This window comes from Mytilus trossulus, chromosome 1, assembly GCF_036588685.1.
Source record: "Mytilus trossulus isolate FHL-02 chromosome 1, PNRI_Mtr1.1.1.hap1, whole genome shotgun sequence".
NCBI lineage: Eukaryota > Metazoa > Mollusca > Bivalvia > Mytilida > Mytilidae > Mytilus > Mytilus trossulus.
In genome coordinates, this window is record NC_086373.1 from 28,846,564 (window position 1) to 28,918,652 (window position 72,089).

General features: G+C 32.4%; 1 protein-coding gene and 1 long non-coding RNA gene across 2 annotated transcripts; both read left to right on the forward strand.

Moving 5' to 3' along the window:
- The first annotated feature begins 27,248 nt into the window (after positions 1-27,248).
- On the forward strand, positions 27,249-55,114 carry LOC134711223 (plasma alpha-L-fucosidase-like). Its single transcript, XM_063571735.1, has 10 exons — positions 27,249-27,304; positions 28,727-29,134; positions 31,973-32,093; positions 32,602-32,721; positions 33,666-33,799; positions 35,126-35,223; positions 36,700-36,832; positions 37,167-37,337; positions 47,172-47,311; positions 54,652-55,114. The coding sequence occupies exons 1-10, from the start codon at positions 27,249-27,251 to the stop codon at positions 54,768-54,770; spliced, it is 1,500 nt and encodes a 499-aa protein (XP_063427805.1). The 3' UTR covers positions 54,771-55,114.
- LOC134720958 (uncharacterized) lies at positions 47,328-54,206 on the forward strand. The gene is made up of 3 exons (XR_010107816.1): positions 47,328-47,568; positions 49,418-49,667; positions 52,095-54,206. It is a non-coding gene; the product is annotated as an uncharacterized LOC134720958 (long non-coding RNA).
- Positions 55,115-72,089: the final 16,975 nt, after the last annotated feature.

Genomic DNA, 72,089 nt, shown 5'->3' on the forward strand with positions numbered 1-72,089 from the left:
TAAGAAGCTGGTCCACAATGATGACAATTTGGCGCAGTTGATTATTGTCAGTTTGGCTGCTCATAGACACTTAGAACGAATGTGTAGTATTTGCCCTGGAATTCAGGCAAGTGTCAGAGGGATAGCTGTGATGAAGTTGGAGGGTGTCAAGTTTATACGGATAATCCTGACCTTTATTTCGCTCTACCTTTTGATATAAATATTTTCTAACGATTTAAATAAGCGATCATTTTTACCATGGTCACGTCATGAATCAGACTTTCGACAAACTAGGAAGATAACTAACCAAACTGTGTTTTCACGGTCATGGAATCAATCAGATATTCGGCCCTCCAACAATTCTACGAAATTGCAGGGAACAAAATCAAACGATAATTGTAGCCATTACAAAATGAACAGACATGTTATAAATCAATTAAAGGGACGGTGGAGTTCTCCAATTGTTGTCTCAAAATACAAATTAATCTTTTTTTGGAGCGAAAAATCAGCATGTACTTATTGGAAAAGGTTATTTCAATATATTCAAAGTATAAAAAAATCGGCAGCACATGATGTAGGAAATGGTCTGAAAACATTAAACATGTTTAACGATTGTACAATAATGACAATGATGTATAGCAATCAATGGCTGAAAGCTGCTTTTGTGAGAGAGCCCAGAGAACGAATAGTATCGTCATATCTCGACAAGGGCCAACACAGACATGTTATGTATGCACTGTGTAGAATAAATCGCACAGTGACGTTTTATGAGTTTCTAGAAATTATAAAACGATGTAAAGAAGGTCACTGGGACACGCACGTTAGAATTCCGAAACACTTTTATAAACAGATGATGTTTGGAAAGTTCTCCGAAATATCTTCGTTCACGGAACGACTTTTTAAAAGAATTGGTGCATGGAACAAATCAGTAGAACATTGGATTTCATCAAGTACACATATTTACCAAAACCATGCTACAAACGCAAAAAGTAAACTGTTAAATTATTACAAGGATACATGGAGCCAGGATTTGATTTTTGATTTATTTTCCGATGATTACACTGTATTTGGTTTTGACCAGACTTATTTTAAGTAACTATCATCTAGTGCTTCTTAACAAGTTAATTGTGAATGTCAAAGGATAAATATACAGCTTTGGTGACTAATAGTATCATTGATTTTGGATGTAATTTTATAAATAGCATACATGCATCGCACACGGTTATATTTTACCCCAGATTTTAACAGTTAATCAATAATAATTCATAAAATGGGAAACATATTGTTAAGAATTTAACGCGTTATGTTACCAATGACAAACACAGAATTGTTTAAGTGTTTCCCTATCCATAATGAAAAATAACTGATTTTTTTTAGGATATCGTGGTCTCTATGAAGATAAATGGCTGGGCAATCAACACCAAATGAACTGCTGTTATTCATATTCTTATTGTGAACAGTTGGACCTTGGGTATATGACAAAAATCAAAAAGAAAAATATATACGTATAGAAAACGGTAAAGTGATGGTGTATGTTATGTATGCCAAGCGTTAAATCTACAAAATAAAACAATACTATTTATAGTACATTTGTGTTCATCAAGGACCATGTTGATAAATATATAAATTTTTTACGCTTTTTTCAGGTTGATTTCATCAGAGACATATATTACAAGAGATTCGCATCTCGAAGAACTATTGTGTATTCTCGTGGCCACTTACAAATCCTGGACTGATCTCCTCTTATAATTAAAATTAATGAAAGTACTCGAAGTAGTGGTGAATATACTAACATTTTTTGTTATGAAAACAGTTTTAGTTTTCAGTGTAATAAATACATTGTAGCAATTATCAGATTATGTAACTGGATCATATCAAATAAGATATTTATACTAAAAGTTATAATATATTGTGTCCCAGTATACATTTAACATATTTTAATTTATCTGTTTATTAAAATATGGTCCCCAATGCTCGTCAACTTCGAACTTTATTGGGCCTTTTGAACTTTTTTGGATTCGAGCGTCACTGATGAGTCTTTAATAGACGGAACGTGCGTGTGGTGCAAATGCAAAACTTTAATCCTGTTATCTATGCTGAGTTTATGTACTTCCATAAGGAAAGTCATTTGCAAACAGTATGTTATTAAACGCCATGTTAAAATTAACCAGAGACTGCATAAACTAGTAGTACAGTTGGCTGCAGACCAAGCATTACATTTAAACAGGCGAAAAAAGTTAACACGGCGTTTGCTTGCGTGAACTTCATGTAAACGCCGCGTTAACTGTGCGTTAACTCCGAAATTTTAGTAGACATAAAAAGTAAAGAGGCGTTTACTTTCACGTTTACTTCCGCGTTAACGCAAAAACGGTGCGTCTTCTTTTTTTTTTAGAGTACACGGGCGTTTACTTCCAAGTTTACGTCCGCGTTTGCATCCGCGTTAACGTAAAAAAGGCGAGTCTTTACTGTTTGCACAAGTATGAATTATTCTAAATAATAAGGATGTCCTTATTCCAGGCAGTAAACCCTAACCATATTGGGCACAACTTTTTGGAACTTTTTGTCATCAATGCTCTTCAACTATTTACTAGTTTTGGCTTTCGAACTTCTTTCATGATAGGTATGTAAGTTATGTATGCATGAAAGAAAAGTATAAAAATAATTTGGACAGAAAAGGGGGGATAAAAGTAAAAAGGTTTTAGACAATGTTCAACTTGTATCCTATCATATCTGTACAACAAAGATTTTGTTCATTTTCATATGTTTAATGATGTATTTCTTTTTTATGTCAAACTGTAGGAACATATTATATATATAAGAATAATAATGAGTTAATTCTAATGTTTACAATATAAAGGTCACAGACAGGTCACTCTGTAAAATTTATATTTTGGGTGGAGGTAAATAATTGAATCCATTTAGATTTTGACTTAAATAATCTTCTAACCCAAGTTAACTTTTAACCTTGTATAAAATTTCTCAAATTAATCATTTTAGGCCCCCTCTGAAGTATTCTTGACATAGAAGATCCCGCGTTATCTTGTCAGGCTTATCATCCAACATGAATAAATAGATTTTGCTATTAAGTTGACCTAGCATGTTATCATCTGGACCTGGGGTGGACAGGCACAGATGATTAAATTTTGATATAATTAATGACTTTATTATTGTTATTTTACCAGTGACTGCTTAGACCATTTTTGTAATATTTTTTCTATTTCTTGTATTCGAGGAGCATAATTAAGATTTAACATTCTATTTAAATCAACACAGAAAGTGATACCCAATAATTTGAAGGTACTGAAACCCTATTTCAGTCCTCGCTTTACACATATTTTGTCTTGGCTATGTCTTTTACTACATATCCATTTAACGTTTGTTTTGCCTAAATTAATTTTCAGTCCTGATATCTCAGCATAGAATTGTAATGTACGGAGAGATGAATTCAGCGAGGAAGGCGACCCATCTAAAATAAGTGACGTGTCGTCTTCATATTGAGACAAGATATACTCTGAATCATCTATCGTAATACCCTTTTTCTCATCACTAGTTCTTACCAAAATGCCTTATATTTCAGCACATAGCAAGGCAAGGTAAGGAGACAAGGGATCACACACGATCCCTCTCCACACGGAAAAAGTCTGACAGACAGCAGTTCTGGGTGACAGTCGATGTAACATCATTATAAAATATTTTGATCAAGTTCATAATATATTTCTCCAAAATTAAAATTCTTCAGTGTTTCAAAGAGAAAGGGCCATGATATAGAGTCAATAATATACCAGGAATATCCTTTTTTCTGAAAGGAATAATGTATTGAACAAACTTTCCAATGTGTATCAAAAATACTTTAAAAAAATCTGCAGTAAAACCATCTTACCAAGGACCTTTATTATTTTTCATCCGTTTCGAAGCTTGTGTTAATTCATTAAAAATTTTTTAGCTTCTAATGACTCATTTTCGATATCATTTAATTTAGATGTCAAAGATGGTAGTTCCCTTGATGAGTGTACTTTTGTAAGACATTCTTGTCTTTTGTAAAGTTACTCATACAATATTTTTGATAGTTTTAAGATTTCTTTTTGATTTTCTTCTACAATATTTTCATCAGTAACTAGTTTTTTAATGGTTTTAATTTATTGACAAAATTTTGTGTTTCTAAATTACAAAAGAAATGTGTAGGCCTCTCTCCTTCTTCAATCCATTGGTTCTTCATCTAACGTATTGACCTTTAACCTTACTCTGTCTAAAAACTCTAAGTTGACACTTTTTAGCTTCTATTTCATCAAGAGTGTCCTCTGTACTTACCTCATTTTCTGATTTTTTTATCTCCTCAGTTAGTTGGATTTTCTGTTTTGTCCTTTCTCTTTTTATAAATATTGAATAAGAAATAGTCCTACCTCTAATCTCAAGGAGAAGGGTCTCAAAAAATAATTGGTCATTAATCCAAAATTCAATATCTAAATTATCAATACCATGTAAAGCATCCCCTCTGTGCACTGGCATTACATATTGATCCACTGTGTTAGTAATTTGTTGTTTTATTAGTTTTACATATTCGGGATCTTGAAGTAGAGAGTTAATAGAATTCCAGAGGCCTCTGCCATTTATAAATTCATTTATTTTTAAAGTCACAATCACTGGTGAATGATCTGACCTGTAGCTATAACCAATGTTTACTTCACAAATGTCATCTATTAGGCTTTCATAAATAAAATAAAAATATAATCTAGATTGTTTAAAAGGGTTTTCCTTCTCCATGTAAATCGTTTAAGATCAGGGTATATTTCTTTGAATGGGTCGACGAGATTCTTATATTCTTTAGTTTCTAAAAAGATTTCTCTAGATCTTGGATTTTTTATATTTATATAGTGATGGGTATCAAGGTTGAAATTTTTAACAAGATTAAAGTTCCCACAAATAATACAAAGCTGACAATATTTGACCCATAAACATTTATCAGAGTAAATCTTTTGTCTTCAATATTAAGATCCGATCCCACCAGATTGCCATCTCCATCTTTTTCAACTTTATGTATTTTATAGTCAAAACTTGTTTTAAACAGTATAGCAACTCCTCGTTTATTTGAAGCAAATGAATTAAAAACACAATGGCATTCCAATTGTTGTTTTTTTTTATCAAAACGTCACCTTGTTCTACAAAGTGTGTATCCTGGAGACAATATGCATTTAAATCTTTTGACTTAAGATAATCAGAAATATCTCCCCGTTTTTCCTTCATGTGAAGTCCTTGACAATCATAGGACATTATTTTAATGTTTTTCCTTCCATCATGATATTTGTTCTTCCACTGTGAAGTATTATATTTGTAAAAAACAAAGAAATAAATAGTTAATGCGAGACATCAGGACTGATTTCATAATATTTCGCTTCCTGAAAAAATATTTCATATATATGCCAAATACCAGAAATCCATGTTTTGTAATAAATATATACATAAAATAAACAAACAAAAAAGAAAGAAAGAGAAACACATTTAAAACATATAATATGAAGCTAAGAAATTTCTAATCTTAAAGCAGATTTACATGTGTTCTAGTGGGAATAACTCAAATTGTTTTTAGATTCAACTTAGGCCAGACTAAGGCTTTTACTAATCTGAATAATAATATGTACTACATCTCAATATTTATCCACCATTATTTTAATTAAAATGTCCTGTACCAAGTCACAAAAATGGCCATTGTTATATTATAGTTCGTTTCTGTGTGTATTACATTTGAGTGTTGTGTTTCGTTATGTCGTAGTTCTCCTCTTATATTTGATGTGTTTCCCTCAGTTTTAGTTTGTAACCAGGACTTTTTTTTCTCAATCGATTTATGAATTTCGAACAGCAGTATACTACTGTTGCCTTTTTTTTTTCTATTTTCGTAAAAAGTAAAACGCATCTTGTGCTAGAAAATTGGTACCGTTAATTTTTTTTAATGATTGTGGTAAACGCGCGTTAACGCAGATAGTCATCGTATAATGGATACACTGACCTTAAATATCGAACAATAAGGAACATTAAAATTAAATGACCTACTGGTAATTTTCGATTGATAATTGATAATGTTATTACACCTCTTTGATTAATTGAAGATTAATCATAAAAAAGTTTCTTTTTTCACAAATAAACAGATCAATCTGTTAGCATGCCCTTCTTTTATTCAAATAATTTAATCATCAACAAAATCCAACAGTTTTCAGACTAGTTGACTCAGGATGACTCATAAAACAATTTTTTTTCGATTTCATTAACCAAAACCTGACTTTTATCAAGTAAATCTGTTATATGTTTATGTCAAGATGGACTGTATAAAACAAATGTAGGGGTTCAAATTAGCGGTGGTCTGAAGTCTGCGACCTTCCACTTTTGCAATCGGACGTTCACTTTGGTTACTCGCTACGCCCGACAGACCTTCCATTTGAAACTTTTTAATGAAAGAAAAAAAAATTACTTTGTCGACATTTTTAACCAAAATTTATAAACGATCTCAAAATTTATTTGTATCTTCATTATTCATGGCAGTGATGTTCATTTTGTTCAACTGCTAGCTTTGTACCGAATATCGCCAACAAGTAATGTGTAAATTTGAGAAAAATCATATCTAACTGACAAAAACAATGAATGCCACAACAGGAAATGAAGACATTTACAACACCAGGTCAAATTCCGGATGCGATCAAATACAATAAAAAATCAATTCCAGGCAGGTAACAAAATACATCTATGATGATGAAATATAAACACTAGAATTAAAAACCAAAAGATATATTGAGAAGAAAGACAAAGCAGAAAATATATTATACAGAAACTCAAAATTATTTTAGTTCAAAAATTTTCATGTCAAAATCCAAAAAAATGTGACAGTAATTTTCTTTATCGTTAATAAAAGAGGGACGAAAGATACCAAAGGGACAGTCAAATTGATATTACATGTAGATGTTTACAAATTGATATTACATAAAATGTTGATATTACATGTAGATGTTTTTATAGTGTAAACATATACTAAAATTCCATGGGGTAATTATCTGCTCAATTTTGATGGGCCAGTAAAAATCTGGAAGTTTCTTACTTTATTTTCACAGAGGAACTACTATAATAGTGCAACTAGACTATGATACACTTAAACTGCTTTGGATTTGAACATTTCAATATAATATTGGTATAATTAGCAATTAATAACCAATTGTTGAGACAACACACCCACCCACAGTGACACCCCTGCCTCCCAAATACACCCCCCCCCACCAAAAAAAAACAACAAACAAACAACAAAAGATAATTTAAATTCATAATATTAAATGTACAAGACAATTACATTTATTATAAATCATGTTTTACAACAGTGACACTGACAATGAAACAAGCTAACATACACCAAGAGCACACTAATTTTGTATCTTACGGAGTTGTGAAATATTTCAAGTAACGGTAGGAACTTATATTAAGGTTGTGGACCTTTCAGTTTGAAGTGTCAAAGTTCCTGGACCTTCCAGTACTAAATTTTAACTTGAACCCCCGAAATGACAGCAGTATTAGAACACAAGGACTAAAGAAATCCACATCAATTTAGAGTAAAAGCATATTTTCCTTTATTCAAAATATTAAATCGTAAACAAACTTCAGTAGTGTTGATACCTCATACTGACTCGTATACCAACAATATTTGTCCGCATCAACCAAACCTGACCACATTTGAACTGTGTCATGCAAATCTTCAAAGCCGAATAGTAAATGAGTTATCATGTTTTGATGTCAAGATGAAGTGTATAATCAATTGACAGCAATATTGGAACACAATGACAACAAAATGTTAATAGCATCAGATAAACTCATCATAGAAACCAGGACTAAATTTAGTATATACGCGCGTTTCGTCTACAAAAGGCTCATCAGTGACGCTCGAATCTAAAAAAGTTAAAAAGAGCAAAACAAGTACGAAGTTGGAGAGCATTGAGGACCAACATTCCTAAACATTTTGCCAAATACAGATAAGGTAATCTATGCCTGAGGTAAAATAGCCTTTATCTTGAGGGTTATTCACTTTTGTTGTGGAAGAAAAATAACGTCTTGCTAGTTTACATGCTTTATGATCGTAAGATGATAGATATACGTAACAATAACGTTACGTTACAATACACAATAGTGTGCGCGAAAGTACGCGAAACAATTACATAAGAAAACGATAATCTAAAGTCTCTTGGCCTATATTCACGACATTCTGGGGGCCTCAAAATGCATAAGAAACAAAACTATTTCAAATGATAAACAATCAAAACTCCAAAGCTCTATAAACGAATTGCATTGAAAGCCTTTTGTAATTTCACTTTACGACAACTGTCCTTCACAAAAATCCTTCAACAGTTACCACAGCTCCAATGGATACAACTTCACAATTGGTCGTGTGGCAACCAGTCCTCTAGAAGTCCGCACCTTTGCCGCTAGCACAAGTCCATATCCCCCAAAATATTGAATCGCGAACAAATGTCAGTAAATTTGATACCTCCGACTGACTCGTATAAAAAAATTATTTGTCAGCATCAACAAAAACAGACTATACTTGCGCTTTATCAAGTAAATCTATATATGCGCATAGTAAATCAGTTATATTTGTATTTTGTGTTGTTGGCCAAATCTCTCGTGTAGAATTTGTATTGCTTGATTATAGTTTGTATTAGTCATTTGCATTCCCGAAATACACGCTAGCTTCTCCATAAAGTTGCGATTTTGAATATGAAGGATTTTCATGTACAGAATTATTATAGGAATCCCAAAAGGCTGACCATTCTAGTAGATTTCCGCCGAAAGTTGGCAAGTTGAGTTAAGGCAATTTGTTATAATGACTTGACACTGTGGAGGTGGGCATGCTTGACTGGCTTAGGCTTGTTTGCTCTGAGTTGAAAATTAGCTGGTTAGAATGTTCTTGCACGCTTGGGTTATTGCATATAAAATCTGATGCATTAGGGTTAAGAGCTGATTGATTTTTAGAATGACCTACTTCTTTAAGGATCTTCTCAATTTTCGTTATTCCAATTTGAATATCTAACTCGTATTTGTCAACTTCTTCAATTTCTTGGTCGAGGTCTTCTTCTTCTTCAATAGATTCTCGAATCTTCTCATTGAGGTCAGACAATGTCTTCTTCTTGGTTTAAATGAGCTCCATCATGGATCTGAGGTTGATAACATCTTGTTGCGGTTCTTCTGTCGGGTCTGCTATTTTCAGTAGCTTTGTTACTGCTCGTCGATGTGCGGCTCGTACTGTTTTGAGTTTCGAACTCATCTCTAGTTGTGGTTTTTGTCACGGCACCAATATCTTGAGGGTTCTTCACTTTTGTTGTGTGGAAGAAAAATAACGTCTTGCTAGTTTACATGCTTTATGATCGTAAGATGATAGATATACGTAACAATAACATTACGTTACAATCAACAATAGTGTGTGCACAAGTACGGGAAACAATTACAAAAGAAACCGATGATCTAAAGTCTCTTGGCCTATATTCACGACAGCCTTAGTATTTCAAAAAATTCCAAATTTTAGAAACAGTAAATTTATAAATATAACCATATCAATGACAATTCCTGTCAGCACAAAAAGTGCTGACTAATGGGCTTGTGATACCCTCGGGGAAAAAAATATCCACAAGCAGTGGCATCGACCCAGTTGTTGTAAATAAACTCATCATAGATACCAGGACTAAATTTAGGATATACGCCAGACGCGCGTATGGTCTACAAAAGACTCATCAGTGACGCTCGAATCCAAAAAAGTTTAAAGGCCGAATGAAGAACGAAGTTGAAGAGCATTGAGGAACAACATCTTTTAAGTTTTGCCAAATACAGCTAAGGTAATCTATGCCTGAGGTAGAATAGCCTTAGTATTTCAAAAAATTCCAAAATTTTGTAAACAATAAATTTATAAATATAACCATATCAATGACAATTCATGTCAGCACAAATAGTGTGGACTACTGGGCATGTGATACCCTCGAGGAAATAAATATCTACCATCAATTTAGAGTGTCAGCATGTCCTCTTTTTATTTAAATAATGAATCATCAACAAATTTCAGTAGTTTCGATACCTCAGTCTGACTCTTAGAACAAAATTATTTGTCCGCATTTACCAAGACTGACCATAGTTGCACAGTATTATTTATATCTTATAGTCGCATAGTAAATCAATATTATTTTTATGTACCAGCAATTGTCCTCTTTGTATTCAAAATATTGAATCGGGAACAAATGTTAGTAGTTATGATACATCAGGATGACTCGTATAACATAATTAATTGTCCGCATCAGCCAAAACTGACCATGTTTGCACTTTATCATGTAAATATATATGATGTATAAAGATGACAGCAATATTGTCAACAAAAAAGTGTACTGTTATTATAAGGTTCATGATTAGATCGAGTATATTTGTTGGACGTCTCAGATATCATTTATAACCGTTATGGATAAGTCTGTCTTAACTGACGAGATGGTACAAATGTACAGAAAGTCTTACTTATTCAACGCTTTATAAATATCCCTAAATACTCACTGTACAAATTTCGTTTGAACATTTGGCAAAACAGAATCTTAAATCATGTCATGTAAATCCAAGGCAAAAAAGGTAAATTACGATTAAAATCCAGAGTTATATTTATAGGACATAAGTGTTAAAAATGGGGAACGATACAACGTAAACCATGATGTTTATATTTTCCCGATGTGTTGGATAACCTTTCTATTCGCCTCGAAATTTGTACACGTAACTTTTGAAAAGAAGATATAGAACATCGGCTACTCAGTAGATGTATTGGAAGTGACTGGATACGGCTACATGGAAATGTAACAATAATGAAAAAAAAATATTGATAAATTGGAGACTAATTTTCGGAATGCAGGGTTGGGTAAGGAAACGCCTAATTACGAATGTAAGAATAATGTCTACGGTTACATTGCGTTATTGTTACGTTAATGTACTTTAATGTAATTTGGTTTGTTGAGAAATAAAGATGTATATGTACGCTGGGACTAGTTATATGTATAAAAAATAACACTTTATAACTTTTTTTAAATTTTACAATAATGCATACAATTTTAAAATTTTGTATTTACAATCATGACAGTTTCTACAAATCCAGTATGTTGTGTTGGAAGCATCGGTGTTTTTCAATGTAGTCTAACGCATTTTGGTGAAACTACTCTGCGTAGCCATCACAAACGAGTGATGCAGAATTCTGCACTATTCCTTTTTGAAGTTGAAGAAACTTTCAATGTCTTTCATGCTTCTGGTGAAAAATATGTTTTTACTCTTGCGATGTTTTTATGTTCACCTAATGTTTTTGTTGGAAGCCTTTGAGGTTGTAATATGATTTCAATGCCGTCCATTACTGATTTTATGTTCACCTCCGATTTCAATATTCAACAGTTAAAATAAACAACAAAACTTACAAATACAAGTCAATTGTGAAAGCAGTTGATGGTGTATCATTTGTCGACATGTTAAACTGGTGGAATCAGTGTTTTCATTTTCAGAGTCCAGATATTTTGTTAATGTAATTTTATTCTTATTGGCAAAAATAAAAACAAAACAAAAGAAGTGTTAAATAAATCTAGCGTACATTGAAGAGCGTTAATGTAAACGCAATATAAACGTACACTCAATTATTATTGTTACATTCGTAATTAATCGGTTCCTTACCCAACCATGAATTCCGACAATTGGTCTCCAATGTAAAAATAATTCTGTTATCATTGTTACATTTTTAATGTAACCGTAGCCAGTGCCTTATTAGTAATTAATAAAAGTTAATATTTCGAATTAAAAGTGTTTTTGGATTGTTCTGGTTTGAAACACATATTCGTAAAATATTGAGATAAAAGTCGTTTTAATAAAATAAATGTACAAATGATCACGAAGTGTTTATGTCTAGACGAGCTAAATCAATGATTTGAATAAAAAGGTCTTTGATTATGCAATGCAAATGAGTAAAATATTCTTAAAAAATATTGTTCCGATGTTTATTAAACATTTTCTAAAAACGTTTCATGAAATATTTTAATAACATGCCTTTTAGATATTTTACAACATCTCAAAATGATTGATGAAAACATCTTTAAACCGTTACACAGTAATCATTGAGAACATATATTTCTAAAGCATTTTGTTGCTCATATTTTCGGTACTGACATGTACATGACTTATAACAAACCTTTTTAAAATTGTCCATTTATAAATTATGAAATTATAATGAAACCAAGGTTTCAATTCCCTCAGGAAAAGTTGACCTTAGATGAATTTGGCTATTTGTTTTAGGCACTTTTGTCTTATAGCTCTTCAAATCGTTTGGCACTTATACATCCCTCAAATTTTAAATGTTTGGCTTTGAGCGTTCCTAGTGAAGGTCAATCCAGGAAAGCAGTTCTGACTCATGAAGTTATTTAACGTGTTGTTTTTAATTTTTTACATCACTGGGTCGAAACCTCTGCTGGTGAACTATAAGTCCCCAAGGGTATCATCAGCTCAGTAGTCAGTACTTTGGTACTGACATGATTTATAACAAACTTTTCTAAATAGCCCGTATAGAAATTTTGAAATTATAATGAAACTAAGGTTTCAACTCCCTCAGGCAAAGTTGACCTTAGATGAATTGGGCTATTTGTTTACGTTTTTGTTTTTGTCATATAGCTCTCCAACTGTATCGGGACGTATACTACATCACTGGGATAACAAATGATTGGCTTTGATCGTTCATTGTGAAGGTAAATCCAGAAATGCGATTCGGACGCATGACATTATTAAACGTGTTGTTTTAATTTTTTTTAACATCACTGGGTCAAAACGTATGCTGGTGGACTTTTAGTCCCCAAGGGTATCATCAGCTCAGTAATCAGTTCTTCGGTACTGACATGATTTATTATAAACTTTTCTAAAAATGTCCGTTGATAATCTTTATACGCCCTTCAAAATTTTGAAAGGACGTATAATGGTATACAAATGTGCATCTGTCAGTCTGTCTGTCTGTCCGGCTTAAACATGTCGCACCATAAATTGAGAACGACTTATCCAAATTTCATGAAACTTAACATAGTTGTTTCTTATGATGGTCAAATGATCTGTTTACTTTTTGTTGTAAATAAGATAAATACTTTTTGAGTTTTGGGACTTTTTACTAAACTAAAACAGGGATGGGTTTAGTTTTTTTTAAACTCGCGCCGTATCTCAAAACAATTGATGATTTTTGCTTAAAACTTTACACACTTTTTAGATATATTATTCTCACAATCTGTATACTTAAAATTTCATTTTTTTGAGATATTGAGTTTTTGGTAAAAAACGGGGGGTTTTCACATGTCGCGCAGTATGTCAGAAACTATTTATGATTATTGCATAACCATTCACACACAAGACAACGGGCGTGTCATGTGCTAATTATTGAAATTAAAATGAAACTAAGGTTTCAAATCTGTTAGACAAAATTTACCTTAGATGAATTGGTTATTTTAGTTATTTTTGTCATATAGCTCTTCAACTGTTTCGGTACTTAAACATCCCTCTGCTTTTAAATGTTTAGCTTTGAGCGTCCCTGATAAAGGTCAATCAAGAAAAGCGCTTCGGACGCATGACATTATTGAACGTGTTGTATTCAATTTTTTAACAGCACTTAAAAAATAATATTATACATATATAACATTCACCCCAAAACATTTAATGGACAATCTTTAGACAATATTTTAGCAATTTTACAAGTTGTCGAACAAATATTTGTGTGATGCTATGTAGATATCTTATTTTAAAACATTTATGTACAACTTTTTTTTATACAATGATCTTGGTTTATTATATTAGTATAATAGTCCCAGCAATGATGAAAGATTATTCAGAAACAAATTTTCAGCAACACATTTTAAGATAGTGTGTTTGAATGTTTTATAAAAGTGGGACGAATGATACCAGAGGGACAATCAAACTCATAGATTGAAAATAAACTGACAACGCCATGGCTAAAAATTAAAAGAAAGACAAACAGACAAATAATAGTACAGAAGAAACAACATAGAAATCTAAAGACAAAACAACACGAACCCTGTGTTAATAAATGTTCAGAAGATATGTAGGTTTTACCTTTGAAAAAAAACATTTGAAAAGCCTAGTTAGTAAAACATATCTCATTTTGAAAACAATTCTGAAACTAATAATAGGGTCCATGATATTCTGATTTCTAGAACAACAATAAACTCCAAGAAATCGCATACCCTTTGTGTTCGTACCGGCAGACAGTGCAGCCAATAATGTAGTGGTGGTGTGACGCATATACTATACGGAAATTCTCCCAAACGAAACAGTCAATTTTTCTACATGTAGGACCGTTCGTTCCACAGAGATTCAAATTATGAGCAAGTATATCACTGCCACTACCCAGCTTAAAGCTTCTTTCGAACATATGAAAGTCCCTAATATGTACTGGTTACCTAAATTGCACCAAAAAAATGTTACAGCTCTGCATCTAGTTAGTGTTCTACTACTTATCTATCAGTGCTTCTAACTACCTCCCTTATTACTATCAAAGAACTTGTTAACTTTTGTAATAAAGCTGATGAAAATAATGGTATTGCAAACTTACTTGCTGTAACTCGTTCAAATAAAATTGAGAATGGAAATGGGTAATGTGTCAAAGAGACAACAACCCGAGCATAGCTACAGCAGAAGGTCACCAACAGGTCTCCAATGTAGCGAGAAACTCACGCACCTGGAGGCGTCCCTCAGCTGGCCCCTAAAAAATATATACTAGCTCAGTGATATTGAACGCCAGAGTCTTTTCTAAAGTCTTTTTCTGTAACGAAAAAGGAAAGTATGGTAGATACATTTACTGGAAATGTGAAGATATGATTGCATCTTTGAATTTTCTGCTAGACAATATATGTGTACGTTTCAGCGATAAAGTGTAACGATAAGTAGTAGGTATGCCTGTGGGCCCTAACTGTGCCCCTTTAATTGCTATGAATCTTGGTTGATGACCAAACTCAGTAAAGAAGACACGTCATTGCTACATTTGGTTGATAAATTCAACAATACCTAACGTTATCTGGATGTTATTTTTTCGTTAAAATATCCAGATTTCTATAAATATACTACCGAAATTTACCCAAAAGAATTCACTCTAACTAAATCTAACATGAAAATCAGTACTTTTCATTTCTAAATAGAAACTCCATACAAAAACTTACATCAAAAGAGAGGATTTTCAATTTCCTATTGATTTTTTTCTTTTTTTTAGACGGCGACGTTCCTTTGGCTCCATCATACTGTATTTATATATCCCTTGTGTGTTGTGATGTCATAGATTTCAACGAAAATAATCAATGCATCACAGGTACATTATTAAGTCAGATTTCGTTACTATACAGTACTTAAAACTTTTAATAAATTCTTTTATAGATACATAGATTAGTAAATTTGGCTGTACCTATGAAGCTCACTAAAAACGGTATTTTTTCATCCTTAATTGTACGGTAATATTGCACTAAAAGCGTGGAAATCACTATGTGATCCATGTAAACTCATCGAACCTTTAAACAAACCTATTAGTAAAGATTATAGGTGTAATACCACCATTGATTTTTTCCTATTAGTCTTTGTTAAATTGGCACTTTAAAAAATTGTATTTACCTTTATTTCAACCAAAGAAATACTTTGCATGTATAACATTTAATCCTTTCCAGTGATACAGTGTAAATTTCACACTACATTTCATTGCATATAAGAAAGTAACCAACACCGGAAGTAAATAACCCAATTTTTACACTGATATTTACTGGTTACCTGCTTTGGTAACTATGTAACCTTAACTTTCCAAAATATTTTATAAGACCATCAAATAAAAAAAGAATGATGCTTTCAGACTTCCAACATACATATTTACGACTCAGAAAAATTTAAGTGCATTGAAAAGCAGGGTTAATTTTCTACAACTGTCAAATTCAAGGGAATATTTTTTAGGCCTACTTTCGTATGCAACCGGATGTGACGTACCATGACTTGGTGGTATTACACCTATATTAGCAATATGGTAACTAGATCTTTGTATACAGTTTACATTGGCACTTATGTCGATTTTGTCATCAGCAAATAAGAACATAACTTAATTTGTATTCTTTTCAAACGGGATGTATAAAGACACACACACGTTCATGTTTTTCTATATAGAAGTTACCTCCTAACTTTCCTACTGCCTGTCAATACATTTATTTTTGGCATTGCCCAAGTCATGTCTTCTTTGATTGTCCGTGACGTTGGGACATGTGGGATGTGTTTTAGTTGATTTTAATCTCTGATTCAAGATTGTTTGTTATGAATTGTTTTGGCTTTTACTAGCTGTCAGTAACTGAAAGTACTCTCAAATTGTACTTTATTGTTAATTTGACCTGTTGATATTATTTGTAATGTGTTGTTTTTATGTTATTTAATGTTCATTTATATCTTGAATATATACCAGCTTTGATAACTGTTTGGAATTACTATAAATTTTCATTTCATTGTACTATAAACATCAAAATTATTTCCTTTCTCCTTTTTTACTGTATATATACATAACACTTCCGGCACTTGTGCATGAAGAACACCAATGTTATAGTTATATTATTGATATTCACCCCCACATGTACTAAGTTTTAGAATCGTTTTAATGATATGCACGAAATTTCTTGGTGTTTTAAACGGAATGTAATACAGAAAGAAGAAGTATACTTAACAACAAAACAATTTTCATTTACCTGTGTATAATTGTTATATTGCAAAGGACGTAAATCATTTTTAAAGTAGATGTTTTTCTAAAATTGTTTAGCATTTCACAGCGGTATAATACTGTTACCTTAATTATTCATCCTATATATTTGTTATTCAATTTGTATTTTCATTGTATCATAGTTCAAATTTATTCGTTCAGTGTACGTTCATTTATGTTACTACGACTTTTGGTTGAGTTAAGCCATTTCAATTGCTTTGAAATTACCTGAATCTCCGCTCGTTCACTCACTAAACAAACGGACTAATTTGATTACCTTTTTTTCTTTACAGAAGATAGCAGATGTCAAACTAAGTACAAAGAATGAAACAAAAAACATTGAAAAAAACAGTGATATGACAATATTGAATATATGTTTAGAATTTCTAATTGTAATTCTGTATCGTATAGTGTTGATTCACACTACTAAGGCAGCATATAAATCAGTCAAACACTGTTCAGAAATACACCCAAAAAAGGCAGATGCTACACATGATGAAACAAGAGAACAAGAAATACTTCATAAAAATGTTCTGTTCAATGCGAAGACCACAAAAAATTAGAAAAAAATAATACCTTTCTGTCAGTCAAACCATATAAATTGACGCATTGATGTCTCATTGACAAAACCCTATTTTGAAGGCATAACTTCAAAATAGGGTTTATATGTCAATGAGACATCAATGCAGCATGAGTAACCAAAATATATATTTAGATTTAGCTGTCATCAACTTACAATTTTAAAATGAGATGTGGGATAAATATCAGTATGACAGCAGTTTTTTTCAGATGCAGATATGGGATTCTAAAAAGAGGGCGACAAGCTCTTCACTAGACAAAAAAGGAGTGAAATTAGTGGAAATAACCATACACGTAGCTCCATAAGGGGACCTAGGACACTCACAACCACCACATTACGTCACAGTATATGACGGCACTCATGTTGGGTATAGCTAAAACATGAAACACTATCCGAAAAAAAACCCAGCGATAAATGAGTTCCAATAAATACGATAATTTAACAAAACTTTGAATTTTTGAAATACTAAGGCTTTTCTACCTCAGGAATAGATTACCTCAACTTTTTCGGCAAAAACTTTTAGGAATTGTTGGTCCTCAATGCTCTTCAACTTCGTACTTCATGTGGTCTTTTAAAATGTTTTTGATTCGAGCGTAACTGATGAGTCTTTTGTAGACGAAACGCGCGTCTGGCGTAAATATAAAATTTCAATCCTGGTATCTATGATGAGTTTATTTATAATCACTGGGTCGATGCCACTGCTGGTGGAAGTTTATTTCCCCGAGGGTATCACCAGCCCAGTAGTCAGCACTTCTGTGTTGACTTAAGTTATCATTGACATGTTAGTAATTATTAAATCAATTTTTAACACAATTTTGAATTTTTGAAATATCAAGGCTTTTCTACCTCATGAATAGATGACCTTAGCTGTATTTGGCAAATTTTTTGGGAATTATTTATCCTCAATGCTCTTCAACTTCGTATTTTGTTTGGCCGTTTAACAATTTTTGATTCAAGCGTTTCTGATGAGGCTTTCGTAGACGATACCCGCGTCTGGCGTTAATATAAAAATTTCAATCTTGGTATCATTAATGAGTTCATTTACAACTACTTGGTCGATGCCACTGCTGGTGGAGATCTATTTCCCGATAGTATCACCATCCCAGTAGTCATCACTTCTGTCTTGACATGAGTTTTCATTAATATGTTCATAATTATAAATTGACTGTTAACAAAATTTGGAATCTTTGAAATACTAAGGCTTTTCTACATCACAAATATATTACCTTAGCTGTATTCGGCCAAACTTTTAGGAATTTTTGGTCCTTAATGCTTTTCAACTTCGTACTTTATTTGGCCTTTTAACATTTTATTATTCGAACGTCACTATATAGTCTTTTGTAGACGAAACGCGTGTCTGGCGTAAATATAAAATTTCAGTATTGGTATCTATGATGAGTTTATTTACAACCACTGGGTCGAAGCCACTGCTGGCGGATAATTATTTCCCCGAGGATATCACCAGTCCAGTAGTCAGCATATCTGTGCTGACTTGAATTATCATTGATATGTTCATAATTATATCTTAACTGTTAACAAAATTTGGATTTTTGAAATACTAAGGCTTTTCTACTTCAGGAATAGATGACCTTAGCTGTATTTGGCAAAACTTTTAGGAATGTTTGGTCCTATATGCTCTTCAACTTCGAACTTTATTTTAACCTTTTCACAAATTTTGATTCGAGCGTCACTTGTGAGTCTTTGGTAGAGGAAACGTGCGTTTGGCTTAAATATAAAATTTCAATCCTGGTTTATATGATGAGTTTATTTACAACCACTGGGTCGATGCCACTGCTAGTGGAGAAAAATATCTCCGAGGATATCACCAGTCCAGTAGTCAGCACTTCTGTGTTGACTTGAGTTATCATTGATATGTTAGTAATTATTAAATCAATTTTTAATACAATTTTGAATTTTTGAAATTCTAAGGCTTTTCTACCTCAGAAAATGATTACCTTAGCTGTATTTGGCAAAATTTTTGGGAATTATTGGTCCTCAATGCTCTTCAACTTCGTATTGTGTTTGGCCGTTTAACAATTTTTGATTCAAGCGTTTCTGATGAGGCTTTCGTAGACGATACCCGCGTCTGGCGTTAATATAAAAATTTCAATCTTGGTATCATTAATGAGTTCATTTACAACTACTTGGTCGATGCCACTGCTGGTGGAGATCTATTTCCCGATAGTATCACCATCCCAGTAGTCATCACTTCTGTCTTGACATGAGTTTTCATTAATATGTTCATAATTATAAATTGACTGTTAACAAAATTGGGAATTTTTGAAATACTAAGGCTTTTCTACATCAGAAATATATTACCTTAGCTGTATTCGGCCAAACTTTTAGGAATTTTTGGTCCTTAATGCTTTTCAACTTCGTACTTTATTTGGCCTTTTAACATTTTATTATTCGAACGTCACTATATAGTCTTTTGTAGACGAAACGCGTGTCTGGCGTAAATATAAAATTTCAGTATTGGTATCTATGATGAGTTTATTTACAACCACTGGGTCGATGCCACTGCTTGTGGATAATTATTTCCCCGAGGTTATCACCAGTCCAGTAGTCAGCATATATGTGCTGACTTGAATTATCATTGATATGTTCATAATTATAAATTAACTGTTAACAAAATTTGGATTTTTGAAATACTAAGGCTTTTCTACTTCAGGAATAGATGACCTTAGCTGTATTTGGCAAAACTTTTAGGAATGTTTGGTCCTATATGCTCTTCAACTTCGTACTTTATTTTAACCTTTTCAAAAATTTTGATTCTTGCGTCACTGATGAGTCTTTTGTAGAGGAAACGTGCGTTTGGCTTAAATATAAAATTTCAATCCTGGTTTATATGATGAGTTTATTTACAACCTCTGGGTCGATGCCACTGCTGGAGGAGAATAATTTCCCCGAGGATATCACCAGTCCAGTAGTCAGCACTTCTGTGTTGACATGAGTTATCATTGACATGTTTATAATTATAAATTAACTGTTAACAAAATTTGGATTTTTGAAATACTAAGGCTTTTCTACCTGAGGAATAGATTACCTTAGCTGTATTTGGCAAAACTTTAAGGACTTTTTGGTCCTCAATGCTCTTCAACTTCGTACTTTATTTGGCCTTTTAACATGTTTTGATTCAAGCGTCACTGATGAGTCTTTTGTAGACGAAACGCGCGTCTGGCGTAAATATAAAATTTACACCTTGGTTTCTATGATGATATAAAAAAGAAGATGTGGTATAATTGCCAATGGGACAACTATCCACAAAAGTCCAAAATGACACAAACATTAACAATTATAGGTAACCGTACGACTGTCAACAAAGAGCAAAGCTCATTCCGCATATAGTCAGCTATAAAAGACCCCGATAAGACAATGTAAAACAATTCAAGAGTTTGTTTTCAACCACATGGTCGATGCCACTGCTGGTGGAGATTTATTTTCCCGAGGGTATCACCAGCCCAGTAGTCCGCATTTCTGTGTTGACTTGAGTTATCATTGATATGTTCATAACAATAAATTGACTGTTAACAAAATTTTGAATTCGAAATACTAATGCTTTTCTACCTTAGAAATAGATTACCTTAGTTGTACTTGGCAAACTTGTAGGAATTTTTGGTCCTCACGTACTTTATTTGGCCTTTTAACATTTTTTTTATTCGAGCGACACTGATGAGTTTTTTGTAGATGAAACGCGCGTATGACGTAAATATAAAAATTTCAATCCTGGTATCTATGATGAATTTATCCTAAATAGAGGAAAATTAAATGGTCTTCCAAATTTGAAACAACGTTAAAACCTATGATTGCGTTTGATAAAAATCGCAATGTATATGCGTGTGCATGTAAAACATACACAGTCATTCAAGTATATGTTCTTTACTTGCTTTGATATCAAACAATAACTGGATACTATGAGTACTTGGCTAATTGATATAACTAACACTACTGAACTGCAATGATTAAATTTGTATGTGTACATGTATTACAACATCTGCATGATTGTAATTACAAACACGTTTTTTTTTCAAAGGATAATAAATATTGAAATTACTTTTTTTTACAAAAAATCCGAAAAAAAACGTCTTTTGTGCAAATTTGTTATGTTAAGCTATTTCATAGGTATAGAAAACACTGACATATTGTTTAATACTTGAAGATTTAACTATGCTTTTTTCAAAACAATGATAAAAAAGTATGGGTTACCGCGCTATTTGTCAAGGTACGAGACGTTAAAAATTGCCGAAATTTGCTTAGATTGTTTATGAAAAAACACAATTTTGTGCATAAAATGACATTTTTGAGAATTTTAAAATAAAATAAAAGAGGATAGATTAAATGATATATATTAAGAAAGTAAAAAGAAAAAATAGTGTCACCAAACTTGTTTTCTTGCTACGAGTAAAAAATTAAAATTTTCCTATATGTCCAGTATAAAAAAATTTCTAAAAAGGTTATCTCCCCTTGAATGGCTTATTTGATGAATTAATTCTTAAAGCACAAATATTTGGTATTTGTTAAAACATTTTCGATAATGCAATGAATAACTAAGTTTTCCTTATATAAATAAACATTGTAACCAATAAATCGCTAATCTGTCTCCAAATTTGAAGATTTTGGCAAAGTGCTAGACCGATTACTGTAAAATTCAAGACGGTGGTATACCTTTGAACTATCTTAATAAGGATTTTTGTAAACAGTGGACATTTTAATATCAGGCAAAATGGGATTGAGGAATATTGTGGGGATAAAGGAGTTTTGGCTGTTTAAAGCCGGCAATAAACCAAGGGAGTACTGTACCATTAGAATCATAAAAACATCTACATAATGTTAACTGGTAACTTAAAGTAACATCAAAGCAACAACTTATATAAAATGATGTGTATATCAATGTATATAAATAAACTCATCATAGATACCAGGATTAAAATGTATTGAAATAAAACAGTAATGAGTTAAGTGACTAAAAGTTTTAAGGAGTCTCATCCTTTTATCTTGGTTTTTTTTTAGAAAATTTACCTGAAGTTTTCTGCATTATTGAATATTATGATGAGTCGGAAACTCAAAGACTACAAGATATCTTCAATATATTTAAGACAGTTCAGCAAAGCTTGGACAGCTGGGACAGCTTGTTACAACTAAAAGTTGTTTATAACTATTATGTTATTCAATTTAAAGATGTTTGATAATTGGAAAATACTGGTCATAAATAATATAAACTGAATTGTTTGAATCGTTTTGTAGCCTGGAATTAATTTGAAGGCTGGATTTCACTGTTATTTTTAGGAGATAACTGTATTGTAGTTTAAGCTTTAAAGGCATCAATTGGTGATTTGATGGTCACAAATTTACTGGTGACGCCTTAGACGGAAAATTGGTATTTGCGACAATCATATCACCAATTGATGCCATCAGGTCTATAAACACAATATTGTTACCTCCATTCTAATGAAACAACATTAAATCATACATTTAAAATTTGTCATACGTCGTCTGCGAACCTTTTCATGGCATCAATTCTGTATTGATGCCATAAAAATGGGTCACGTTATTAAATCAAAATGAACTTTACAAACGATTGTGCATTAGAATTAGTATTCATATTGATATCACTTAAACAAATACCATAATTACATGATTGATATGTTTAAGTATGGAAGGAACGCTGATGACATTATATGTTCTAGAATCTATAATAAACAGGCATGTTCAAATTTAGATTTAGATCAGACCAATATGGGTTATCATTCATACATTTCTAATATGGAAATGATTTGTTTATATCAATAAATAACAAAAATCAATCTGGTTCTAATGAAAACTATATATGTAAGCCATGATAGATACATTATTTGGTATAGTTGTACCAATTTATAGTACTTTTTTAAAACACCCTTTTTTTAAATTAAATGTACATCAGAAATATGCATACAATTACTTTTTACCTTTTACTTTGTATTAATGTGTTCTTTTCATTCATATTTATGTCAAATAATTTGTTTTGCATTACTAAAGGAACGGCTTCATTGTGTTTTCTTCTTTTGCAATCAATCAAGTCCTTTAAAATAGACATGTCCTTTTCAATGGATGAATCTATTTTATTGATCAATCGAGTATCAGATTTGTTGGGCAATGAAGAATCAGGTTTGTTGATCAATGAAGTATAGTCTAGATCCTCAAGGTCTGGAAAATCACTGATTAAGGATGACAACCCGAAGGAAAAAGACAAGGAACTGTTATTATTATAAAATGATTGATATTTGTTAGCAAAACTATAGGGGTAAAAAGCATGAACACAAAATATGCTTTAAAAGTTTGATATACTCTTGTTGGATCTGGATTATACTAAGAATAAACACTGAATAAACTAGCAATTTTTCTGTAACATTCCATATCCCATCTGATACAAAAGAAATGGCAGATTATTCAATTTCTCAAAGTGCAGTGTTTTTTTTATTTCAAATAGAATGTAGACTAAAGTTCAATCAAAGGACAAGATTTTTCAGATTGTTCTATATTTTTTGTTTGATTTTTAAAACATATCAAGAACCTTTTCGGAAGAGACCTCCATTGGAAAGTGTTACTGACAATTTCATAGATCAAAAGACACTGATTGAACAAAATTTTCCAAAAAAAAGAAACAACAATCCTTCCAAACACTCCATGTCCCCGCTAAGAAGATAAAAAAAAATTAAAGAAAATTAAAATGTTGAACTGAGTTGTGCAATCTTTAATGTAGAATGACACGTCCCCCATCTGAATGTTTTTTCTTTAATTCGAGATACTCGTGTATGTAGAGTATGGACTTACCTATCTAACAGTTCCCTTGACTAAATTGCTTTTAACTTTGATTCCATTACTTTCCTCTGTATGTCTTCAACTCTAAAGAAGGAGGAAAACTAAATCATTGCAATTCATAGTCCCCTACCGATTAAAAATTCATTGTATTGGAATAAAGTTTTGGCAGAAGCTTTTTCATCTATTTTTTAAAAATTCTTTATTAATCTGATAAATGGACTCTCTTTTAATTCAGAATTATACTTTTACATTGACATATCAAGTAATATTAGACGAGACATGGGGTTCTGCAGAGTCCTTAATAACGAATTTATGTAATACTTTGTTATATGTATCCGACCACATTAAACAATAAAATACATTAAAACAAAATCACGTGTTGCCTCCCTTTAAGGACTCAAAAACGCCTTTCAGCAACTGCTGCTTTAAATTATTTTATGTAATACTAGTAGTTTACATTACGGATGTTCAATTAAGTCATATTGGTTGGATCACACAATTCATGATGTTTTGGTTTAGATTTAGTGGGCAGATATGGCAGTTTTCACGTCATTTGATAACTTGGGGAGAGTTGTATTATTGTATAGATTACCTTAGCCGTATTTGGCACAACATTGTGGAATTTTGGATCCTCAATGCTCTTCAACTTTGTACATGTTTGGCTTTATAAATATTTTGATATAAGCGTCACTGATAAGTCTTATGTAGACAAAAAGCGCGTCTGGGGTACTAAATTATAATCCTGGTACCTTTGATAACTAGTATCATTGGCATCCCTTTATTTTAATTGGAAAGGCTGAATAGATTTGCTACTTAAACTCATTTTAAGTTAATCTTGTAGAAATCGTCAAACTCCAAACATTGACATGAAGTTGGTCAAAAGATTTTCACAAGCGAAATAATAAATTAACTATAAAAGAAATTTTGTAACTATAAGAAAATTGTAAGAGTTAAAAAAACATATTGACTACTCAACCAAACGGGATATATCCTATGAAAAGTGTATCTAAGGACAAGATGCTAATAGTCATCGATGGAAGATATAGATTTGGTAAATATTTGTACGCTCTTTCATAAAGCTAAAGCCTGATGTCGGTCTGACACGAACACTCCCACCTTCTCTTGAAAAGTTGGCCATTGACATGAACAAAGTGTTCAAATCGATCTGCATGTCATCATTACATATGGACATAAAATTAAGGAAACGTCAATCTGATTGACAGTAACATTGCTTATTTATTCTGTCACTGTACTCTGAACTGAACGACAAACTAGATGTTTAGATGGTAATGTAACAATATAGAATAAAGTAAAATAACAAAAATACCTAACTCCCAGGAAAATTGGAAACGAAAAATCCGTAATCAAAAGGCAAAGTCAAAAGCTCAAACACTTCAAGCGAACGGATAACACCTGTCATATTCCAAACTTGTTACAGTCATAGACTTATGCAGAACCTATCGTTATTTATTGTAAGTAGTTCCTATCAATACAATATTAAACAGAAAATCTTAACATTGGAAATTGCTAAATATTTCTGTCACTAGTCCATGACCTAGGGACAGGGCCCAAAATTAGTCTTAAAACAGAAATGTTTTGACTTGAGCTGATAAACTTTACCATTGTTTAAACCGTCGCCGGAAAAGCATTCCCTTTGTCTCGCTCTCCGCTACCTTCGTCGTAGGCCAAAACGTATGTACACATACCCAACTATATCAGTCCTATTCAGGACCGATAACTCTGTCGATAGATATTATCGGGTATACAATATTGTTAAAACCAGACCAATCGTATTAATCGTTTCTGTTGGAATGTATGCAATATCTATTTTTTGTAACACAATTTAAATTTTATATCGATTCATTGCCTGGATTTAGCTTTAAATATTGGAGTAAAAAATAAATAACAATAAAATCATATTCAATGATCGAAATTCATTTAAATTAAAATATTTCTTTGAAATAATTATAGAAACATAAAAACATTTGAATTCCTTTTAAGCAAAACATATTTTATTAAAGAAATTTTCATAATATTCATATTTTCCTAAAGTTTATTATGAAACATACTTCTTCTGATTTGACACGGGAAGTAGAAGATATTTATTTTTACATTTGTGAAAACTTTTGTATATCACAAAATTTAAACTCTGGTAATACATGTATACACACTGACAGAATGTAAATGTTACCTGGTTGCTTTTGATTTGCACGTCTACCTGACAATATATTATGATGTAACATTATAAGATTAGATTTCACCTGTTCGGTCAAGGATTGAAATTTTAAAGGTATAGAATATTTATCTATTATAATTGGACATTTTTTTTTCTCTTAGGATGAAAACATTGTTTTAAAGGAATGTATAAATATATTTCTAAAGAAAGATAAAATAGACAGAAAACTTGAAAACACCTTTAAAAAAAGAAGAGAACTTTTTTTAATTATAGATATTGTAATTTTTTTCTGGTTACAGTATCCCCTGGATGAATATCTGTCAAAATAAATGTGTCACACTTAAAATATATTTTTTTTATTTATAAATTTGGAAATCAATGATATCGAAATATCACTAAAGGAAAATTACAGAAACATCAGAGATTCTTTATAAAAAATTTAATATAATCTAGGAAAGTCTAACTATAGAAATCATTGATTTGATGCAGCATTTCCATCATGATACATCAGCCGCCATTTTGAATAATCTCGGAAAATTCCCTTTTTTAAATCGATGTTTGACCGAATTTGCCCTGAAATTAAACTGTTTTAAGTAGTATTTTTCGCCAGCTATATGTTTGAATATACTTAATCGATTTGCAAAGTTTGTGTTACATTTACAGAATTTCTTTATTTGTTGTGAAAGTAGACATGGGTATCGGTAATTTAGCATTGAGTCAACGGAGAAATGACGAGAAAAAGTGCATGTTTTACGATTCCGATTTGACCAAATTTAATCAAAAATTAAACTGTTAGGACCAACATTGTTTGATAGAAATATTTTTGAATATCAAGGATTGATTTGCAAAAGTAAGAAAACGGATCAGGTTTATGAGAAAATTAAACTTTTTTGAAGCATATATGCATTTTATATGGGGAAAAATAATACAAAATGGCGGTTATTATACGTCACAAAAGTCACGTGATGTCTAACTTAGTTGGATATGAGTACTACTTTCATAACTCGACGGCTGATATTCAGCAAAACGTTCAACCAGTACTTAAATTGAACCTCGTCTGTAATATAAATAAAAATAGGCAGATATTGCATGATTGCCAATGAAACAACTATCTACCAGAAATCAGAGAACGGAAATATTCGCAAGTTTGATAGGTCTCCGTACTACCTTTATCAAGCATTATGTTATAATCTATAAAAGGACCTGATAAAATAAACATCATTTCAAACAAGAAAACACAGGACTGGATTTGAGATTGGAAAATAAACGAAAAAGAAAAACGAAAGGCACCAACCAACGACAACCATTGAATTACAATAAAGTTTTTGTACACTTGTTTTATAGTAAAATAAGAGACTGTACACCATTTCCTTTTCGACTGCTCTTTATATAAACACCAGAGAGAAATTCTGATGAATAATCTAAGATGGCTTCCTGATGACCTTATATTAAATGTTAAGTTACTTACATCTGGTAATCCGAATCTCTCGTATGAACAAAATGTGAATATATTCAAACACATATTCGAATTTATCAAAAGGTCTGAGAGATTTCTTGTTATGTAGAAAATGTATTTACGGTAAATTCACGTCATCATCATCATCATCATCATCAACGTTTTCAATGTTTACATCTACTTCTGTTTCATTTGTTTTTCTCAATTGATAGACTCGTAAAATATTGTTTATTTTGATATTGCATGCTCATATTAATATTGTATTGTAAATTATTGTCATTCGGAGCGGACTTCATAAGTATGGCTTACTTGTGTCCAATCCATTTTACTTTGAGTAAATAAAATATGTTTAAACTAAAGTAAAATGTATAGTCATTCGAGTATCTAAAACATAATTATTTTAAGTTTCATTTAATTATTTCAGTTTGGTTTTCGGCAGGTGAACGTTCACTTGTTAACTTATAGAAAAATAGTAAAAATCTAGTTCACTGCTAGCTCGTATTGTTCATATGTTTTGTTCAGAAAATCATTAATTGTTAGTTGAAAAAGAGTGGCAAAAAGCTGCCTAATCATCTCATAGATCAATTTGCCAAATTATCTACTAAAATGTCTAAACACTGATTCTTCTTCCATCATTGTCCATAAAAAAAAAAAACTCGACAATTTCACCATTTAAATATTAAACATCAATTGTTCAAACTAACTATTGAACGGACTAATTTCTTCGCATACATCTATTTTTAAAAATATTTTAAAGTTAAATATTGTTTACGTATGAATAGTTTTATTCTCTACCTTGACAAGTTATACCTGAGTTATTTTCAGTATCATATGGAAGCCTTAGTGCATTTCAATTACTACCCTTTTATTTATATAGTTATATTTTAATAACAAACGTGTTAAGCTAAAAAGAGTGTGAAACATACTTTTGTTGGAAAATGTTTACTATTAAAGAAGTAAATATTATACCGTGGATATTATTATTGTTGTGTATATACACAGTTGCACTACAGAATATCCTAACCAAAACATTGTGGAAGAGTTCAACTTCATAAAACAAAGAAACAAAGGCGACAAACTGTATCCCCCAAACTGGGAAGATTTAGACAAAAGGCCTTTACCAGTTTGGTATGACAGTGCTAAAATAGGAATTTTTGTTGTTTGGGGAGTCTACTCCGTTCCTAGTGTGTATGACGAATGGTTTTGGTATTTCTGGAAGGGACAGAAGATCCCAAAGTATGTAGAGTTCATGAAAAAAAACTACAGACCCGGTTTCACATACCCAGACTTTGCCTCCATGTTAACAGCTGAATTTTTAGATACTGATGAATGGGCAACACTCTTTAAGTCATCCGGTGCGGAGTAAGTATACACAATTTAAACAATCAAGATAATGTATAATGTGTAACTTCTGTTCCCTTCTGTAAAAAACAAAAGTCATTCTGCAAATAAGGTACATATTTGATATGCATGTAAAAAAAAAGGTTTCACCCCATAAAAGACAATATAATGTCTTTAAGTGAAGACCCCTCCAAAATATACGGTTGTAACAATTGCTACCGCTTATGTCTCTATCATAATGGTTATTGCTGTCAACCTGTTAAATTATCATATATTGCAACTTAATGTTTATTCTATATTTAGACTGAATAAATGTATGATTGGAAATCGATTAACCAAATGTGAAAACCTTCTGAAACAAACTATTTGTTTTTGTACTGTTACGAATCACATTTTATGACTAAAGTCAGTAAAGACCCGTCGAAATTGCATTTAATTGATAAATTCAACAACATTTACCGTTATCTTGATGATATTTTTTCGTTAAATAATCAAGAATTTTCTCAATATACTGCTGAAATTTACCCCAAGGAACTTACTTTAAATAAATCAAATGTATTCGATAATAACTGTCCTTTCCTGGATTTAGATATTTCGGTTTTATACGGGAAACTACACACTAAAATTTACGACTAAAGAGACGATTTTTCGTTCCCTATTGTTAATTTTCCATTTTTAGATGGTGATGTTCCTTTGGCACTATCTTACGGTGTTTATATTCCACAACTTGTTCGCTATGCCCGTGTCTGTTGTGACGTTTTTTTATTTTAACGAACGCAACCTATGTATTGCTGGTAAATTATTAAACCAGCGATATCGTTACCATGAATTACTTAAAACCTTTACTTAATTTTTCCATAGATATAAAGATTTGGTTTTGAAGTTTGGTTGTACCGGTAGAAAACTTATTTCAAACGGGATAGCACATCCTCATTTTCACGGAAATGTTGTAAACCGTGCCCGGAAATTTAGAAATGATCCATGTAAACTTGTTGCTTCTTTAAATAAACTTATTTTTAAAGGTTACCTATTCAACACTGTGATAAGATCATTGAATATTGTTTTTATTGGTATAAATATTGACTTTATTATAAGTAGATTAAAAACTAACTAAATATTACTAGTATGTCATATACATATACATTTTCATGGATCTACAATCTGTCGATACCTGTAACTTGGCATTGCACAAGGTCATGTTTTCTCTGGCTGTTTATGACGTCTTTACACTAAATCCATTGTATGTTGGATGTGTATGGGTTGATTGCTTAGTCTTAGAGGCATGATTTTTTTATTAGTTGTTAATGGCCTTGAACTAGCTATCAGATAACTGCGAGTTCTCTCAGATCTGTTCATTGTGGTTTTTTTGTGTCGGAATGTATAAGTACCCGACCACGTCCACTTTTATTTTTTGTCTATCTGATGAGTTAAGCCTTTTTCAACTGATTTTTATAGTTCGTTCTTATGTTGTACCAGTATACCACTGTCCCAGGTTATAGGGAGGGTTGGGATCCCGCTAACATGTTTAACCCCGCCACATTATTTATGTATGTGCCTGTCCCCAAGTCAGGAGCATGTAATTCAGTGGTTGTTGTTTGTTTATGTGTTCCATATGTTTTTTTCGTTCATTTTTTTACATAAATAAGGCCGTTATTTTTCTCGCTTGAATTGTTTTACATTGTCTTATCGGGGCCTTTTTAAGCTGACTATATGCGGTATGGGCTTTGCACATGGTTGAAGGCCGTACGGTGACCTATAATTGTTAATGTTTGTGTCATTTTGGTCTTTTGTGGATAGTTGTCTCATTGGCAATCATACCACATCTTCTTTATATAGAGTATCAAATAAATGCCGTGAAAACATTTTAATGATATCATGTATCAATAAAAGCGCAAGGGAAATACATTTCAAATGTTATATTTAAATTGATTTTTGCCGTATTAAGTTTTCATATTGACAATGGTGACCTGTGTTTCATAGACCAATTAAAATACATATTCTTTCGCTATTATACTTTTTTGTGTCATTACTGCCAATTGTATTTAAATAAAGAACTTTTGTGAAAAGTACTATCATAGTAAAATAAGGCGGTGGCTATTTTACCGGCTCTGGTTAAAATATCTGAATTCGAGCCGGCAAAATAGTCTCATGATTTCAATAGAAACGGCTATTTTACCGGCACCATTAAAATACTGAATTTGTTGCCTTAGTTGGAAAAATAGAAAATATGTTATTGTGTAAGCGGAAGTCAAGTCTCGTTTTCTACGTTTGAAAATGATGACCAAGTCAGGAATATGACAGTTGCTGTCCATTCGTTTGCAATTTGACATTTGATTCGGTACTTTCCGTTTTGAATGGGTTTTTTTTAGTTCAGTATTTTTGGAATCTTACTTTTTACACATATGAAATTCAAATTACTGACTATTTCAAAAGTATATTTAATTGAAACATTTTTGATTTTTGAAGCTATGGGATTGACTTTGTTATAATGTAGGGATACTCAATATTTTTGTTTTATTTTATTTATTTCTTATGATGATTTCTAAATAGTTATTTACACTTTGACTGATATATGTTTTAAACGATTATATGTTTCAAATATAGTTAGTTGTTTTCTTATTTTTCAACTGGTATATCATTAATTAGTTGATTCTTTTATCTTGACAGTTCACATTTTCATAGTACTTTTCAGAATTATTTCTTAAATATCACTCTTAACACAGAACCAGTAAAATAACAAAGACACTATACTGCTGGTAAAGTAGTCATGTCTATAGCAATATGCTATTTTGTTGACTGGAATTTAGATATGATACCCACTGCCTTATTATGAACATAATTTTGTATTTGTATTTGTAGGTATGTGGTATTTACGACTAAACACCACGAAGGTTTTACAATGTGGCCATCTAATTACTCTTTTAATTGGAATTCGATGGCAGTCGGCCCAAAAAGGGATATAGTAGGTACGTTAGTTTCAGTTTTACTAAAAAAAAGCTTGGATATGAACAAAAGTCTTATAAATAAGCGAGAAATGGTAAATATTTCATTTCAACAATTGTGATGTTGTTTTTTTTTAATCTAAATTAATGTTGGTTTTTTTATTCGAAAAATAGGCCGTGATCATGGTTATAGTAAAATTAGAATATTTTCAACAATATTTTACACCCTTAACGCAGGTATTATTTAGGAACATGGTACTCTCATTGGAGCATTACATTTTTATCGTGAAAATAAACCATGATCATCTTTCATTTTATGGTATTAAAATATCGATATAAAATATTTTAACATTTGAATACAAATACAAATTCTTGAATGAACATAATATTCTGATTTTGTGTATGATGTTGAAAACTGAAACAAAAAGCGTAAATTTTTTATACTTTTAATTCCTTATACCAAGAAACGAATTCTGCTATTCTTTACGATACAGGTATATAACTTTGTCAGTACCTCGTATTAATGAATCTTTTGAACGAATCAAGTCTGCAGAAAGTAATGGAATTACACTATTTTGTTCCGTTGATAAGAATTTAATTTTTAAATTTAATCCGATGTTTCTGCTAGATAAAGCAAATAATTTTAAAACGCAAGAATTTGTTAGAGTAAGTAAAATACCTTTGTTATATTTTTTTCATCTTATTTCGAATGATATCACATATCAGATAAAACATTGAGTGTTTTAATGGGTATGTTTCAAATGTTGGACAATTAGTTAATTTTGACGTACTAAATTATAATCCTTGTACCCTTGATACCTATTGAGATTCATCAGATTAATCTAAAAATCCCACTGCGTTTCACCATCCTTCCAAATTTGACTTTTAGACTTTGTTGTTGGGTTTATACCAAACAACAAAATACAACAGTATAGGTAAAAGCGCAGGTAACTCTTTATGCAGTATTACACTCAGTTAAAACTGAAATACTAGACAAAATCTGTCATTTCTTAAACGCTAGGAATCACCTACCGCGGGATAGCTTTCTGATACTACATGCTATGGCCATATAGCACCTCACGGTTCTACGTAATATACACCACATGGCTTTCAAATGGTTAGGTTTCAGTGTTCATGGTGAAACTAAATCGAGACAGGTGCTTCGGACGGACAAAAATCAAAATGCTTTATTCTAATCCTACTGGCCATGAATTTATATTTATCAACTAAAAACAAAACGTACATCTTCGTCACCATGAAATCATCCTACGAGCACTGTCAATGGTTTACATATATATTCCCATATGTGTATAGCTATGTGCAAAATTATTTGTCAGATTTCTTAAGAAGATACCATTTACAAAAAATATACATGTAGAAGTAAAAACAAACACTCGCTAAAAATGTATAAAATAACAATAGAAAATGTTATGGAAATTTATTACTAGGTATATGACATATATTTTATTTCAACAAGAGCAATATTTGTTATCCATTCGTTTGATGTGTTTAAGCTTTTGATTTCGCCAATTGATAAGGGATTTCCTGATTGAATTTTGATCAGAGTTTAGTATTTTTGTGATTTTACTTTTTATTTCCTCAATTTGTAGACTAAAACTATGCCTGAACTTTATGAGTTAGTCAATAATTACAAACCTGACCTAATATGGTCTGATGGAAGTGCTCGGCAACATTCCTCATATTGGAATTCTACAGAATTTCTGGCTTGGTTGTATAACTACAGGTACATGTATATTTACAGATACTGTGGATTTATTTATTTTCGGGGGTACCAATTTTCGTGGATAAAGGAAAACTTGCATGTTCGTAGATATTTAATTTCGTGGTTTTGCTGAAATCTGCATACAAGCCTATAACAAATTTGCTATTCGTTGAACATTTAATTTCTTGGTTGACCTGTTCCCACAAAATCCACAAACATTAATATTCAACGAATAATAATGAATCCACTGTAAGTGTTTTGTACACCACAGATTGTTCATCCGATTTTTTCATTTTCATATAGGTGCCACTTATAAGAGGTAGTTGAAGCAACAATAAGAATACCCATTTTTGCAAGAAAGAAATATCATGGTTTTGGACATTGGCCAATACTCAAATTCAAATGACTGTGTAGCGTCATTTAGAAAGACGTTTACACTTTGAATTGGTCCAATTCAAAACATACATATCTAATCATCGAATTTCAACTTGCCTTGATTAACATGATGGGTGCAACTAATGGAGTCGGAAAATATTTCGCTCCAGAAAAACTGAAATGCAACCCTTTGTTTTTGGTGGGGTTCGCATTGCTTATTATTTAGTTTTCTAATACGCCATTCATTAACTTTAAATATACTTATTCTAAAATGTTACCAATTCTACATTGTACAAGCCTTTGATTGGTGTGTTCATCTTTATGAATTTTGCTTTTTTATCAATGAATTTTAAAAATATTATTTCTAAACAGTTTTGAGTTTTCACGTCCTACGTACATTCTTTCGATACCTATATGTTTTTGTCTGACTGTTTATGACGTCTTTACATTAAATGTGTATCCATCAAGGTTAGCCAGAAGTTGTTGTAATCAATTATAGTACAATGCCAAAATATATTAAATACACACTATCGATAGGATTTAGGATAACTGTACTTATATAGCAGTATTTCTTTAGTTATCTTTTAATTTTTCAAATAAAAAAATATATAATGTACATAATTGGGTTGCTTGATATCTTTCAATTTCTTTCTCGTAAGAAAATCTATTTCTGTCTTCTTTTTCCGGCCGAATTGAACCACAGACAGCTCTGCATTACAGGGAGCATTAAAAGCTTAAGTCTGGTTACAGTCAGAATGAAATGTCTGGATCGAGTGCAATGTCCTCATGCTTAGTGTTACCCTATATGCTGACGATTTAACATGTCGATATATACTAATGCCAGATTAGATTATGCAATATTAGCTATTCATATTATTTTTTCCTAAACAATAACGAAGTAGTTTTTCACTTATACTTGAACTAATGAATATTTACTAATAATTTCTTTTTTCTTTTTTTTTGTATTTAAAGTCCAGTTAGAGATGAAGTTGTTACTAACGACAGATGGGGCATTGATACAGTATGTAAACATGGAGGTTTCCTCACTTGTTCAGATAGGTTTAATCCAGGTAATATGTCTAAATAGCAGTGGTTGTTGCCACACAAATCATTGGTCCTCCGATTTATGTTTTCATATACACATTTTGGAAGAAACCACCTCGGGCATTTTACAATGAAAGTTTAGTGAAAACTTGGAAGAAGATGACGTTATCGTCTTGTTAAACATTTTATCATCAAGCAAAAAAGGCGACAAAAATGTATTGGAGATACAGCTTTCATGTGATAAATAGCTCATCTTTTAGAAAAGTTTTCATTTGAGATATACTAATCAAATGATTTAATTTTACATTACAAGATAAATCACCGGAGGTTAAGTACATATTTTTTTTCTTTCACTGCAATAGACCAATTGAAGATCAATGCATATGACTATGATACAATCTTCTGCCAGGTGTGTTACTATATAACTGTTCCAGACCATATGAGTAGTTGGGCCGTATGCGTACTTTTTTTCAAAATTCAGTCGGATTGTAAGCGTACGGTCTGCCTGATTATAAGAAGTTGGTTAAGTTTATTCGATACAAATGTATATTACAGATCAACATAATTAAAACCTTGAATTAATATTAAAAGTTCAATTGTAATTGGAATGAAAACTTAGTGGTTTCACTATAATTAAAAAAAATAATCTCCTGTATATCACAACAGAAAACAGAAGATACTAGACAGAAATTATCAAAAATCTGTTCAAAATATAATCAAAAAAATATAATCAAAAAGTGTCGAAAACTAATGCAACGATTGAAAAGAGTAGATTAGTGACTGAGAGAAAGGCATCGGGGGTGTAGGGTTGATGCTATTATTGGTAAAGGTGCAAGTTTGTACACATTATCATGTGAATTTGACATATTGAACTCTTGTTATGTTATGGGTTATATCGAACTTTTGACACGCAAAATTGAAACTGCACATTGGAAAACAGAAAGAATGTTACATGCTGCCGCAAAACAAGCAAACTTTGTTCTTGCAAGCTAGAGATGCAAATACAACAAAACATGTAAATGTTAGAAATCTGATGTTTCTTTTGGCAGCAAGTGTCGTGAGATAGGATTTAGATAGACAATTAAATACAGACTTATTTAATTCCAATTGAATGAATGTTAACTTATTCACTTTATGCATCTAATTGTAATAATATTAATTTGTAATACCCAATAAAAGTTTTTGATTAATGTTTGTCTTAAGTAAACCCAAATGAACCAAATACATGTATGATCCATTTCGTACTAAACTGTATGAGTATACTCGTACGGTCCGACCGTACGCGTATGGTCGGACCGCACATGTATACGCATACGGTTCGAACACCTATATGGTCTGGAACATAACCACAAATAAAAAAGACTTCTTTATTTCCTTCAAATGAGGTACAGTGACAAATTGATATATTTCAATGCAATACACCAATCAAAACAAATTTTTATTTTCAAAATATAAAGAATGCAAATCAATTGCAAAGTATGGATTGTAATGTTTTAATATAGGAAAGCTTCAGAAAAAAAAGTGGGAGAATGCCATGACCATTGATAAACAGTCTTGGGGATTTCGAAGAAATGCAAAAATTGACGAATTCCTCACTATAGAAGAACTTATTGCTACCGTTGTTAAAACCGTTAGGTGTGTATGTTTTGAATAAAAAGGTTATTTTTTTCATAATATCTGTTATTAAATTTACATATAAACCATGATCGCTCTAAAGAAGTCTTATGTTTAAATTTATTAGTGCATGTCACCATCTGCTAATTTCACGCATTTTTTACCAACCGCAAAAAAAAACTTTCCGGTTAAATTCAAATTCAAGTCAATTTGATATTCATAAGACAACGAGTGGAATACATCAAAAAGATTAAATGAAACTTGATATTTTTTTTTAATCGCTACTTTTCAACGCAAATCAAAACCAAAAGTTAAATAGCTCGCATTGATACCCGTTTTGCTTGCAATGTTTTAGTTGTGGTGGAAATATCTTAATTAATGTAGCTCCATCATACGATGGTACTATACAGCCAGTGTTCCAAGAAAGATTGAAACAAATGGGTAGTTGGCTGCAAGTCAATTCTGACGCCATATACAGCTCCTTTCCATGGAAATATCAAAATGATACCTTCACTCCTCGAGTTTGGTAAGTATTTATTGCAATTATACAATGTATGTTCAGATTTCGAACAAAAAAGAGAATTTCTACATTACTGATGAAACCATTTCCTTATTTAAAGGTTGCATGATGTTTGGTTTAGGAGATTCTGCTAAGTTGTAATATACATAAGTGTATTGCGGATACATGCTATTTTCTTTTAAGGTACTAGGAAATTAGGGCATTATGTCTAATTATAGTACGGTGACCAGACCCACTATTTTTTTAATTTAATCGTCAAACATACTATATGGCTATATAATGTATCATTGGATTCTAAAAATTGAGTACTATTGAAATATCGATGTCGTCAAAAAGAAATGAGGTAACAATTTTGCATAAAATGAGGTCAAAGATCAAATTCTGGTTTTTTTTTATTCCATACTTTCAAAAGTTGAAGAAATATATAAAAATGTAGCTTTAATTCTAGATACAGACATTTTCTTATATCAATTATCAATGAATTATCTGGAAAATGTTAAAAAAAAAAAAAAGGATAAGAAATCGATTTTTTCAGGAAATTGGCGTTTTTCAAATATTACACAAGATCAACACATATTCTGTTAAAATTACGGCAGTTACCTTGCCGGCATTCAACCGCATCAATAAATGATAAATATTATTTTCACCTGCATCCTTCTGTCATGAAGGCATATTTTGCATAAGATCATTCATGAAATTCCAAAAAGCGCTCCATACTTCGAAAATATTTACAATTCAACATTCCAATTAAACAGATCCACACATCAGGGTTATATCTTCTGGTTAATTGTCAAGGAACATGATTTGAAATTTTCTCGTAATTCTGACCCTTTACAGGATCAAAGCCCCGTACATGTAGGGTTTTGTAGTGAAAAAACACATGACTCTTTCACATGCAGATTTTCCTTTCAATGAAGACACAAGATCCTGCAAAAATTCTGCTGAAATATGCTCTTTAAAATACACGGGGTGTAATGCATCATTTCACTTTCGCCAACCTTATTCTAAAGGTGACCGGATAGGGGTTCAGCAATGTGTAATGCGGTTCAATTTTTTAATTTGAAACGAAGTACTAAAACATACTGTTTCAGTGCCGTTTCACAGGAAGGTAACATGACTAAACTTACATCTTTACTAGTGGCAAACTTGAATAATTATTATAATGGAGTGTTTTTAAATAGATAGTTCTGATCATAAACCTTTGAAATAATCTTTCATGCCAAAACAAGGGCTTCATCATTGTCAATATTACCGAAACTCTAAAAACAACTGAAATAGTCGTGCGTGTCCTCCGAAGTCTTGTAGACAGTTTGTATACTTGTACCTACTCCAAACAGAGACGAAGTTGCGTCGCATCTGGCAAGTGCATTTGCAGCAGTTAATAGTTTACAAATTGTTAGGGAGAGATAGACACATAGTTATTGAATGGGTGAACATCTCCGACCATCATTTACACTGCTAATGTTCCACATCTGCAACCACAATTCGCTTGTATATGTCTTATTTTTTATAGTAGCGAACACACAGAACAACTGGAATTGTATAAGAGGTCCGTATGAATGTTCTTCCACTCTTTCACATTTCCCTAAACTCCGTGTCAAAGTTTCAGGCATTGGGTATATGCCTTATCTTGAGTGCTGAACAAGCTACGACAGCCATAAACAGTGTTGATGTAAACAACTTTGACAATTTCGGAATTAACAAACGTTCTGACTATGTAAAGCTCTCATCAGGTGGAATCTTATGGGATTTCTCAAAGTTTTCCAGTCAGAAATACTTCTCCGCTCTTTAATCTGATACACTTTGATGGAAGCTGCATGTAGTCGATGCGCTGCGTTCCCTTCCGGCAGGCTTAATATAATTGTTTGTGTCGTAGCGGTCAAAAACATGTGCTACTATGTGCGCCATAGAAATTCATTGGGACATATTTTTAATAGTTAGCTGCAAGGTCGCCGTATGTTTTACCTTTTTTAGCATTAATGAATTGAACCAATGCCATACCATCTCTTATGTTAGTTGTGAGTGATGGTATAAAGGAAGATAGGGAAAGTGCACAAAAGACTTAAGATTCGAATTGCTTCACAAAATCCGAATTGCATGATTTTCTCATTGTGCCGTCATTTTGAAAAGGGGATAATGGAATGGGTGCGACAATACATGTTCTATAATTAAATCATCTCTACATTTTGCCGAAATCAGTGCACGTCTATATCACAAGTTATGGTTTTATGCGACCTGAAAGTATTTCCCCCGATTTATATTTAAGGTATGTGTTTGATTTTGATATTGGAATAAACAAACTCCTTGTGATCTTAAGAAATAGCACTAGTGATAAAATGTTTAGACATGTTCAAGTCTTCCTCGGCAACTGTGAGCAAAGAACCTCAAATATGTATGGAAGCATGCATTTAAGAAGAGATATTGATAAGACATTGAGGGTGGGATTCCACACCAAAGGTATCAGTCATGGATCATTTAGATGGTTCACAATGGCAATAAGATGTTCTTCATCTCTTTCCATTGCTGTTGGCTTTGTTTCTTCTTGTGAATTTGCATAATTTGCAGCAATTCCACCCCTTTTCAGCATTACAGGACTAATGGATTCTATGACATGTCTAGTAAGGGTCCATCTAACGAGCGCAGACTTTTGATTTGGTATGCCTACAGTGCCACCTAATCCCCTTGAGCCTTTTATAACGGTATTTTCTGTTGCCATGTCATAGTACTGTTAAAATGTCCAGGAATCTGTCTAACAAACAAAGTAGCCATCTATTAAAGGTGATCGAATGTTCTCAGAAAATTGAAGCATATCGAGTATCCACCTTCGTGCGGTACAAAAATATAATGTTACATTTGTGATGATGATCTCAAGAAGAGACCAATTTCCTTCTCGTTCTGCCCTAACATTTGACAGCTAAATGTCTACTGATTCAAGGAACACATCCCAGTATGTAAATGTAAGTAATGCATCACATCCCAATTGCGTATATGTATCTATAAATCTATAAGAGGCTGTACATGAGCTTTTAATAACTCCGTCATATGAGCATTATGAATTTTGTCTGGCTTAAATTGCTAAAATAGTGCTTCTAAGACAAATGAATTTGATATCATTGATGAATAAAGATACAAATGTATGAAATATCATAAAAATGTTAACAATTTTACATTTTGCTTTAAAAAAAAATTGAAATTAAATTGGAACGTACTCTATTAAATGCAAAGTATTCGTAGTGTTAAACTTTCACAAAAACTCTTTAATAACGAATCAATTTTGATAAACTTTATTTGAAATCGTTAAAATAACTCGAACAATAATGCATATAATAATAGAAATCATATTACGGATGTTATTTTACAATGTTGACCTCAAAACTTTTCTGAGTCGGATTTTCGTTCAAGTAAACTAACGTATTTCAAAGCCCATTTTACGAACATTGCGCCGTACGATTTTTTGACGACAAGTGAAAATGTTAAGTTTAACCTTTAAACTACCAATACTGTGATTTATGGCCGTATAGTCCGAATGACAATTAAACTCCTTAAATAAGCGATTTTCCCTTACTCTGTCACCGTAATATTACGGCTAGAAAGGAGTCGATGTCTGAAAGAATCGTTTAAAGATTTCTCATTTCATCTGAGACACTAAAATATATATAGTTACAAATAAGCCCGCATATTTCAAATTGATTTCTTAAGTAAAACATATATATAATATAAAAAAGTTGTCTTATGATATATGATTGCCAATGAGACGTAATTGCACCAAACTAACAGAAGTACGGTGACAAACAAGGTAAATTTGAAAATGTAATGGAACGAAATACCTCACGGCTAATTTTGGTCTGATGTTGTAGATAAATATAATATCCTTTGATTAAGGCATGTCGAAGAGTGCCAAAGTGTTGCAGATTTTTTAAAAGGGGGGATTTAAAAAAAAATCGAAAATTTTAGACATTTTGGACAATTTCTCTGTAGTCTCTCATGTTAACTGAGAATTTTTTCTATGGACGTATGCTATAGGAATACTTCACGAATGCAACTAGTCATATTTATGTCTGATTGCCACATATTAGCGATACATGCCTTCGCTTGCAATATGTAAAAAAAATTAAAAAATATCTTTATCTACGGAAATTATCGACAAAACATATTCACAATTAAGATTTATCTATGCAATAATATATGAGCACATACAAAGATATCATTAGGGAAAGTTTTGTTTAAGGTAGCTGAATACAAAGATTTTTTTACCTCCAATCCCTTACCTTTGAAATGCTGTAACTTTCTTATGAATGCATAGACAATAATAAAAGAGGTATATATAGATAGATAAAATATTAATCTTTTAAATGAATGCACTAATTTTATTATGCAATCATTAGGTAATTAATTATTACGTTTTTAGTGGCAAAATCTAGGTAAGTTCACTTGAATGAATTGAGCTCTATCATCTCTTTTACTATACAGAAAATTTTACCGAAATCTTAATCAACACACCACGGGCTTAAAAGTATGTCTCAGATTGTCTCTATGGTATTCTATTACCTCATCTATTCTCAAAATCAACCCTCTAGGGATACCTATGCAGAAGCGGAAATTTGGTGAAAAATATTTTAGACACAGTTAACATTATAATTGGTTACATAATTGTTGCATGATACTAACATTGCATTCATTTGAAAGAGTAATATGTTAGCTATCCAAAACTACCACTTTTATAAATTTTCAAGTATTATTAAGAAAGTAACAGCATTTTTTAAACTTGGGAGTTGGAGTTATAAAATCTTTGTATTGTGCTACCTTAAATGCAATAAAGAACAGAGAAGAAAAACGAACTGTAATGTTAACACCCGGTCCATGATGTAATGAAACAAATGATGAAGTTCTTGGCTGATTATTTAAACTTAAAAGGATGTTAGAACTATACAAATTATTCATCATGTTCATGACACTATATCATATGAAGTTTGTTTTTATGGTATTAAGTAAATCAGTACTTGAGCAATAGCACATTGAGAAAATGGTTGTCGTTTGTTGAGGTGGTTCATAAATGATTCTCGTTTCTCGTTTTTTATATAGATTAGACCGTTGCAATAAATTTACACTAATCATTTTTGGGGCCCTTTATAACTTACTGTTTGGTGTTTAGGCTAGGCTCCGTGTTGAAGACCGTACTTTGACCTAAGGCTATAACGGTAAACTTTTACAAATTATGACCTGAATTAAGAGATGTCTCATTGGCGCTCATACCACATCTTTTTATATATATAAACATTGGAATATATAGCAGACTTGAAAGCCCGATATATATATATATATATGTGAATAACAAACAAACACGATTCACAGAGATATTACGCTTCAAAAGAAGCTGTCTAGGTATAATTATAATACACTGACACTAGACATCAATATACACAGCAATTTGAAAAGGTGACGCAATACTAGAAAAAAATGGATGTCATTGTATATGGCGGCAACAATACTCATGGGTTTATTCAGATCCCCCATGTACTGATTGACCATTGCTTCTGGGGTGATTTTGATTTTCACTGCAACAGATGTGTCAATATAAGAACCAGTTAGATTGACAAATTTTGATACATGCATATTTTTTTCCGACCCCTTGTAATTGTCTTCTTTTGCCAATGTTGATTATAGAAAACGTGTCACATCCTGTAAGAGCGCGAGCTGCCGTTGGTGTGCCAGACATCAGGGATCCAATAAATTAAAAAAAAGTTGCAATATGTCGTGAATAGGTAAAAATAGTCTGGTGGCTATGGTTGGAGAAACGCCTCCAGTCTGAAATCACATTTCATCATTTTTTGCCATCTATGGAAAAGATCTTATTAGAAATAATACATAACGGTCTTGATTTTAATATGATGCAACCCCTGGAATAACTTTTCAATATCTGTTCATTGGCAAACAGATGCGGCAGAATAATTATTGTATCTGCCTCTTCAGTTACTTACATAACCTGCACAAAATTGCTTCAGTCTTTATAATTTGAAAAGATTCCGCTAGAAACATTTCTTCATTTTCTTGCAAATGAAAATCATTGTAGTGCGATAGTGCATAGTTATCTACAAATCTCATCAACCCATGTTTATTTTCAGGTGCACAAAGAAATTTTTACAATCTCTAAATTAATGATATGCATTCAATGACTTGAAGGACACTTGAGATCTACCACCATTTGAAATAAACCTTATTCTCCCTTTGACGCTTTCCCTGTTTCGGGGCCTTTTATAGCTGATTATACGGTATGAGATTTGCTCATTGTTGAAGGTCGTACGGAAGTCTATAGTAGTTAATATCTGTGTCATCCGGTCTCTTGTGAAGCGTTGTCCCATTGGCAATCATACCACATCTTCTTTTTATAAACACCACTATCCCATATTAGGGGTGTTGGACGCCCGCAGACATGTTTAACCTCACTGTCCTAAGTCAGGAGATTGTTATTCAGTGCTTTTCATTTGTTGTGTTACAGTTTTGTTGTTCATTTTATACTTTGTACATTAATGAGGCCGTTGTTTTTCTCGTTTGAATTGTTTTATATTTGTCAATTCGTGACCTTTTAATAGTGACTATGCTGTAAGGGCTTTGTTTATTATTGAAGGCCGTACGATGACCTATAGTTGAAAATGTATGTGCAATTTGTGTCTCTTGTAGAGATTTGTCTTATTGGCTATCATACCACATATTTTTAGATTATGGTTTTAAAACCGTCTTTTGCCAAATCTAAATAACTGTTTTACCTTTTTATATAAAGACTTTGGACAATACCAATACCATCTATCCTATTTGGGGTGTACTGAATTTTGATAAAGGGATATCACACACTCAGCTTAAGTATACATGTCCGTTCAGTATCATATGAGAGTGCATTGTAATCATTTTCCATATGAAAATAATTGTCATCTACTATTAACCAGGCAAACTATTTATCAGAGAGGTTGGAATACATTGTAAAGATAGAAATAATGTAAAATTTCGAACGATCGTAAATGCCTTTTCACAATGTTTTCGCAACATGAAAGATTTGTAAGAAAGTGTAACTCGCAAACTATACGACAACGAAAATGTTTTTTTTTTCTTTCTCAAACAGATCATCATGTAGACTTTCTATTAGTTTCTGAAAAGCAACATCATGGCCCGACTAATTTGAAGCATCAGAAGCATTTTTTTTTTTTAATTTCATCAAGTAGATAACAATGCATGCTTAATGTTGAAGCGGCTCAAGTTGTCATTGAAGTTATTTTTTGAAGAGTAAACACACCACTGGATGGCCTACCTGATAATTTGTGTCATTTAAAATATAATCTGCACGCTTAAATGACTCGACATGCCTTAATTGTTTAGCTTGTGGTATGACTTTTGTATCCAGAATAGATATTATTACCAGTCATGGTAATGCCATGGAGCGTGTTTAAACGAAAATTTATTCATCATCACACGCATTGTTTTTTCCCTTATTCAAATGCATCAAAATGTTTTCCTCTTGTACATGTAAAGGCTTAACAACATGACCTAAGGCCACACCAATTTAATTTCTTGTTCTACGGATTTTTGGACTCCAAAAATTGGGGCGAGCGAGCGATTTGAAAATTTTAATAAAAAAAAATTTAATTTGCAAATTTTTGAGGCGAAGCTTAAAAAGTAAAGGCGAGCGATTATAATTTTTTTTTGTAAACATAAAACAGTAAGTTTTGACTATATTAAAACTTGATTTATCACTTGTACCTTGACATTTCTTTAATTTATGAAGTATTTTTTCCCTGTTCAACAAGAAATAATTGAATAATCAAGTCTGGTCTATGTATGTGTGACTGACAATGAGACAATTTTCCATCCAAGTCATAATCAGGTTCAGAACAACCCCTTAATGTTATGAATATCCCTTTTATGAGGGTTCAAAATATTAAAGTTATAATAATTTTTTTTTTGTAAAAACACTTTTACAAAAGGGCTTATATTTTCCCAAAGAACTATAATATTTGGTATTAAATGGTCAAAAAATATCCAAGAATTTTGTAATATTCCTGGACTTTAACAGTTTAATATTATTCAAAATAAGTGGACCCATCCCTCTTTTAGAAAAGTTGTTTAAAATATAATGTATTTCTCCTCTTTTTGAGTAAAAAATTCTAAGTTGTCAAAGTTTTTGTATAGTTGCACTGTACAAATCCTTATCTATTTTCTTTTCTACAACAGACTGAAGAGTAAACATGGTAAAATGACCCTTCAAGGCCCTTGTCTGATGAAGGGTTGGTCCCAACCTGAAAATAACAAACATAGGTCAAAGTACGGCCTTTTACACAGTGCTTTGATCAAGACCAACCAGCAAGCTATAAGGGACCACAACTTAGTATTGTACACAATTCGACAAGGAATACCAACGATCTAAATTATATTTCCAAACGGGAAAATACCAATGAACCACATCAACAAACGATAACTGCTGAACGACGGGTCTCTGAATCAACCAGGACAGGTGCACAAACCTGCAGCGGGTATGACCGTCACCATACATTATAATTGCAGTTGAAGGCAAATCCTTCAGAAGTTCTTTGTACTTTATTTTAACAACGAACATTTTTTTACAGGGAATATAAGTTAGGGGGAAAGAAATTAACGTTTTGTTCTGTACTGGTATTTCTATTTATATCGGAGCACTCCCGCTTGGAATAAATTGGTTTCATGCTGAAACAAATACTCTCGCAGATATTTACAGTGTTGTGGGGTGCTGATAGGGTTAAAATCGTTATATAAAGGCTAGACTAATGTTAAATAACAAATGTTTAGATCTTAATATAATATTTACAAAAAAAAAGGTGCGGGAAATAGACATGATTTCATTTCCGGATGCGGGAAGCGGGAACATAATAAAAATTAAAAAAAATCTGTTTTGAAAAAAATAGGTGCGGGCGGGTCCGTCGAACAAGGAATCAAATTGGTGTGGCCTAAGCACTTGTTTTTGTTAAATGGAATTAGCACTGCCAGTATTTTTTCGGAATTTTCTGGATGTGTTCCAATGTGGTTTGAAATTAGTCTTTTCGAAAAACTTACCAAAAATAAAAGCACCTCAAAAGTTATTAAACCTTAGCATCTGTACTTATTCAAGCACACAGACACAACTATTGATTCAGATTGTTATTCTTATTTATATAATTTACGAAATGCATATAAAATTCATTGTGAAAAACACAGCATTCCATATGACAGGGGAAAATAGAAAAACGGAGTGTTACATGAATTATTGAGGTGAAAATTGTATAGTAATACTGCGATGTTATGAGTATTACAAAAAGGCTTGTAAAAGTTAATTTGAATGCTCTATCAAACTTTTATATATCAAAACTTCTCACTAATGTTTGAGAAAATTTCCTATTAGTGATATATTTGTAAGAAATGTAATATACTTTGACAGACGATAAGTTTGAAAAAATGTTACATACATTTGAAAATCGTCCAATTCAATCAATTTATATATTCTTCTGAGTTTGATGTCAAATAAATACTGATACATCACTCTGTCATCTGATACCAATGTTGATATCTTCATTCGGGAATTTATTATCAGCGTTCCCGTGTTTAAAAATGAAAAAGAAAAAAATCCGAAAGTCATACTTTAACGCGATTTTACAAAAAAAACTGCACCGTGGGTAAACTCTACGACAGGGCCAAAATGAAAGTATAATGTTTACTCTATCTTCATGTGGATTTTCAGCCGTGAGATATTTCGGTCCATTAAACTTTTTAAATAAGCGACTTTTTCACTCCACTACAGACGATAGTGTATTTATATAACAGTGTCATTGTACTTTTTAACAGGTATACTGAACAGCAAATAAAGACCACCAACGCCGTTTATGCTATGACTCTAGATTGGCCAGAAAAATATTTATATCTGCAGTCTCCAATTCCAGTCAAGGACAAGACATTTGTATATCTCCTTGGAACAGAAGGTCAACTTGGGTGGACAGCAATCTAATTGAAATGTTGATCTCTGATTACGTTATACTGCATATGAGATCTAACAACTATCAATATGTAGTTTCGCTTTTGTAACCTTTTTTTGACCCTAGAAAGTATTTATATTGACCAATCAAAATCGTCCTAATTAAAGGGCTTCAAAAGAATGTTTGAAGATGGCGACGAAGGATGAAAGAGGATTTGGAAAACGAATAAACAGATATTTTGCCTCATCACAAAGTTTAATGGCTAAATTGTGAGCAAAGTCAAAGTTTGCATGTATTTTGAAGCACAGAGATTGTATAGTCATGCTTCCTACGGGCAACGGAAAGAGTTTTTAAGTAAAATTTCACAGGCACTTGTTTCTATCCATAATGGAAGAACCACTATCAACGTATATTTACGAGATAATTTTCTTACTTAATTTAACATTTTAAAAGTCACTTGAAACTGGAGATACACCTTTAATTTTCAGGAGTGGAAACATGCTAATGTAACCCCAGACTTCAAAATGGTGGAAAAATACAAACCTGTAAACTACAGGCCAATATCTTTAACCTGCATACGTTGCAAGCTCATGGAGCATCCCAGACAAAGGTACAAGCCCCCACCCATTAAAATGCCAAAAATAACAATCACTGAAGCAGGTATTACTAAATTACATGCCAACATGATAATGTAGCCCCAGCTTTCAAAAAGGGGGGAAAATACAAACCCGTAAACTACAGGCCAATATCTTTAACCTGCATATGTTGCAAGCTAATGGAACATATATTTATCAGAGGGGGGGCAGGGGGCCGGGCGCCCCCCTTTTGGGGAAAAAATTTGGTTGCATATATAGGGATCACTGGAGCGGGCCCCCTCTTAGGTCAGTCAGTGGGCCACCACTAATGAAAATTTCTAGATCTGCCACTAATTATTACAAGTAACATCATGTCTCACCTTGAAAAACATCACATATTATATGATCTTCAGTCTGGCTTGAAAAAATCAAGGTCATGTGAAACACAATTAATAGACTTCATTCACAAACTAGCACGATCAAAATCAAATAATAGTAACACACAAATTGACTTAATCATAATGGACTTCGCTAAAGCGTTCGACAAAGTTTCACATCGTCACCTCCTTTACAAACTCAAATTCTATGGTATTGAAAATAACACACTTAATTGGATTCAGGTATTTTTATAGGACAGAATACAAACAGTAGTCATTAATGGCATTTTCTTCACCTCTGTACCAGTAACATTTGGTGAACCACAAGGAACAGTATTGGGCCCAATACTGTTTTTTATCTTTATAAATGACTTACCGGAATATCTAGAACACAGTACACAGGCACATACACAAATTATGTGTCGGGGTTAAACATGTTAGCTGGATCCCAACCCTCTCCTTAACCTGGGACAGTGGTATAACAGTCATGTGACAGTACAACATAAGATCAATCTATATAAATCAGTTGAAAAAGGCTTAACTCATCAGATAGATAAAAAATACAAGTAGAACAAGTAAAAATAGCTTAGTAACTAAATTCAGGTTTGTGTGCAGGTCCTGCTGACTTACCTATGGGGAGGGGGCTCCAGACATGCTCAGTGATTCGCTATTAAAATATGATTGCCAATGAGACAACTCTCCACAAGAGCAAAAATTACATAGAAGTTAAAATCTCTCTCAATTCATATGTGTACATTGTAACTATATATACACTCCATTCTGAAAACTCAAATCAAGACTAAGGTTGGTAAATTTAACAAAGGTGGATGCAGAGAAGTTAAGAAAGGGGAATGATAAACACTGTTGTGTCAGTGCGCCATTAATGGCTTGTTATTGCACATATACTTGTACATCATGTACATGTAAACTTACAAATTTTATTTATTTTGGAAAAGGTTGAGTTGTCATGTTCCCATAAACAGCTTATTGTACAACTTGTTTTGGAAATTTTTGCCTGTCATACATGTACATAGTCGATATATAAATTACAAATTTTGGGATGATTATCAGCTTTTCAACAAATTATTTTTGGACATTTACATATTAAAATGTAACACAATTATATGGGATTAATGAAGACCAATTATAAAACTCTTTAATTTCAGGTTAGTGTCTGATCAAACAGTAGTTTGGACTCCAATCTGAAAAACCCTAGATTCTGACAATGTTTCTTTCAATTTGTGACTGGGCCAAACAAATAACACGGTGGAGGGAACTCTTAAAACACACAGACAGTGACACAGAAAAAGCCACTACAAGCATCTGAAGATGAATCTGAGAATGGCACTACAGATATAGGTTGTGAACCAGCTCTAGAGTTTCAACATACAGATCTTAGCCTATGGTACATGTATTGTATGTATAATTAAGAAATAATTCATGGGGGCTTGAATATATCGTGATTTTACCACGGGTTGGCCCTTTATGACAAATATTTTACCCTGAGCGATAGCGAGGGGTAAAATATCGGCATAAAGGGACAACCCGTGGTAAAATCTAGATATATTCAAGCCCCCATGAATTATTTTGATTCTAATAGGACAAATACGGCAATTATTTTGGATCGAAGCGCTCTAGGTGATGGCATTATTTGCCGTTCCAATATATAAACGCACTATTAAATTGACGTAAAATAACGGAGCAAACTGAATAAATGATGATGCTTAAACTATTTATAATAACATATTTAGATAATTTTAGATGAATCTAATTATTATTGTACTTATATGTCTCATATATATACAAAAACGGCTAATATAACTCATTCTAGCATCATTTATTAACGTTTCCTTGTTGTGATGATTTTCCGTTTCACAAGCATGTATTTTCCCGTAAATTGCTTATATTCTGACGTCATTGCTCTATGACGTCGAGTCGCTCATTCATTAAAAAACATATGACGTGGGGGTACAATGGGAACAGCCCATGAAATATATTCATATTTTACCACGGGTGTGTACTCAAAGCGTTTGAAGGACGTCATGTTAGAATGTATGATATAATACTTTAAATTTATGATCATGATGATAAAGACAAAAAAAGTATCTGGATAGACTTTTAGTTTATTGTCTATTTATTTCATTTATATCTTAAGTTTGTTCTCAAATACATTTTTGATATATATATACCAAAAATTATGTATCACAATATCAACTGTCAATTTCATTAATGATTGAATGAATTAAATTTTCTGTCTTTTTTTGTTTTACAGAATTGTGTCATAAATTATTATAACATGAATTGATGTGCTGAAAACATGGAAAATAAACTTGACCATAAATCATTCTCAAGATGGTTATTCAGTTGTCAAACTGCTTCTTAATAAACAGTTTGCAATTGTAATTAATTATTTTGAATGAGTTAATTTACATCATGTACTGCTGCTGAAAGTTGCTGGATCGTCATAGTCCTGAAGTATGGAAATGGAATAAAAATGTTATATTGCAGCTGGTCTGTTTTAGTCTTCAATAGGATCATGGTATGTTATATAAAAAAGAAGATGTGGTATGATTGCCAATGAGACAACTCTCCACAAGAGACCAAAATGACACAGAAATTAACAAATTATGACTATAGGACTAAGGTCACAGTACCGCCTTCAACAATGAGCAAAGCCCATGTATACATGGTATATATATATATAATACTTTCCAATATTATGATATCTAAAGAATGTTCCTAAACATGTAATTATTTTTTTTAAGTCATTTGTAATTACACAATGTTACATGGCCATACATAACAAAATTTCCAATCATACATGGGGATTTACTACATTGAAGAATAGGTCCATCCAATGAAATGATCTGAAAAATAATTACTGTTATACTTTCATACATTTGACGTGAAACTGTACTTATGTATCCCGTCATACTTTGAACCACAGAATTATTTTATCTATTATTATTACTTCTACTGTTAAGTATGTTTTTTGTTATATCTACTTTACGTGACTCTGCATTTATGTATGCCGTCAATTGAACGACAAAATTATTTTTATGATTACCTGTGTGAATTTCAAGCGCACAATTTTACACCAGAACTGAAAACCTTCTATCCTTCACGGGTAGACTTTACATAGATAAATTAAGTCGTATAAGAAAAGCAATATGAGTATGTTAAATTTGATGTATGCCTTTTTGTGCTTCTTCGTTACATTTGTTGTTTTTTACTATAGTGATATTAAGATGATAACACAATATTGACTGTTGTACCCCTATTTTTGACATTTTTACTCTTTGAGTATGTTTGTTTTGTTCATGCATTGTTGACAATGTAATGGAATTTAATGCGATTGTCATACAAGTGAGAGGTTTAGCTAGCTATAGAACCAGGTTCAATCCACCATTTTCTACATTAGAAAATGCCTGTACCAAGTCAGGAATATGACAGTTGTTATCCATTTGTTTGATGTGTTTGGACTTTTGATTTTTGATTTTCCTTTTTGAATTTTCCTCGGAGTTCAGTATTTTTGTGTTTTTACTTTTTTTCATACATCATTAATTACAAGGAGAAAGTACCTATGCTTATATATTCCAGACCATATAAGTATTTGGATTGTACATGTACAGTCCAGTACGAGTATACTCATATGATCTAGTACGAGCTTGACCGTACATGTATTTGGAACATATGGGTTTATTTTAGACACATATTCATCAAAATACTTTTATTGAGTATTTCTTATTAATATAAGACAGTTAAAGGAATAAAGAGGAAAACATTACATCAATTGAAATTGAATAATTCTGTATTTAATTGTCTGTTTCAATCTTATTTTAGCATTCTCGTCCCTGGTGACACTTGCTGACAGAAGGAAAATCATATTTCTTAGATTTACATGTTTTGTTCATGCCTGTTCCTTTGCATTTGCACCCATGCTTGTTTTGCAGCAGCATGCAATGAAATTCCTTTTGTTTTACAAATTACATTTTCAATTTTGTATGTCAAAAGTTCTATTGCACTCATAACCTGACAATATGCCAAATAATAGTTTGTATAAAATTGCATCCTTAATAATAATATCAGCAACCCTACATCCAGAGTTACTCTTCTCACAATAACAAATATAAAAAAGAAGATGTGGTACGATTGCCAATGAGACGACTATCTACAAAAACTTTTTCATTCTTGGCCTACTTTTTAACACTATTTTATTATAGTTTTTAGTTTTTTTGGAACAGATTTTTATATAATTTATGTCCATTTTCTTCCGTGATATACTGTACAGGAGATTAACTTTTAAATAACATTAATTTTTTGTTTCAATTACAATTGAACTTTTTATATTAATTTAAGATTTCGGTTATGTTGAACTGTGATGTTTATACTTTTAATGATATACATGTATATGTATCGAATAAACTTGACCAACGTCTTATAATCTGGCAGACTGTAAGTGTACATTCAGACCATATGCATATTTTGAAAAAGTATTCAAATATGGATCGGACCTAACTCTTTATTATTATTTAAATGATATATATGTAAGAGTGGGAAATTTAGATATTTGTGCAACTGATTAGTGGATAAGGTACATCCTACATTTGATTTGCAAGAATTTGGATTGATCGTTTGTCAACAACAATTCATAGTAATGAGGGAATTTTTTTTTTATTTCATTTGACTTTTTAATATTTTTTGTTGTTGTTATTTGTTTGAATCCTATTAAGTATCCTGAATTTTGGTCATTGCTTTATATATGGTATAGAGGCATTTACCACATGCACATCTAGGTTGCCCAAATTTCAAAAGTGTCATAGGTTTGATATATTGGTTTTGAGACGGAACTTTTTGCAGGTAGGGGTGTGTGTCACCGGATACATGTATCAATTTTGTTTCATTATTGAACATATTGTTTTATTTGTGTTATCAGTGTTATATGTTTCACATTCATATCATATTCATGTTTCTTGACGATTGATGACAAATAGTTTTGCGCTGCATATTTTGAAACAATTTATTGCTTTGTACATTTTGTTTGGTTTTACGTACTGAATATTTAAATTAGTACAATAGAAAATTAAAGCAATTCTTTATTATTTAAATTTTATTTATATATATTCAAATGGCATGAGTTGTGCATGAACTCAAAGCGCATCAAAATTAACCATATATACATGTACACTAATATAAGCACTTTTCGAGATAGTCACTGGTCCATATTATACACTCAGGAAGGTGGAAGACGAAAGTCACCGCTTCAGGTACAAAATGTACTTGTAACTTTATATATTCTTTTAGCCTTGTTTAAAATGTTTCAATTAAAGTAAAGTTACTTTAGGTTTTTCAAATATATAGAATTCAGTGTGGCTTGAAAGCCACATTTTGGTATGCAAGTTAATGACAGAATAGAGCTCTGTTGCATGCAAATATTTTAGTCAAATATATTGTTCATATTTATTGGAACACAATTGTAAACTTAGTTTACAATTTTTATACTTTCAGATTAATATAATAGGGTATCTTAAAATTGGACAACTCGGTTAATGCAGAAAATGGCCCACACTTATCACCACGCCTAAAGTCTTTGTGCTTTATGGTGTCTTAATCTTCACCCTAGTCTGTGATATTGGTGTCCCATTTTTCCTGCAACAATAATTTGCCCTTAAGAAACTCCAATCTCCACCACAAAACATATGCATCAATTGAACTGCCCATCTTAATTCTATACTATAATAAATGCCACACTGAGCAAACACTGAACAGTTGATACTGCCTGATTTTGGATTCAAGCAAATGTTGTCATAGTTCTTGAAAAAAAAACAAATATAAACCCCTTAAAGAAATTGGAGAGAAAAAACACCACCCCCTTGGAATAATTTCCTCCAAAATCAATGCCTGCCTTTCATTTGTAGTATGGAACCATGTTTGTTTTCGGGGTTCATAAACTCGGTAAATTGTAACAAAACCCTGCGATTGAAAGTTGGCCACGGGTTCGTTTTATCGAGAAAAAAAAAGGGGGGGACTGAGCGGAACAAATTAAGATTATTCATGTCTGTTTAAGCTTCCCACTTAGAGAAACATCTCAATTGAATGTTATTTTGTAATGTTAATTCGATGTCAATGTCTACAAAACTGCTTTATTTATCGACTTTGTTTTTGAAGCGAGTAACAAACTGTCGGGCTTTATCTTTCGATGTTCTCTGGACATATCCTCATGATATAGATAAGCCATATTATACATTTAGGTATCGAATGGACTGCAAAGATTTGTTAAGATTGATTCTAATTGGTTTAAAAAGTCACGTGTGAAATCCTCAGAAGTGAAACTACATATTGATAGTTGTTAGATCTCATATGCAGTATAACGTAATCAGAGATCAACATTTCAATTAGATTGGGTGGACAGCCTCGCCACAAGGAGGAATCAATATAACTATTCCGTATATACCGTATTCCAAAATGCCATGTCGTTGGGCATGGGTGTTTAGATTAGAAGGTTTGCAAAACGGTTGATAGTGTACATGTCTTTGAAAAGTAATCTATTTTTTTAAGTTATCGACCAACTGATTCATTCTTAACTAGTTATATATTTATATTGTATATTTCACTAATGAGTATATGTTTACAATGTCAGCTAATGCTTTTTATACAAAAAAATTCAATTTATTACATTTAGACAATGCTTTTAACTCTCAAATGTGTTTAAGCAATGATAAAAACAAACTAGATATGACATTAGAAAAGAGTTACAAGTACTATTCCAACGTACAAGCTCGTTAGATTTTTGTTCTCATTTCTGGCTTATTCAATATGACTTATTTTTTGTTTCTTTTTTTGTTATAAATCAGGCTGTTGTATTTTTCGTTTGAATTTTATCATATTGGTTTTTTTTTTCAGAGTTGACTTTACGGTATGGATTTGCTCATTAGTTACCTATAGTTGCTTTAATTTCCGTCATTTTGAACTTTAATGGATGGATATTTCTCTTATCGGAAATCTTCTTATATATTCCTATTAAATGTTAAATACGTAAGAAGACTCGTAAAAATATAACTTACACGTAAGACAAATCTAAATTTTCTTATCTACAATAAATATATATGCTTTTCCTTAGTCCAAATAATTATGACGTCTTGAAAGGCTATTATATTTTTTTTCTTTGACGCCTTACATCGATGTAAGGCGTCAAAGAAAAAAATTATAATAGCCTTTCAAGACGTCATAATTATTTGGACTAGCTTTTCCTAAGATAAAACAGGTCACTGAATACCACAATATTTACCAAAAGTAGAGATTAAAACTAGTCTGAAATGCCCAAGAAAATTTTGTTTAGGGACGGCATCAAAAGTTCAATGTAGGATAATAAAACTTAATTCACATATTTTTTTCACTGACACCCACATCCCCCCATTTAACTTAAATTGGGAAAAATTGATTTACCAATAGGGATATATGTAAAAATCGATTTTAGATATACAAAGCTTGCAAAATTCCCCCCCCCCCCCCAAACCTTTTGATTTAAGTTTTTTTTATCCTACATCGATCTTTTGATGTCGTCCCTTATTGAACTTCTAAAATTGTTTTTTTTTTATCTTCTTTACATTGTTGTCTGAGAAGTCAACTACCGTTATAGACTTTTAAAATTAACTGAAGATTGACAGCTTTTGAGTCTTAGGAACATGAACGTACCGAACAATGAGCCGCTGCACAGTAATTCCGTACTTAGATTAAATAAATGTCTGATGATGTATTAACAACTTTTATATATATCTAAAATGCGTATTTTCATTGTAACAATAAAGAATTAAAAGAGGAGCGAAAGAATAAAGATCTTCTTCAATTTAGTTCCGCAAAATAATGACGTGTATTACTAGTAATTCATTCCTCGCCAACAAAATACATATCAATGGCACTGAAAAATCAGCTGGTCGAAAAGATGACTGAAAATTTCTACCCTCTACAATACCAATCACTTGACAAAAATTAATTTAAAACAATAGTCAAATATGCGATAAAATAAAATTAAGAATGGAAATAGGGAATGTGTCAAAGAGACAACAACCTAACCACAGGGCAGACAACAGCCGAAGAACATCAATGGGTCTTCAATGCAGCCAGCAACTCCCGTTCCCGGATGAGTCCTTCTGCATTAAATATGTTACTAGTTCAGTGATAATGGACGTCATACTAAACTCCGAATTATACACAAGAAACTCAAGTTAAAAATCATACAAGACTAACAAAGGCCAGAAACTCCTTACTTGGGACAGGCGCAAAAATGCGGCGGGGTTAAACATGTTTTTTGAGATATCAACCCTCCCCCTATACCTCTATTCAATGTAAAAAAAAACGCACAACAATACGCATAGTAAAACTCAGTTAAAGAGAAGTCCGAGTTCAATATCAGAATAGGTAACAAAAGAAACTAAACAAAATGACAATAAAACATACATTAACAACTACTAGCAGTTACTGAAATGCCAGCTCCAGACCTCAATTAAACTGATTGAAAGATCATGGTTTCATCATATGAATATCAAGCACAATTCCTCCCGGCTCCCGTTAGGGGTTTAGTATTATACCATCATAAAATATATAAGAAGAAAATAACCCGTGTCATGCCAACAACTGGTTTTAGAATAAATATGTTTAATTCCGATGCAAGAAACTCACAAGTAAACAACAAAGTGACAACACCAAAGCAAAACAAACACGACGAAACGATAAACCACATAATACCATACACAATATAGAAAACTAAAAAATGAGCAAAAACCGGGGTTGACCTCAGGTGCTCTGGAAGGGCAAGCAGATCCTGTTGACATCTGTTGTGTTGCAAAGTAAGTACACACCTGTGGTAAGTCTTAGAACGTCACATTCGAGCAAAAAAGGACGGGATTGTGGTAACAACATTTCAAACACATCCATCGTCATCTGTGAAAAAAATATATCCATTCTTGCGATGGCGTCCGTAAAATTATCGAAAGAAGAATTTCAACTTCACCACTTGAAACTCTTGTTCAAAGAACTTCCTTACAAACTGCAACCCTTTATCAAGGAATTCAATATAGGAAATGCAACTCTTAAACATGGTACATGTATTAACTTGGACACATACTCCATATACAGGTGCTGCTGGAATGTTGCTACATAGAAATAGAAAGATCATGCATGCACATGTCACCGGGGAAATAAGGGTGACTTGTGGGGTCGTGCAACAAGAGCCTGAATGAATGGCCTCTTGTTACTGAAATTGTGTGATGCACCTGATCACACAACGAATGATTGCTCTGAATAGCAATGAGAACTCTGACACTGAAACTCTGGTGAAAACTAACTCTTGAGACTTTGGAACTAGCGAATGAATAAACCAATAATTCAGCATGGAATACTTTTACTTTTATTACAGATGGACTGTGTTCAGTGTAAAGTCCTGAGTCCAAATCTTGCTTATCAAAATCATAAGCAAGTATTTATACAGAATTGAATATACAAGTAAAGACATAACAAATAACAATTAAATTGAGTGATATTGTTCACTGACAAATATTAAACTATTTTTAGAACTTGAAGAATAGATATTAAATGATAATCTGATTATGACAATTAAGAACATACATTATGAATAAGGTAAAATGTCGCTTATTAGCTAACAGATTGAAACATGTCACTCAATGTCCAAACTAAGAATTAAATTGCATATCAAAGCATGTTGAGTTTAAGTCCTGGATACGAAATGTAAATAGAAATGAAATTATAAAATATAATGAATAATAAAACACAGATAATTAATGTCTAAAATATCAAAATTGAGAATTAAATATTAAAGTCCTAAATATTAAATTGCGGACAAAGAATTTTTCAGCGGTTAGGGAATATGTGACAGCGGAAATTCACGTTTCACTTCTTGTTTCAGATTTTCATGTTTTATTGTATATATTTATATGTTTTAATAAAGATTCTTATTTTCATGATTTTTATAATAAAAGTTCATTTCTAAGTTTTATAACTTTACAGATATCTGATTTCACATGGAAAAATATAGTTTCGTAACTTTTAATCTTCATAGCATTGTTTGGTAAAATTAAGTTACATAAAGAATTTACAAGTCAATTAACAAAGACTTTTTCACAAAAGATAGCCAATAAAGGATTACATAATTTAGTACAATTTCCTTCTCAATAATTTAGTTAATCCGTCCTTAGTGACATATGTGAGTCACATGATTCACAGCGTTACCTTAAGTAACCTCGAGGTACCCCACAGGATTATTTAATGTTTTTCCTTTGTTAATCAAAAGAAATTCCCCTAGTTAACCTCGCCTGGAAACCAAGCTTGATACCTGGACAAGCGTTTCTGGTCACTTGCATTCGTGACCAGCAAAGAATAAACATCTATTTTTATACAAGCTTGTTCTTATTCCAGTATTCTAAGTTCCAGTTCAGTGCAGTTCCAGCACACGTTCATACAAGCAGTACACGGTCACTCACACTACATAAACAAACACCAGCAAGTCCAGTAACTCTGTATTACCCTACCCAAACAAAGTTCACACACATATTGGAAGCTGAAATCATCTCTTTTGTCGTAAAGTTTCGTTCTCAACCGACCATATTGCCAGGTTCTAGATGTAAGTAAAGATATGAGGCTTTATAGTATCTGGTGTATCCTTTTGTCTCAAGTTCGATGTGGCAAATACATGCAATATAGTCACCAAATTCTGAATTATTGAGTGAGAGGACAACATCTATATGTAGCAGAACATGAAGTAAACGGATAATGCTAACGTGTGTTCATTCTTACCAAGAAGCTCCTGAATGACATAAGCCATATATGAATAAAGCACTATCGACAATAATGATCTATAACTACTATTTAAGGTGAAGTAATTAAAAAAAAATTACGGATTCTAAAAGGAAAATATGGCATGTAACGTATTGTCTGTGGCATGCCTTCATCGAAATTTTACCCATTTTTATCTTTTACTGCAAAACCAGCTTTTTAATTGGGACAAAACTTGACAGGTATATTCTTTGAGAAATCAATGTTTTTATTGTTCATCCCCAATTTAAAATGGCTCCCTCCGCAAAACGTATTTTTTCACCATAAAACCCTACGAAAAATGTATAATACATGTAGCTTTTTTTCGATAATTTTCTCGTACACTACAATGAAATATTGTACAATTGAAAATGAACTATGTGATTTTTTTTGTTACCAATTCGAAATTGGAAATGACAAAATAATTGAACCAATAAAAAAAAGCTTCTCGCAAACTGCAGTACACAAAAATGTATTGAGGGTGTTCTTCTATTAATGCTTTGTTGCCTATTAGTATTTGAAAGAAAAGACGTCGTCCACTGTAATTTACATATCATAATTATGCTGATCTAGTTCCATCATCAGGTGGACTCCTCAATTTTCGGCTATTTCAGCGCTATTCCACAATCTCCAGTGGTGCGCCGGCTCAGGTGATTCGTCAGAACCGGAAACTGGATGGCTTCCATTGCTCGCAATATGTCAGCTGATTTAACTGCTGCATAGTCACTGATTGATGTTTTCCTCAGAGCTGTTATCAAGTCTTTTCTATTATTAGTCCATTATTTACACTAAATGTCTTAATTCACATACATTGTGTCTCTGATTGCCACTTTTACGGATATAATGTCTCTTCCTTCATATCCACTGTGATGACACTTCTGCTTGTCTACATACTTCGGAAATAAGCTTCTCTCTCTCTGCTCCTACCACTGAGGTCATGAGAGCTTGTCATACTGTTTGTCCTGCAAAGCCCCTGCACTTTACTTCAACCACAAAGCACCACGTCCTCCCTCTCCTTTGTCGGCAATCCTATACAAGTTTTTGGTATTTTGCCATCTACCCTTTATTGCGCCTCAGTCATTCTTTTGTCCCAAGGGACTGTCAGCTCCAGCAAGATTGTCTGCCTAGTTCCCTGTGACCATATTACCGTATATGTTCTTAGCGATGTTGCTGCTCTTTCTGCTGGAAAGCTCATACTTTACTGAATATCTGCAGTAAATTGCCAGTCTTTTGCTTTTGCAAGGATCACAAGGCCTTCAGGTGTGTTGTCCTTGCTATTGGAATGACTTTTGTATTTTGATGTTTACTTACAATTCTGCTGATGGTTGAATGGTCGTGGCCCACGTGCAAGCGTCGGGCAGTCTGTCTTAACGACATTCCAGCTTTTCGAATGCCAATATTTTGCCATCTAACATACTAGTAGTAGAAAGTTGAGGAGGACCCATTTCATCAACTATTGATAAGTTTTTCACAAACAAACTATAACATACAGCATTCATTTTGACCCGTATCTTAAACTTGACTTTTTAAAGTGTTACGTGACGGCCACGCAAGGACAGTTAAAGGGGAAATGCATGGGTGCAAAAAAAATGAATCGAAGGTCAATAAGTAGGAAAGGTGTACTCTATCAGATAAATAAAAATAAAAAAAATAAAAAAATCACGTTAATGTCAATACGTTATTTATTTTTTATTTTATAATTCTCCTATCTGGTCATTTGTTTTAGTACTGGTCTATTGTTTGTAAGGGTTTAGGGTATGGGCTGGCTTTTAAGAATTGAATGCTTCTTTTTGTAAATTTATTGGGTGGTAAAAGCGTTGACCGAAGTACATTTTGTATGAAGCGCGGAAGCGTTTCTTTCTAAAAATGTACGCACGGTCAACGCTTTTACAACCCTATAAAGTTTCAAAAAGAAGTATAATTTAATACTTATAATTACATTTTTTTTTAGCTAAAATCATGAAAACACGATTTTTATTCAGTTTTATTTAATTCACATGTGCACTTTTTTATGGGACCTCGTGTCATCATGCATGATAATTGTTATTGTCTGATGCAATTGTTTACGGAATAACATGTTAGCCAATCAGAATAACGTATTATAATAAAACTTACATCTAATGTAATTACTGTGTTTTAAAAACTGGTGATATGTTTTTGCAACTGTCAATTCTATACTACAGGTCCACTGTGTTATAGACCAAAAGACACGAGGGAAACCTAAGATACATATCATTACAAATCTAATATCGAGGTATGATAAAAAGCACACTTCCTTCCCACGGCTTATATTTAAATCGAAAATATTCTTACTGAAAGGTAAGCTAAAAAGTGTTATCGACAAAAAGATCCATTTGGGATAAACAAAAGAAGATCTACATCATAGATTACAAATTGGGGCCTGAGAGTACCGATCACTTACCCTCATTTATTTTAAAAGTTTACTTCTACAACATTTTGATGCGGACATGATGCAAATTAAGGACAGTAATATCGAGTCGTCTGGATCAACCGATCCGGTTGAAAGGACTATGTAAGGTCTATACTATACGTGAAACATATAGGGAACTGATTTAGCTGCACCTTATCCTTCTATATTTAAGTCCATCCGTCATTGCTTTAATTTGCACTTGTGAACAATCAAACCTATGTCTTGTTATTTACCCAAAAAGCAGAGTTAATGACTACATGTGGAATGGTCTACACCACATTTCCAATATCGGTATCTGACATTACTGTCCAATGTGTTGAAATGATTTATCATTGATATAGTCATCATTATAAATCAACTCAACATTTTTCGAAATGCTACGGATTTTCTACAACAGAAATATACTTTAGCTGAATTGACAATCCATTTTAGAATTTTGGATACTCAATGCTCTTCAACTTTACTTGGTCATTTTAAAACTTGATGATTTAAGAGTCACTAAAGAGTCTTCGTATACAGAAAGCGTGTCTAGCGTATCTATGATGATATAAAAAAAAAAAAAAAAAAAAAAAAAGACATACAGCTAATAAAAATATCATGCTGCCAAAACCCAATTATCAGTAAACATTCAACATCCGATGAATTTAGTGTACAGACGTCACAAACTGCCAAAGAAAAACACCACCATGTGAAATGCCAGGATACAGGTCTCGACAGATTGTAAATCCATGAATATGTATTTGTATTCAATAATAAAATTTAATTTGCTTTTTTTATTTACTGATACCAATAAAAACATTATTTAATGATCTAGTTCCAGTGTTGAATTTGTAACCTTTTGAGAATAAGTTTAGTTAAATGATCGATAAGTTTACAAGGATCGTTTCTCAATTGGCGGGCTCGCTAAAAAAAGGAGGATGTACTAACCCCTTTTATAATTTGGTCCAAAGTTGGGGTCGGACACCCTACCCCACCCTTACGGAAATGTGAATAAAAAATGTTCTACGGCAATAATTTTTTCTCTACTAGGTGCAATGTGAAGATGAATAGCTATTGTCTACTTGAGAAAAAATCCAGGGTGTTGTTCGCCTATTTTTTTTTATTTTTTTTTTATAATTTGGTCCAAATTTGGGGTCGAACACTCTAACCAATTCTTACGGAAATGTAAATAAAAAATGTTCTACGGCAATACTTTTTTAGCCACTAGGTTTGGCTTAGATTTTTAAAATTTGGTCCAAAGTTGGGGTCGGACACCCTACCCCACCCTTACGGAAATGTAAATAAAAAATGTTCTACGGCCATTCTTTTTTCGCCACTAAGTGCAATGTAAAGCTGAATAGCTAAGGTCTACTTGAGAAAAAATCCAGGGTGTTGTTCGGCTTCGATTTTTTTTAAATTTGGTCCAAAGTTGAGGTCGAACACTCTTCCCAACCCTTACGGAAATGTAAATAAAAAATGTTCTACGGCAAAACTTTTTTCGCCACTAGGTGCAATGTGAAGCTGAATAGCTAAGGTCTACTTGAGAAAAAATCCAGGGTGTTGGTCGCCTATTTTTTTTTATTTATTTTTTATAATTTGGTCCAAATTTGGGGTCGAACACTCTAACCAATTCTTACGGAAATGTAAATAAAAAATGTTCTACGGCAATACTTTTTTAGCCACTAGGTTTGGCTTAGATTTTTAAAATTTGGTCCAAAGTTGGGGTCGGACACCCTACCCCACCCTTACGGAAATGTAAATAAAAAATGTTCTACGGCCATTCTTTTTTCGCCACTAAGTGCAATGTAAAGCTGAATAGCTAAGGTCTACTTGAGAAAAAATCCAGGGTGTTGTTCGGCTTCGATTTTTTTTAAATTTGGTCCAAAGTTGAGGTCGAACACTCTTCCCAACCCTTACGGAAATGTCAATAAAAAATGTTCTACGGCAAAACTTTTTTCGCCACTAGGTGCAATGTGAAGCTGAATAGCTAAGGTCTACTTGAGAAAAAATCCAGGGTGTTGGTCGGCTTAGATTGTTTTTAAATTTGGTCCAAAGTTGGGGTCGGACACCCTACACCACCCTTACGGAAATGTAAATAAAAAATGTTCTACGGCAATACTTTTTTTCGCCACTAGGTGCAATGTGAACCTGAATAGCTAAGGTCTACTTGAGAAAATATCCAGTGTGTTGTTCGGCTCAGATTTCTTTTTAATTTGGTCCATAGTTGGGGTCGGACACCATACCCCACCCTTACGGAAATGTGAATAAAAAATGTTCTACGGCAAAACTTTTTTCGCCACTAGGTGCAATGTGAAGCTGAATAGCTAAGGTCTACCTGAGAAAAAATCCAGGGTGTTGGTCGGCTTAGATTGTTTTAAAATTTGGTCCAAAGTTGGGGTCGGACACCCTACACCACCCTTACGGAAATGTAAATAAAAAATGTTCTACGGCAATACTTTTTTTGCCACTAGGTGCAATATGAAGCTGAATAGCAAAGGTCTACTTGAGAAAAAATCCAGGGTGTAGTTCGGCTTAGATTTTTAAATTTGGTCCAAAGTTGGGGTCGGACAACCTACCCCACCCTTACGGAAATGTAAATAAAAAATGTTCTACGGCAAAACTTTTTTCGCCACTAGGTGCAATGTGAAGCTGAATAGCTAATGTCGACTTGAGAAAAAATCCAGGGTGTTGGTCGGCTTAGATTTTTTTTAAATTTGGTCCAAAGTTGGGGTCGGACACTCTACCCCACCCTTACGGAAATGTAAATAAAAAATGTTCTACGGCAATACTTTTTTTCGCCACTAGCTACAATGTGAAGCTGAATAGCTGATGTCTACTTGAGAAAAAATCCAGGGTGTTGTTCGGCTTAGATTTTTTTTTTAATTTGGTCCATAGTTGGGGTCGGACACCCTACCCAACCCTTACGGAAATGTAAATAAAAAATGTTCTACGGCAATACTTTTTTCGCCACTAGGTGCAATGTGAAGCTGAAAAGCTAAGGTCTACTTGAGAAAAATCCAGGGTGTTATTCGGCTTATATTTTTTTTTTTCAATTTGGTCCAAATTTGGGGTCGGACACCCTACTCACCCTTACGGAAATGTAAATAAAAAATGTTCTACGGCAATACTTTTTTCGACACTAGGTGCAATGTGAAACTGAATAGCTAATGTCTTCTTGAGAAGAAATCCAGGGTGTTCACTGCATGAAATGATGCATTTAATATAAAATTAAATGTATATATTATGCATATTAAATTTCAAATTACAAAAAATATTATGCATTTACTTCGCTGGAAAATTTCTAATTTATTATAGATTTAAACTAAATTTAATTTTGCAAATAAATTCCCAAATTTCAACCTAGTTTAAAGGTATTTTTAAATCTAAATAAATTTCAAATTTTAAAAATTTAAATATAGACTAAATTTGAATAAATTTGTAATTTAAAGAATTTTTTATATAAATTAAATTTGATTAAATTTCAGATTTACAGAATTTTTAATATAAATTAAATTTCAATAAATTTCAGATTTAAAGATCATTGAACGTAAATTAAATTTGAATACATTTCAAATTTAAATATGAACTAAATTTGAATAATTATGTAATTTAATTTCATGTAAATTCAAATAAATTTCTTGTTTATGACTTATTTAAATTAGAACTTCCATCAAGTTTAATGCAATTTAAAGTCAATATAATCCTGTATAACTGATGTACTTACAAAACAATAGTGTAAATGAAAAATTAAGAAAAAGAAGAATTTGTCCCTCTGCTTTTTTTTTTGGAAAAGGGATGTAGGGGATTTATTTTTACTTTAACCCAAATATCTGGTTTAGAAATATCTAATTAAATAAATAACGAATATTAGGAAAAACAGGAAGTGTCAATGATTATAACTTTGTAGCTACTGAACAAATAAAATTGATCCTCCAACTTTTCTGATCCATATTTACAAAGTATAAGACTTAAAAGGCATGGATTGCTGATCTGTATATTTACAATAGAATAATATTTGTGGTTTCATATGGCAATGTGCAAACGTATAATTTGTCAGTAACATTGAAGACTGTTATTCATTTGCAAAGCTGGGGGTACCCTCAATTTACGGTTTTGGATAGTTACCTTAAAATCCAAAAAAAATATTTTTTGGTTAAATTTCCCGCTATTTTCGTAAATAATTTCTATGCACATAGCATCAAGGATTATCGGAATGATGAAGACATAAGTATAATACCATCTCCAAGTAAAACTTTCAAACTTTAAGTTGGCTGTTTTTTAGATAAAAAGTTAACGCGTTTTTCTTTGAAAACGAGAAAAAATATGATTCAAAAACAGTATTAGACATTTAAGAGGACAAAACATATTTTTGCGATACTGCATGCACATTTTTTTGGGGCAAATTCCAAATAATTTTGTCAAAAACTCAAAAATAAAAACATCATTTGTGCATTCAAGTTTTAATTACGGAAATTTCCTATCCGTCAATCAGCTCCACCATTTATTTTTTCTATCACAATCAATTTGATAGTTTCGATATGATTATGTTGATTTTGTAGGAGAAGTTAATCTATTTTTGAGTGTTTTTAATATATATAGTAGTTCTTTCGTGTATTTTCTGTAAAAAAGTTATATTTTTGTTAATAAAATTTTGACTTTTCATAAAAGTTAACCAAATCCTTCAGATAAGAGTTTTTTTTCGGATAATGACTATAGTTGATATTGTGTGCAAATACCTTGTATGTCAATGTTTAACCTCAGAGCAATTAATATGCATGCAAGTGGTCTGGGGAAAAGTACTATTGAAGTTTTGCAGATATTTGGTGTGTGACAAGGTGATGCTAAAACCAACTTTTCTTGATATTTTGCTTTCCTGGGGCGAATGATCAGTGATGTTATGAGACTTGCACCAGAAGGCGAAATTGGTACGTCTTTAAATTAGATTGATTGATTGGTTGCTGGTTGCTTAACGTCCAGTGGAAATATTTCATGCATGTTCAGGACGAGAACAAGTTAACACTAAAAACAATATGTAGATTTTGTCATAATAGAGGTCATTCGGGATGATGGTCGGGAAAATTTAGACTGCCACTAGAAAATGATTGTATATTGGATTGGGACATAATTTGCCATTGTAACAGACTACCTACGGACCCCTCAAAGAGTTGTTGCAAGGGTTTTTAACGTGCAGAGAACGTGACACTTAACGTCCCCATTCTGACTGAACGTGACTGCGAACTTGATACATCCCGCACAGCCAAACGGACGTCCCACTTCGTTTTACTACCGGTCGGGAGAAGACCAAGTGACCATATTTCGTTTCCCCAGTCACCCTTGGTGAAATCCATATATGTGATCAAACTGATTGACATGCATCTTCACAACCTAACACTTTTATACGATCTCGCGCTTAGTTTCTTCCTTGTAGTTTTTGTGGAAAAGAAAAACCATTAAAAAAAAACCAGAAAACTACACAAAACCGAGTCATCTGTCTAAACGTGTTGACAGTCTTTTAAGTTAGGCTTATTAATGTGAGTAATCATTTATCCATGCATAACCAAGTACTAGTTGAAGTCAACACCTGTGCAATTAAGTAAAACAGTAACTGAAAAATTAGAATTCGAACTTGCCGCGTTTCAGTTCATTAATAACGATTGTTATTAATGTGATTTGTTCTTCCATATAAGAAATAGCCTTTCTCATGTAGCTTGACCCAATACATATACCGAACACTTTTACCCAAGATTGTCGCGGATGCTTACAAACTCCAGAACTAACTAGATAGTGCGACACCTTACAATTCAGACACAGTGGGGCCAAGGGATATGAAGTATAGAGTTTAGCTCTGAACTCAATATAGGGGATGCCATATCAGCTGCAGGAAAATCATAATCTATGTTAAGACTTTCAGAAATACACCAACGTGTGTCTCAAAATATCAAGGATACATTAAAAGAAGAACAACTAATTCACCCTGCAATCAGTGCTCTTATGAGCTATGTCCTCATTTTGGTATTTCTATGGAAATGATGCCCGCATAGCTTCTTAATAGATATAATAAATAAGATGTGGTATGAGTGCCAATGATACAACACACCATCCAAGTCACAATTTATAAAAGTAAACCACCATAGGTCACGGTCCGAGTTTCAACATGGAGCCTATGCTCAAAAGTTCATTTGTTAGTTTATTGATGAAAAATAACACAAAGGCGCTTCTGAACCGTATATTGTCCCTAAAGATAACAAAAATTCGTAAATGTATGGCTATTACAAACTCAATCGTTTCTGTAGCAACGTTCGCCCAATTACATTTGGGATTGGCAGTGCAGATATATCATGCATATGCATATGGAAATATGGGTCACGAACATTGATCGAAACTTTGTACTCGCATTGCTTTTGTGTTTCCTATGCAAAGGTAAGACTATATCTGACGAGTTTGACAGAATCATGACGGTATTTACGCTCTAAATAGCATTTGTACTCAAAAACTGTGTTTGCTTTGAACAAACTCTGTCCTGCGCCGAACTTGTTCTTACAAAAAAAGGGAGGTGCCTTGTAATGCTTGTACGCGTACTGAATCCGCATACAGTGATGACTTAGAGATTGATTCATGTCCCTATTTAGTGAATACTTGAGCTACTGTGTGTCGCTTTTAAAAGTTATATAAGGATCATCACTGATTTTGAATTACAACATTAGAAAATTGGCATAGCATTTAACTTTTTTTACCAGGATTATCCCACTAAAAAAATGTTCATGCACCAAACTGACTTTGTTTTAGACTCAATTTTTTTAAACCTCGCATTTGCCTCGCGTGACTAAAGTATATTTTGTGTTTTAACTGCTCTGTTTAGACTTTACAAATACACAATATGTATTTATCTATAAGTAGATATTATTTTTTACAAAATACATAACCTGTCAGATGCCAAATTAAAAACACTGTTTCAGCGCTTGAATTTTGTTTTTTTCAAAGATAGAAAAATATTGAAATAATTTGATAAACTGGTGTTTTATAGTTTAGAAAATAATTCTGTAATATACTCTAGTGAAACACTATACACAATATGAAAGTTTATGGATGTGAAAAGGACAAGGCCACTCCTCCTTTAGCTATATCTTAAATGGAAAAAAAATCAGAAGGTTCCAAATTAACGCCATTTTGTTATGGCAGCTCTTCATATAAGTAGTATCATTTGTCGTTTTAACATCGTTTATAGCATATGCTTAGTTGTTTTTGTAGCATTCTATTGAATAAATATCAGAATATTTCTCCTTTTTGTCCCTGTGTTTGAAATATTGATATTTTTAGGTCTGACCTTTGACCTCAATTTCACAAAATTGTGACCACTCTGTATTTTTACGACCCAACTTTTCTTATTGTACACGTTTTTTTCTTTCCATCGATATATAATTAAGGTGTGTGTTCTTCCGGACCATTAAAGTTTTAAAAAATGACCTCTGGTTGCAGTACTATTAAGCTTTTCCAATCTAATTAAAATTTAAAAAAAAATGCCTTTTAACCAATCTATGCATGTACCGGATCGGCAACTTTATTTATTTAATCAGAAAATCTCTACAATGCCATTATAAACATGTTATGGCTAGGAGTCCCCCCCCCCCCCCCCCCCCCCCCCGAAAAGAAGGAAATAGCCTTGCTTCAAGATAACTATTTTCCTGTATCACGTGGAGCTTGAATTAGAATAAATACTAAGTATCGAAAAAGTTACTACAATTCGAAACACAAAGTCCGAAGGCACATATCAGAAAAAGAAGGCTCCTTTTGGCAAAGGCTGCCGAGGTAATCCTTTCTATGTTAAAAATATACATGAAATGTTTGACACTTCGATCCCTTGTCTGTTCTATGAATTCACACCCTGAGTTAACTATCCCTAACATGCTAAGAAAATTCAGGTGAACCACCTACGGCACCCATTAATAGTTAACGATTGTATTTCTTTCAAATAGTTATTGTATGACCTGTATGTACGTGTCGCTTAAAACACGGCCATATACCAAATGGTCAATGTAAAAACAAAGATTTGGTATGAATGCCAATGAGACAACTCTCCACACTAAGTGACCAAAATGACACATAAATTACCAACGATAGGTCATCTTACGGCCTTCAACAATGAGCACAGCCCATACTGCAATTCATCTATAAAACAATTAAAACGAATTAACTAAGGCCTTATTAGTAATAAAATAAATAAATGAAAAACAAATATGTAACACACCAACAAGCGACAACCAATGAATTACAGGCTCCTGAATTAAAACAGACACATTATTATATATACAGAATATACGACGCGGTTAGACATGTTAGCGCGGGGATCTCAAGGTGTCAGACCACCAATTAAAAATCCCTATCTGTTCAACCAAATTTTGCAATTTTCACAGCTTTCTAAATATTTTACCTTAAGTTTAACTTGAAGGAAACCAGGTATATCCTGAATTGTACATGTATCACCTTCCTACATGCCAATTTTCAACCAATGTTTAAAGTCTTGTAACAAATTTCTGATTTTGAAAAGACAGGTACTACCAAAATAACTCCCGGTTTTCTGGAAATCTTAAATTAGTGTACTATGTAGCGCATTAATCCTGAATTTTTAATGCAAACTCATAGACAAGTGAATTTTGGCTCAAAATTGTCTAAATATATTTCCCTTTCACCAAAAGTTTCATTTCTGCAAATTGGTTAGTTAGTTTAAGTAAACAATGACATCAAAAGCACTATTTTGTGTCAAAGTAGGACTACTTTTACATACGTTCTAAATTGGAGGGAGTAATTAGTGGTCTGACACCTCAACCCGCCCGTAAAAATATCCGCGTTCGGTTTTTTCCGACATTTTCCGTTATTGAGACTTTTACTACATCATCATATTGATAAAACCACTGAACATAAAGTTGAACGAACCGAGTATAATACAAATGCTTTTACTGAACATAATGACAATCAACATCAGGAGACAGTCATGGCGTTCCATAATATAAAACTAATCAAATGTTACTGTTTATTTTTAATGCGGTTAAACCACAGTCGTAAATACATCAGCTATTTGTCAAACCAATTAAACTCTATTTATTCAATGTGGTATTTCCACTGAGGTTAGATATAGGAGCAATAAATCCAATCATTTTGACATTTCCACCTCATTAACATTGAAAGGTTTGCATACATGAAACATTAGAAGAAATTCCATAGCATAGTGTCAGCATCCTTCAAGCGGGAACGACAAATCAGTTTTTATACGACCGCAAATTTTGAAAAAATTTTCGTCGTATATTGCTATCACGTTGGCGTCGTCGTCGTCGTCGTCGTCGTCGTCGTCGTCCGAATACTTTTAGTTTTCGCACTCTAACTTAGTAAAAGTGAATAGAAATCTATGAAATTTTAACACAAGGTTTATGACACCATAAAAGGAAGGCTGGTATTGATTTTGGGAGTTTTGGTCCCAATATTTTAGGAATTAGGGGCCAAAAAGAGCCTAAATAAGCATTTTCTTGGTTTTCGCACTATAACTTTAGTTTAAGTTAATAGAAATCTATGAAATTTTGACACAAGGTTTATGACCACAAAAGAAAGGTTGGATTGATTTTGGGTGTTTTGGTTTCAACAGTTTAGGAATTAGGGGCCAAAAAAGGGCCCAAATAAGCATTATTCTTGGTTTTCGCACAATAACTTTAGTTTACGTAAATAGAAATCAATGAAATTTAAACACAATGTTTATGACTACAAAAGGAAGGTTGGTATTGATTTTGGGAGTTTTGGTCCCAACAGTTAAGGAAAAAGGGGCCCAAAGGGTCCAAAATTAAACTTTGTTTGATTTCATCAAAATTGAATAATTGGGGTTCTTTAATATGCCGAATCTAACTGTGTATGTAGATTCCTAATTTTTGGTCCCGTTTTCAAATTGGTCTACATTAAGGTCCAAAGGGTCCAAAATTAAACTTAGTTTGATTTTAACAAAAATTAAAACCTTGGGGTTCTTTGATATGCTGAATATAAAAATGTACTTAGATTTTTGATTATTGGCCCAGTTTTCAAGTTGGCCCAAATCGAGGTCCAAAATTAAACATTGTTTGATTTCATCAAAAATTGAATAATTGGGGTTCTTTGATATGCCAAATCTAATTGTGTATGTAGATTCTTAATTTTTGGTCCAGTTTTAAAATTGGTCTAAATTAAAGTGCAAAGGGTCCAAAATTAAACTAAGTTTGATTTTAACAAAAATCAAATTCTTGGGCCTCTTTGATATGCTGAATCTAAACATGTACTTAGATTTTTGATTATGGCCCAGTTTTCAAGTTGGTCCAATCAGGATCTAAAATTATTATATTAAGTATTGTGCAATAGCAAGTCTTTTCAATTGCACAGTATTGTGCAATGGCAAGAAATATCTAATTTCACAATATTGTGAAATAGCAAATTTTTTTTTTAATTAAGAGTTATCTTTCTTTGTCCAGTAAAGTAAGCAAGAAATATCTGCAAGAATTTTTTTTAATTGGGAGTTATCTTTCTTTGTCCAGAATCAACTTAAATCTTTGTTATATACAATATACAATGTATATTCACTTTTACTACCA

Coding starts and splice junctions, on each gene's coding strand:
- LOC134711223 (XM_063571735.1), top strand. CDS start 27,249: ATGGCGGTTATTATACGTCACAAAAGTCACGTGATGTCTAACTTAGTT. Junction 27,305..28,726: donor TCTAACTTAGTTGGATATGA/GTACTACTTTCA, acceptor TTACTATTAAAG/AAGTAAATATTATACCGTGG. Junction 47,312..54,651: donor CCTTGGAACAGAAGGTCAAC/TTGGGTGGACAG, acceptor ATTTCAATTAGA/TTGGGTGGACAGCCTCGCCA.